The sequence below is a fragment of the Helianthus annuus genome, chromosome 8, assembly GCF_002127325.2.
Source record: "Helianthus annuus cultivar XRQ/B chromosome 8, HanXRQr2.0-SUNRISE, whole genome shotgun sequence".
Classification (NCBI taxonomy): Eukaryota; Viridiplantae; Streptophyta; class Magnoliopsida; order Asterales; family Asteraceae; genus Helianthus; species Helianthus annuus.
This window is the reverse complement of record NC_035440.2, coordinates 122,012,747-122,084,835: the sequence shown is the minus strand read 5'-3', so window position 1 is coordinate 122,084,835 and position 72,089 is coordinate 122,012,747. Positions and strand designations below refer to the sequence as shown.

The 72,089-nt window shown below is 39.6% G+C and overlaps 2 long non-coding RNA genes across 4 annotated transcripts; both read left to right on the top strand.

The window, feature by feature from the left end:
- Positions 1–43,632: 43,632 nt before the first annotated feature.
- LOC118480862 lies at positions 43,633–46,753 on the top strand. Of its 2 annotated transcripts, XR_004863911.1 has the most exons (4): positions 43,633–44,397; positions 44,471–44,713; positions 45,624–45,711; positions 46,707–46,753. It is a non-coding gene; the product is annotated as an uncharacterized LOC118480862 (long non-coding RNA). The 2 variants fall into 2 exon arrangements; XR_004863910.1 differs by having other exon boundaries at positions 43,633–44,713.
- A 3,337-nt stretch (positions 46,754–50,090) lies between these two features.
- On the top strand, positions 50,091–53,481 carry LOC118480861. Of its 2 annotated transcripts, XR_004863909.1 has the most exons (4): positions 50,101–51,115; positions 51,189–51,431; positions 52,342–52,429; positions 53,425–53,481. It is a non-coding gene; the product is annotated as an uncharacterized LOC118480861 (long non-coding RNA). The 2 variants fall into 2 exon arrangements; XR_004863908.1 differs by having other exon boundaries at positions 50,091–51,431.
- The last annotated feature ends 18,608 nt before the right edge of the window (positions 53,482–72,089 follow it).

Genomic DNA, 72,089 nt, shown 5'->3' with positions numbered 1-72,089 from the left:
TCCACGGTCTATATGGAGATATGTTGGCTACCTGGTCGGGGGTTAAGGGAACGGTTTGGTAAGAGTCTTGCCTTGTTCAGTGTATAGATCCTGCAAGAACCTAGGTCAAATTTAGTAGGACCTCCTTCAATACCCACCGGTCTTGGATGGCGGGGGTCCAAACTCTTTGATCCCCTCATATGTAAGCTACTATTAAAACTTTAACCCGACTACTTAGGACTGTATCCCTGCTGACTCAGATTACTTAGCCGAGGGTAACGTCACCTTCAAAAGAGGGGCCTAGCACATTATGCATTAATAACTTAATTAATTATCTTTCAATAATCCGACCCTGTAGGATTGTATCCTTGCTGACTCAAATTACTGGGTTGAGGGTAACGTCACCTTCAAAAGAGGGGCCTACTACAATAACTAAGATAATCTCTTAAAAAGTGCAAAAGTGCGGAAATAATCAAAGATTACACTACACATGAGTCGGATCCAAGTGATTCATCTTGTCTATCTGTTTTTGTTTTTATTTTATTTTTCAGCATTTTAGTTAGTTTTTTTTTTTTTCTAGTTTAAAAACCTTTTTCTAACTTTTGATTTGATTAGACGTTGAGGATAAACTGGTACTAAAAGCTCTTGTGTCCTTGGACGACCTTGGTATCTTACCAACCCTATACTACGCTCACGATGGGTGCACTTGCCCATATGTGTGTTTAGTGTTAGCAAATATCGTGTTTTATAAATTTAAAACTTGGTTAAAAGTGTAAAAGGGCTTAAAATATATATCAAAAATATATAACACCACACACATATCAAGTTTTTGGCGCCGTTGCCGGGGACACAAGGATTTTAAGAAAGCTTAAAATCGACGGCCTAATCAGTTTTTCAAAACCTTTTTAAAAACGCGCTCACATTTTTCTGCATTTTAGATAGTTTTGCATTTACAGTAGGTTGAACACGGGGCCGTGCTCACTGAACACGGTGTCGTGCTGCATACTTTTCATAAAAACACCCAGATACAGTGTCTAAACACGGGGTCGTCCTCACTGAACACGCCCCCGTGCTGCACAAAACCAGTAACCTTTAATTAAAACGCCCAGATACAGAACCTGAACACGGGGCCGTGTCCAGCCTCTGTTTCCGTTGTTATTTTTGTTTTCTGGTCTCAAGACTCTGTTGTGGTCTGTTGAGTGATTCTTATGGATCAATACTCAGGAGGCTACAACTACACCTATGGAGAGGATGATTATAGGGAAGACTATTGCACTAATTGTGGTAACCCGCACTCGGTTCAATATTGTAACTTATTTCAACCATCCACTTCATACACCTACTATGAGGAGCCCAGGTACGAGCCATCGACTTCATACACATCCTATGAAGACCAAAGGTATGAACCTTCTCCCTCATACTCATATTTTGATGAATCAAGATATGAGCCTTCATACTCACACTTTGAGGAACCAAGATATGAGCCACCACCTTCATATGCTTATTATGAGGAACCATGGCGTGAACAACCCACCTCATATGGGTATTATGAAGAACAAAATTACGACCCTTATCCATCATATACTTACAATGATGAACAATGGTATGAACCATCAACTTCATATGAATGCTATGAGGAACCAAGGATCGAACATCCGGATTCAAGCTTTGAAAATCCCGATCCTTACTCTATTGCCGATGTGACCGACAGGATATTAGAACACTTTAAAACTATCGAGCGATACATAAAAGAATCTCACGCAAGGGAAGAGGAGTCCCGCGTAAGAGAAGAATTAACTTGTAATAAAGAATAGATAGTTGAAGAGGTAAAAATGGAAGAACAAATAAGTGAAAAACTGACACATGAGTTAAACAATGAAAAAGGTGAGTCCGTCAATGTTAAAATTAAAGAAGAGTCTAATTTTGAAGAAATTAATCTCTTGTCACCTTCTTTTGAAAATCATTGTTTAGTACCCACTCATGCTAAGTTTTTAAAAGAGTTAAACACTAACACTAAAATTGACGAAACGGTAAGTATTAAGTTAACTAACGATCAAACTTTGCTAATAAAAGAAGATCCATTTGAAATCAACATTACACCGGTTCCATGTTTTTTTCAAGATTCCTTTATTAGTAATGTCACGATTCATAAAGATCTTTGTGTTAACATAATGCCTAATTACATTTTCGAAAAATTAAGTATTAGTGATTTTTCTCCACTTCAAATACCCATTTTTCTATCCAATCGGAAAGTAATAAAATCAATCGGTGTAGTTGAGGATGTTTTGGTTCAAACAAATCAAATGGTAATCCCAACTGACTTTGTCATCCTCGATGACGCTCCTTTAGTGTTGGGACGACCTTTTGTAAAAACCCACGAAGCTTTGAAAAACCGGAAGTACAACAATCTATCTCTTCAATTGGGGGCATTCAAAAGGAGCATCGATCTTGAGCGTTCAATGAAATATCCTTTTGGCAATAATGACCCCCTAATTGAAGATGAAGATGAACCACCCGATACAAGTGAAAAGATTGACCACTTTGTTGAAGAAGAGGTCGCCATAGAACAAACTTTTAAAGTTCTTGATCAAAATGAGCAACCAAATAAGGAGTCTCCTAAAGACCCACATCTTGAGCTCAAAGAACTTCCGAAAGGTTTGGAATATGCTTTTCTAGACAAAGATGGTAAATCACATGTAATTATTTCGTCTAAATTAAGTAGTGTAGAAAAAGAAAAATTAATTAAACTTTTGAAAAAACACAAAAATGCGATCGCTTGGAAGCTTGTAGATATTAAAGGAATAAGTCCTTCCATGTGCACACACAAAATTTTAATGAATGATGACTACAAATCGGTAATACAACCACAACGTAGAGTAAATCCAAATGTCCAAGAAGTGGTTAAAAATGAAGTCATCAAATTACTTGACGCCGGACTTATCTACCCTATCTCTGATAGTCCTTGGGTAAGTCCCGTCCAAGTAGGTCCAAAGAAAGGAGGTATGATGGTAGTAACTAACGAAAAGAATGAATTAATACCAACGAGAACCGTCACAGGATGGAGGGTATATATAGATTATAGAAGGTTAAATGAAGCAACAAGGAAAGTGTTGGTGCACTGAATGTCAGTTTACTGCATCTTTATCGAGTCTTAGGTCTAGATAGGTTAGATTGGAGCTTGGAAATGGAAAAGTGGATCTTAGAGTGTAATTTCGCTCGAAATGACATAAAGTCATTTCAAGCGAAATCAGGTTACATTGTAATTCCGCTCCAGATGTAAAGTGTTGATTCCGCTCCAAATAAACATGGTGATTCCGCTCGAAACATCATCATGGTGATTCCGCTCGAAACATCATCATGGGGTTCCGCTTGAACCATTTCAAGCGGAATCAGGTCAACTACAAATAGGTCAGTGATGATTTCAGTTGTAACGGTTGGAGCGAAATCAGGTCATGTGCTAGGTGTCGAATTGCTGTCAAAATTCACTCAGAAAGCATTAATAGAAAAGGAATTAAAAGGATATAGCTGTTGTGACTTTGATTCCGCCTCTGTATTCAAAGATGAACTGCCTTTACTGACTATTTAGGGTCACAACACGGTCCAACAAGTGGTATCAGAGCTCAGGACGAGGAGTTCATATCATAGCAGCTTGATTCTACCGGATTTTCTCATTTCTACTCACTTCTTCTCATACTTTTCTAATTTGAACAAGTTCTAGCGGTTGAAATGGACTGAATTTCGAGTATATTGTGTAAAACATAGTATTAACAAAACCTAGAAAGAATCAGGTTAAAATTCGAAGTAAAACTGGTAAAAATGGACTAAAAACTTGATTCCGCTCAAAAAAAAAATCGGTGATTTCGCTTGTAATAGCATAAAATTCTAATTCCGCTTGAAGTTTTGTTTGTGATTTCGCTCGAAATCAGATAAATTCTGATTCTGCTCGAAATTTATCTTCTGATTCCGCTCGAAATCAGATAAATTCTGATTCTGATTCCGCTCGAAATCAGATAAATTCTGATTCCGCTCGAAATCAGATAAATTCTGATTTCGCTCGAAATTTATCTTCTGATTCCGCTCGAAATCAGATAAATTCTGATTCCGCTTGAAAGTTATCTTCTGATTCTGCTCGAAATCAGACTATTTCTGATTTCGCTCGAATAGTGTCTGTTGATTTCGCTCTAAAGCTGATTCCGCTCGAATCAGCTGTTTTTCAAAAATTCGAAAATTTTCTAAGTGTTTGCTGATTTTCCAGGTACATACAAGATGGATGATATATTCATGAACCCGTTTAGCGACATGTATGCTTTTGCTGGAAATTCTGGAGATGATACTTCTTCTAGCAACACCAATGAGAACACGCCAAATACAAAGAAAAAGTTATCGGATGCCTTGGAGGTTGAAAGTGCATTTGGAACATATAACAAACCCCCGAAGTTGATGGCTATCGAAGAGTACAGTCGGTGGGCCAAGAAGTTTGAAGATTGGTTGAGGGCTTTTCCTTATCTTAGCTGGAAGAGTCTAAAGAACGGATACAATGATGGGGGCAAAGATGGTGAAAGCTTAACATCACCTGATGAGATAGAGTTGTTTGTTGCTGAGCAAAAATGTGGTGCGTTGCTGTTTCAATCTGTTCGAGAAGATATAATATCTTTGATCGAATACACCAGTGCTAAAGATCTCTGGGATAAGTTGAAAAACAAATGTTTAGGAAGTGCAGAAATAGTGAAAAACAAAAAGAAACTACTTAGAAAAGAGTTTGATTTGTTTGGGTGTTTAAAGAATGAATCAGTTTGTAAAATGATTGAAAGGTTTGGGCACCTGAAGCTGGAACTGGCAAGACATGAAATTTTCTATTCTCGAGAAGAGCTAGTCGACAAATTGTTTGATTCATTGCCAGATGAGATAGATTGGCAATATTATGCGTTGATGCTGAAAAATACGATCAAGCCTGCAGAGCTTACAGTGGATCTGTTGATTGAAAGACTAGAGAGTCACGAGTTAGAGTTAAGGAAGACACACAAAGTAAATCATTCGTCTTACCAGCAGAACTTGGATTTGTATTATCCAAAGAGCATGATGCCAAAGAACATATCTCCCAAGACTGCGTTTTCTGCTGAAAATGTTAACAATTCAAACAAAGAAAGTCAAAGCAGTGGATTTCACAATGGATCTTCGTCATCTGCAAATCATTCTGATGCAAAGAATCTATTTCAATGCAACATTGCTGTAGACTTAAAGAACGCTCAAAATTTCAGCGAGGAGTCTGCTAAACAACAGATGGTTTTCCTAGCGTCTGTGTTAGAATCTTATGAAAGTCTTGTAGCAGGGAAGATAGGCAACACCAACCTAACGAAGGAAGATTATGATCAGATTGATCCTGAGGAGATGGAACTGATCGACATAAGGTGGTGTATGGCCAGTGCAGTTCGTCGAGCACAGCGTTTAATGGAGATAACCGGGAGAAAGTCAATTGGTGGACCTTCTACCAAGTTAGGCTTTGACAAGTCTAAAGTGACATGCTTTAAGTGCAAACAGAAAGGTCACTTTAAGCGTGAATGCCGAAATGCGTATGCTGATGAATCTGAGAACCCGTTCAGAGAAGATTACTACAAGAAAGCGATTTATCATCAGAATAAATCAGAGCCTCCAAGAATGAAGCAGCTTGAGGAAAACAAAGAGAAATCTAGAGCTCTTGCTGTAATTCACGACGATGAAGGTTACGACTGGAGTGAGTTATTACCCGAGGAGGATGCGGTTAGATATGCATTCATGGCAAAATCTGAACCTGTTCCTTGGAAAGATAACAGAACTGAAGAACAGAAGTATTGTCACAGAAAGCTGATAGCTACGAACAAAATAATCAGAATAGCTGGTATCTTTTCTGAGGCAAAAAGAGCAAGGAGATGGGATCCAGACAGGGAATGTTATCTTGACCCCCAGGGAAACATTGCTATTGACCATAACACTCTTGATTTGGAAACCATAATCAAAGAGATGAAAGAAGAAAATGATTATTGGCAAAGAAAATGGTGGGGAAGCGGAGAAGAAAAAGAGAAAAAGAAAGAGAAGTCAAAGAAGATTGACACTGGAATCATTGACACGACACAGGAGTTGAATGCTGAAAACATGGGAACGATGGCTGACAAGGTGCTGGCTGCTAAGGCGCTTGAGGTAGATTCTAAATCCGTTTCTGAGTCTGTTAGGGCAGGAATTTAATGACCTGTGATCCTTACATGATATCCTAACGAGTGATCCTTGTTTCTTTGGCAGATAGTGATCCTCAGAAGAGCTTCAGGATCAGGATCATGGATCATCCTAAGGATCCTCATACTAACGATTGTTCTCTTTGAATTTAATGTTGTTTTGCAGGGATTACGAGTTGGACCTGGTCTTGGCAACGCTATTAAGGAATCTTTCAAGTAAATCTCGCACATACATCTCCGGAAATAGACGTTGTGGAGAATATGGAAACTTAGCACAAATTACGGGCAATTAGTTAGGCTAAATTTACTTCTATTTCTAAAGGGGTAACGAGCTAGTAGTTAGGTGACTTGCCTAAAATTCAACCACACACGCTTATATAAATGGCACTCTACAGCATTCGGAAGACACAACACATTTCTCACACGCTCTAGCATACGATACTATAGTGATCCTTGTACCTAGCTCGTTACCATCCAAAGTTGTAAACATTGTTTGTTATATTGAAGTCTGGTGATCGGTAGTTTCCATCACCCGAGGTTTTTTATGCCGGAGATCATTCATTGATCAAGGGCTTTTTCCTCGTATAAATCTTTGTGTCACTTGTGCAATTTTCATTTAAGTGATCCTTGTTGGTGCAGTCATCTGTCGTCTTCGTCTAATGTCGAGTCCGGATTGCGATGCGGATCTGGTCAAGCATGATGTCATCATGTTTAATGATGACATCATGTGACATCATCAAAATGTTATAATCATCAATATCAGTAAACGACAAAGGCTAAAATGTGACTTGTATTCATTGGTTTTGATAGGACCAAATGAGGGTCCAATAATATGTCACCTCTCAAAGGTGCAATGCCGGAGATCCCAAGTTGGTAATCGTGGATCAGGAATCGGCATCTTTCATGTTTAATTACGATGATTTGAAAATGTTTAAAATTGTCAAAATTTTACAGGTTAAAGGACTATGCCGGAGCTTCCAGGTTGGTAAGCGAGGAGCAGGTATCGGCATTTTTCTTGAGGAATTTACTACGGTAATGTCAATCATGCAAACGGTAAAAAAGGTTTGTTTATGTTTGTTTATAAGTGGTTAGAGGATTTGTTTGTGCATAACTTGTGCATATGGTAAATCAAGGACATTAATTTGTACTTGCATTTTCCTACAAGCAATTGAGAGACAAGATGATGAACCACATCCCCGAATTTAGTATTGATATACCTACAAGTGGTAAAATCAACCAAACTTATTTTCCGGAAAAATCATTTTGATTAAAACAAACTTAAGTGTTTTGAAATCTAAATGAGAAAATAGTTTGTTGATAGGGGGAGTTCTGATTGTTTATGCCAAAGTGAGTGGCGAATTGATGTGATTTGATATCAGTTGTCATGTTTCTGTACAGTTTATTTTCAATTTTCGTTAATGTGTTTGCATTTTAGGGGGAGTAGAAAATTTCAGAAAATCCAAAAACATTAGAAAATTTGAAAAAGACAAAAACATGATAAAATCCAAAAATGAGTTTGTTGTGAAAAAGAGGAAATGATAGTACATCAGCGGACTATCACAACATGCTAAAGATTTGGAAAGTTTAAAAGTGTTAAACAATTTTACTGTGGATGTGTCAGTAGATTTTTGCACATTTAATAAACTGTGACGAGATATAAACCTAAATTTCAAACTTGCTTGTTCTGTGGGTTAACACAAACTTGGATATATAGGTAACCCCTGAAATCTTGTTTGAAAGGTCCCTTATTCTGAGATACTAGGTCTTTATGCTCAGTGATATCTGGGGTATTATCCCGGGACTTCTGCTGTATGGAAGTACTGACCTAGTCCCCGGATAATACTTTCTGCAAATGCTTGAAAAAGCGCCGCCCTCAGCAAATCGATGAAACAATAAAATTGATATTCATTGCTGTTGTAAAAAAGATCCTCTAAAGGGGACCCACCAAAAGTCGAGCCGTCATCTCTCTGCTGAACGGAAGTTCTGACCTGAGCTCTCACGGTTTCGCACCTAACCCCTTACAGATATCATCTGTGGTATACTCACCTGTAAGACTGAATATTGGGATCTGGATACAGGAGTATATTCAAGTAGTGGGACACGCGGATAAGTTTAAGTGTTTAAAACATTAATATCGTATCTCGGATCAGTTGAACTTTGTGTGGAAATTTAAGTGGATCAGTATACTGACAATCTAGGTAAATTGTTTAGAACTTAAAATGAAAGGAAGCTTAACGGTGTTGGTGATTTGTCTCATAAGCTATTATGATCCTCTTACACAAACTCACAAAAATAATGTTTGTAAATATTTCTGTACTGCATTTTTATTTCTCTTATGTCAAAAATCCAAAAAGATTTTCAGTGTGTTTTAGCATAAAGTTTTGAAAAAGTCAAAAATATTTTCGACAACTGATATTGAAAAGTTGATATTCAAAATTTCGAGTGCTAAACATGATGAACAGATGGTTTGGGAGAGTGTGTTGGTTTTTGAAAACAAAAATGATATATATTTCCAAGTGGTTCTTCAAATTGTAAAATCATTCTGTGATTGTATAATTTCTGCGAATTATTCATTAGATATTTTCATATTATCATCGGGAGATTTATTTTTGGGTAGAGGATGTGCAGGTTTCAAAGAGATAGAGATCCAGGTTCCGATACATGAAGAATTTGAGAGTTCAACAAGCGAGACTGCGATCCCAGCTTATCGAAAGGGGGAGTCTGAAGACATCCAAGTAAAGATTGTGCGAGAAGAGTCATCTGTTGATGCTGATGAAAAGAGAAGAGAAAGATTTGAGGATGCTTTCACTGTTAAAGACTGAAGTCGTTGAAGACTCGACACTTTAGACTCGTCAACATCTGAGGGGGAGTCTGTTGGTGCAGTCATCTGTCGTCTTCGTCTAATGTCGAGTCCGGATTGCGATGCGGATCTGGTCAAGCATGATGTCATCATGTTTAATGATGACATCATGTGACATCATCAAAATGTTATAATCATCAATATCAGTAAACGACAAAGGCTAAAATGTGAATTGTATTCATTGGTTTTGATAGGACCAAATGAGGGTCCAATAATATGTCACCTCTCAAAGGTGCAATGGCAAGACATCACAAGAGACAAAATATGAAAGGTCCTATATGAAGGTTCATTTAAGGTCAAAGTATGATGGATCGCTTATACGGCATACATGTCAGATCGCTTATATGAACATCTGGGGATCGCTTATTTGACAACATGATGGATCGCTCATTCGGTTTTTGCATGGATCGCTTTTATGGTAGATGTCATTATGAGCGGTCCTAGACTAGTATATATAGGCTTCATTGTCATTTCATTTGTAACATAGTTCAGATCTGATACCGAGGTATTGCCGGTTTTCCTTGTAAACGAAAACGTTGTAAAATCAGTATACAAGAGGATTAAAGTGTGATACAAGCTGTGTACACGTCCGTTTCCTTGTTTCCACCTCTGAAACGGATTTGAGCTCTTCCGAACGACTCGTTTAGGTCGAAATTCGATCCTACAATCCTTATCTTTGTTAATCATACCAAGCATCATTCCCCGTTTACAAAGAGTTTGGTTGCATTATCCTTGTGTGATTTTTGACCAAAACAGTTTGGCGCCCACCGTGGGGCAATTGGTGCTTCATTCATAAGAAAGTTTTTCTGTTAGTAATCATTCCGGAGCGTTGCATGGCTTCATCGTTGAAGAATACCTCCACAGCGATGTCTGCAGTCAACTCATCTCAGGGCACTCCACCTTTGCCGCCACCACCAGCTGGATCTCAGAAAAATGCTGAGAAGAGACCAACTCATATTTTCTCTAAACCTTCATCTTCTTCTGCTCTAACTTCTTCTGCTCCCAGTACTAGTGATATATTTACTTTGATTTTGCAGATGAGGGATCGTATGCAGCAGCAGGATGAAACTAATGACAGGATCCTCAAGGAAATCCGAGATCTCAAAAGACAAAAGAAAACGGCAGAGGATCATTCCCCACTGATGCCCAAATCTTTGAATTTTGATACCCTGATGATTACTTCTCAGCCATCAGAGATCCCAGACATTCAACATGTGGGTGGATCAAGAGGAGTACATTTCGGCTCATCAACAGTGACTCAGGCATCAGGATCATATTTCCAGCCGGCAGGACCTATACTCAGCATATGGGATCCTTCATGAATTCAGGAGCTTACTCAGGAGCGCAGCAATTTCAAGGATCCTCCTTTATTCCAGGATCATCCCAGGTTCAAGGATCCTCCTTTGTTCTAGGATTATCCCAGGGTCAAGGATCCTTTCTCATCCCAGGATCATCCCAGTTTCAAGGATCCCTCCAGATACCAGGATCCTCGAAGAGTTTGCAGACAGGAAGTTCAGATGTCCATCAAGGAGATTTTATTCCGATGCAGACCATTGCTTCCACTGGTCCCTCCATTATGCCAGAATCTCAGCAATACGGATTCACATCCAATGTTCCTAGCTTGAACCCGATGGGAGGTAACACTTTTAATAATTCTCTTACCACTAACCATGGATTCATGCAGGATACAGGTATCAACCATGCTGTGGCCAGAGAACTGCAGAAACTGAAGGATATGATTTCAAGTGTTCCAGGGGTAGTCAAACCTATTCCGAAGATTGCAGATGGAAGCCATAAGGTATCTCGTTTTGCACCACCAATTTGTGATGCTGATATACCCAAAAGATTCCATATCCCTACTATGAAGCTGTATGATGGTACAACGGATCCTGAGGAACACATAGCACAATACAGGGAGAGGATGGAGATCAATCCAATTCCGGAAAGGTTAAAGGAAGCATGCCTATGCAAGGGATTTGGATCCACTCTTACTGGATCAGCTCTTAAATGGCTGCTAAGTCTTCCCCCTTACTCTATTACTTCGTTCGCTAATTTAGTTAACTTATTCAATAATCAATTTTCTTGTAGCAGAAAATTTGAACGATTGACTAGTGATTTATATAGGATAACTCAGGGTCATAATGAATCATTAAGAGATTATATAACCAAATTTAGTAAAGAATCCTTAGACATTCCCAACTTGGATGTGGCCACAGCTATTGAGGCTTTCAAAATGGGATTGCTTAGGGATTCATTATTCTATGATGATCTTGTTATAACACCATGCAGGAACCTAGACGAAGTAGGGACTCGGGCACTCAGATTCATCCGGCTAGAGGATGACAAGAGGATCCAGGAGAGACAAGTAGGATCCTCAAAACAAGAAAAGCAAGGATCCTCTTTCAAAAGCAACAAATTCAAATCCTACAATAGAACCGACAACCAGAACGTGCATGCTATTGACCAAGAAGAGGATGATGAGGATTATCCTCCGATTTCTGAATACTGTTTTTCCGTTGATAACCATGAACTAATCCTTGCAATGCAGAATCTAGGAGAAAAAGCCAGATGGCCCAGAAAGAATACCAGCCGCAGCTAAAGACAAATCAAAGTGGTGTGCATACCACGAAGATTTTGGGCATTTAACAGAAGAATGTATCGCATTAAGAAAGGAAATTGGATACCTGCTGAGCAAGGGGCATTTGAAAGAATTGTTGGGAAGAAAAAAGCAAAGGACTCAGGATCCTGAAAGGATCCCCGAAAAAGCTCCAGCCCCTCCGACAGATGCACAAGTGATAAACTTTATTTCTGGAGGATCAGACATCTGTGGTACATCCTTTTCAGCGGCTAAAAGGCATGCAAAGGAAGTTAAAATGGATAATGGAGAAAGGCCTACTCGAACATCAAGTGTCTCGGAAGGAAAGATCATAACCTTTGATGAGGATGATAGAATTAACATCCAGGATCCTCATCATGATAGTTTAGTTATTACTCTTTATATTTCTAACCATTTTGTCCGCAGGAACCTTATTGACGGAGGAAGTTCGGTAAACATTATCCAGCTTGATGTTCTGAAGAAAATGGGTATTCCTGAATCAGACATCACACCAAGATCCTCCGTGCTCGTGGGGTTTAGTGGCGAAACTAAGAAAACCCTGGGGGACATCAAACTCCCAATTTACGTGGAAGGATTACATAATTATCAGAAATTTTGTGTTATTGACTGTTTGTCTTGTTGTAATGTTATCCTTGGCAGGCCCTGGATACACGATATGAAGGCAGTCCCATCCACCTACCATCAATGTGTGAAGCTCCCTAGCCCTTGGCGAATAATCAAGATCGATAGTGATCAGCAGGAGGCTAAGGATTGTTACACCTCATCAATGAAACCAGCCTCGAAATCAAGGGAGCAATAGCAATTAAAGTATCCTCCAAGGGATGTCTTGGAGGCAAGAGAGCAGGATGTGGACGAGATACTCTTGGATCCTGATGATCCTGAATCGAAAATCTATATCGGATCAGGGATCCTTGGACAAATGAAAGAAGACACCGTATCCTTCCTCAAAAGAAGAAAATCTACCTTTGCATGGAAACATGAGGATATGACAGGTATATCTAAAGATATTATCACTCATAAACTTGGCATTGACAGGTCAGTTAAACCAATCCATCAAAAAAGGAGGAAGTTTGCACCAGAAAGAAATGCCATTATCCAGGAAGAGGTAGAAAGATTACTACGAGCAGGTATGATTAGAGAAGCGAAGTATCCAAAATGGCTGGCCAATGTGGTTGTTGTTCAAAAGAAAAATGGAAAGTGGAGGGTATGTGTCGATTTCACTGATTTGAATAAGGCATGTCCCAAGGATCCTTTCCCATTACCCCACATTGACTCCATGGTGGATGCAACGGCGGGTCATGAACTGTTAACCTTTATGGATGCATCATCTAGATTCCAACAAATTCAGATGGAACCATCTGACCAAGAGGATACGGCTTTTATGACCCCAACCGGTTTATATTGTTATATTGCTATGCCGTTTGGATTAAGGAATGCAGGTGCAACATATCAAAGGCTGGTGAACATGATGTTCAAAGATCAGATTGGACAAACTATGGAAGTATACATAGACGATATGGTGGTGAAATCCAAAAAAGCTGAGGATCACCTAAGGGACTTGGAGGAAGCATTTGATATCCTTGATAATTATAACATGAAGCTTAATCCTTCAAAATGTCACTTTGGCGTTAAAGCAGGCAAATTCTTAGGATATATGGTAACCCAGAGGGGCATCGAAGCAAGCCCGGAACAAATCAAAGCATTGGTGAATATCAAATCCCCTGCCAACGCTAAGGATGTGCAAAGGCTAACAGGCAGGATAGCAGCCTTAAACAGATTTATATCCAAATCCTCAGAAAAATGTAAAGAATTCTATGATATCCTAAGAAAGAACAAGAAATTCGAATGGACTGAAAAGAATGAGAATGCTTTAAAAGCCCTCAAAGAATACATGTCCTCAGCTCCAGCATTGATGAAACCAGAAAAAGGAGATGTGTTATCCTTATATCTTGCGGTATCCTCAAAAGCAGTAAGTGCAGTCCTTGTTAAGGATCATGAAGGTACACAATATCCTGTCTGTTATGTAAGTAAGAGTTTACTTGATGCTGAATCCAGGTATTCACACCTTGAAAAACTTATTCTTGCACTAATTATGGCATCTACTAAACTAAGACATTATTTTGAAACCCATGTTATTGTTGTTAGAACTAATTTTCCAATTAAGAATGTCCTCAGGAAACCAGAGATGTCCGGAAGGATGGCTAAATGGGCGGTAAAGCTTAGCGCCCATGATATAAGATATGAGCCTAGAACAGCCATCAAATCTCAAGCATTAGCAGACTTTGTGGCTGATTTCAGTAGTGATTTACAAAAGGAAGCCGAATTGGAAGTCCAGCAGCTGGATGAAACCAAGGATCCTCGGATACTACACACTGATGGATCCTCAAATGTTAAAGGCACAGGGCTTGGTATACTACTAAAATCGCCACAGGGGGACATAATACCCCACTCCATAGCTTGTGAGTTCCAAGCCACTAATAATGAGGCTGAATATGAAGCCTTAATTGCTGGTTTGCAAATTGCTAAGCATATGGGGATCAGGTATCTTGAGGTATACGTGGATTCATTGTTAATCACTAATCACTTTAATGGATCCTATGCTGTTAAAGGTGAAAAACTAACCAAATATTTAGAGATAGTCAAAGAATTGGCACTCTCCTTTGCTTTCTTCAGTTTGACACAGGTACCAAGGGAAGAAAATACAGAAGCTGATGCACTGGCCAATCTAGGATCATCTTTGAAGATCCCATAGGATATAAGTATCCCCATCATCCATATCCTGGCTCCTGCTATTGAAAATCAGGTGGCCATGGAAATAGAAGAGGATTCTACAATGATCCCTAGTGAGGATACTCAATCTTGTTCAGGATCATGGATCTCACCAATCATGAGATACTTACAACACGAAGAGATTCCTATGGGAGAAAACCCTAGGGCTTTCAGAATTAAGGTATCTCAATTCACAATCTTAAATAATATGTTGTATAAGCGATCTCTTGCAGGACCATATTTAAGATGTATCGAGGATCCTGAAGTTCAAGAAGTTTTAAAAGATTTTCATGAAGGAGATTGTGGAAACCACACTGGGGGCAGGGCATTGTTCTCAAGGATCTTAAGGACAGGATACTACCGGCCAACTATGAAAAGGGATGTTGTGGAGTATGCTAAGAAGTGTGATCCTTGTCAAAGACACAGCAATATCCTTCATCAGTCGGCTGAATTTCTACATCCTATACCATCCTCTTGGCCATTTATGAGATGGGGGATGGATATAGTCGGCAAGCTCCCTAAGGCACCTGGTGGAAAAGTGTTCATGCTTGCTATGACTGACTACTTCTCAAAGTGGATAGAGGCTGAAGCCTTTGCCCAAGTCAGAGAAAAGGAAGTTATATCCTTTATTAAGAGAAATATTATAACTAGATTTGGCATTCCTTCTGAAATTGTATGTGATAATGGTTCCCAATTTATTGGGAGCAGAACTACTAACTTTTGTGACAGCTGGGGGATTAAGATGATAACATCAACACCAGTCCACCCACAAGCTAGTGGTCAAGCAGAATCATCCAACAAGATCATCATCAACAATCTGAAGAAGAAACTTGGATCCAAGAAGGGAAAATGGGCAGAGGAATTGCCTTATGTGCTTTGGGCTGATAGGACAACTCCCAAGAATGCTACTGGTCAAACACCCTTCTCTTTGGTGTTTGGGGCAGAATCAGTGATCCCAACAGAAATGGTGGTTCCAACTGCTAGAACAAGTACCCGTGATCCTGAGGAAAATGATCAGAACTTGGTTCAAGACTTGGATACTATTGAGGAAATCAGAGACTTGGCTAGGATAAGGATGGCTGGCTACCAACAAAGAATGGCTGGTGCTTATAACAAAAATGTCAGGATAAGGAAATTCCAAGTTGGGGATATGGTATTGAGAAAAGCATTCCAGAATACCACCAATCCTGTTGATGGGAAATTGGCACCAAAATGGGAAGGCCCTTATTTGATCGAAGCCGAAGCAGGAAAGGGGGCATATAGACTGCTGACCATGGAGGGTAATTTGTTACCAAGAGCCTGGAATGCTGTCCACTTGAAGAAATATTTCATGTGAGCAGGATCCTTCTGGCACATATGATCCTTACATTAGAAGTATCCTTCAAGGATCCCTGAAGTATCGACGATCCTTACTCTGGTAATGTCCTAAGCTTGAACTCTTATTTACATATTTTCTTATTTAAGGATAAGGATCATGTATCCTTCATCCTTCTCTCACGAGGTTTTGAGTTCTGATAGTCCAGGTATCCTTAGCATATTGTCGACAATCTTCAGAAGCAACTCAGATCCTTGGGTTCAACCCCAGTTTATACACGATCCTTGGGCTTGTCCCCAGTTTTCGCCTGTAGCGCACGATGATCCTGATATAGTTCATGTCTTTGGGACCAGTACTCGCTTTAGGGGCTGATAATTCCATCGTACTGGCTATACCTAGGATCCTACGTATAATGTTAGACGTACCATACATCCGTTCCTAAGGTTTCTAACGTTTTCATGTTAGCTAAGGTTTTGGCATTTTCATGTCACTAAGTTTGGATAGTCGCCAGTGAGGGCCATACTCCAGTTTACATACGATCCTTGGGCTTGTCCCCAGTTATCCTTCGGGCTTGTCCCCAGTTATCCTTCGGGCTTGTTCCCAGTTATCCTTCGGGCTTGTCCCCAGTGATCCTTTGGGATTGTCCCCAGTTACTAACTTATCTATGATATTGACTTAGTCCCAAGTTATATTCTATTTTCAGGTTTTCAAAGATAAACAATTAAGGATCCTCAATCCTTATTACCCATTAAAGTTCTTCCTATGGTTATCCTGGTTAAAGGTTAGGATCCTAACTTGGATTCTCAGGTATGATCCTTAACTGTTTTGAATACATTCATTATTTTGACTAACCCTTACACTTTGACAACTGAACCTATGACCCTTAAAATTAACTACTTTTTGGAAGTTCTCGACTATAGGATATTTGATCCTGGATCATATCCTAAATTTCTTAAACATAATTTGCTTAACCTTTCTTACTTAGACAAGTATAAATCAAAACGATTGAAAGTTCAAAAGATATACAAGGATAACATCACAGGATAAGTCAAAAGTTAAAAGTTTTATTCATTAAATATTAACCCCTTTTTAAAGTTGTCAAAATTGCCAACCCACGTTTCTACCAGCAAAACGTGGCCCGTCCACATGGGTTGGCAAAGGGTGTCCATTGTTTATGCGGTTATAGCAAGTGCGGGAAATTAAAGGCGGCAGGATCACAATGGCTTCATCCCCCAAACAGAGGATCCCTCCACCATTTGTAATCCTACCTATTGTTCACAGTGTTTTGGTCAAAAATCACACAAGGATAATGCAACCAAACTTTAAGTAAACGGGGAATGATGCTTGGTTTGTAGAAAAAGTAAAGGATCACTTCAATGTGAAATATGCAAAGACACAATGATTTATACGAGGAAAAAGCCCTTGATCAATGAATGATCTCCGGCATAAAAAACCTCGGGTGATGGCAACTACCGATCACCAACTTCAATATAACAAAAATATGACTACAACTTTGGATGGTAATGAGCTGAGTACAAGGATCACTGAGTGTCTGAGTGTTTGAGAGTTGTGTCGTATTTCGTGTGTGTTCTTCCGAATGAAGAAGAGTGGTACTTATACATGTGTGGGTGACCTATTTTAGGTAAAATGACTAGATATCAGCTCATTACCCCTTTAGAAATAAAGATAATCTAGCCTAAATCGCTGCCCATGAATTAAGCCATGTTTCCATATCCTGTGCAACGTCTATCTCTGATTTAGCTCTTGCCATATTTGTGAAGACGTGTCCCTGGATCATGATCTTTAGAGCATATCCTGCTAGATGTTCCTGCAAAACAATATTGTAGTAAGCAAAGGTGACCGTTAGTATAAGGATCACCATAACGTCCCATGATCCTGATGTTGAAGTCCGGTTGAGGATCACTGCCTGCCAAAGAAACAAGGATCACTAGTTAGGATCACGTATAAGGATCACTTATAGTAAAAATCCAGCCCTAACAATTGCCCCCAAAATATAAGGAGTTAATTGTAAATAGACGAGTTATATTTTGTTATGATCTTATCTCTAACGGGCGACTCCAAGAAACTAGCCGTTATGCTCGGACTAGCCGTATGATCATTACGTCACAGATGTGACAATCCCTGCAAATCATCATTATAAATAGGAGATAGGGTCAGGATCAGTTTGTGTTTAAATTCAAGATACACTCTCCTTATATTCTGCACCGAAGGTTGTCCAGGTATCCTCTTCTTCTCTCTTTCCCTTCTTTCTTTTCTTTACTCTGTTTTTTCTACTCCGTCTCTGTTTCTATTCCGTCACGAAACATGTTGCTCCGGAATTCTCCACACAATGATTCCAAGAAGGATAGTCCCTTAAAAAGCCAGGGGATTATCAAGGATTCTCCTACGGAGAGGTGCTGCTTTACTGATGTCCACATAGACAAGATTCGCCATTGCTTTCCGGCGAATGTTGTTTTTAAATCCTTTGATCCTACTGCTTTGAGCGACTTTGTCTCAGATGTCTGGGTGGCTTTTCCTGCTACTCCGTTTGCTATAGGTTACTCATATCCTTTTCCAGACTTTACCCAGTCTTTCTTTTCTTTAACCGGCATCTTTTACATCCAAGCTATGCCGATGATCTGGAGGGTTCTTTATACCTTCGAGAGGATCATTGAGCAGGAAGGAATTGATCTGGGGATGGCGGAGCTAGCTGAGCTCTATGATCTTACTACGTTTGGATCACATCGGTATCTGCTGAAACGGAAAGCTGGGGAGGATCACCCTATCTTCAAAGTTACCAAGAATGATACAAACTGGAAACGTCGGTTTTTCTTTGTTAAGAGGGATTCCATCCCGGATGGGAAGGATCTGCCCAAGGAATGGGCCACTCATGGTAGGGTAGAGGATCCTCGAAGGATCACTATCAGTCCTGTTCTCATATGATGAGGATCACTGATGTCTTTATTCTTTTGTCTTTTTTATGCAGCTATCTCCGTTGCTCACTTAAAGTTGACCCCTGCTGCCAGAGAAAGAGTGTTAGCTTTTAAAAAGCTTGATCCTGAAGTCAGAAGCTTCCAAGTCACCATCCAAGATTCTCAAGAAGTATCCTCTGCATCTGCCACTATGTCAAGTAAGTATCCTTACAGAAAATAAATTATATGTAGGATTGTTTGATTAATAAAGCAACTTATCTTGTTTTTTTGATTGTGTAGGTGCTGGAAAATCTGCCAGGTCCGTTAAATCAGCCTCCAAATTTGGGATCAGTGATCTTGCCAATGTCACGTCTTCAAAGAAGAAGGCTCCTGCTGCCAGTCCTTCAGTCTCAGCTCCCAAGGCGTCTATCCGGGGCAAGGGGAAGAAGAGGAGGACTACTGAAGATCTACAAGGATTTCCCCTCCTCCGTCAGCAATTCCTTGACTATGTGAATGAGGTAAGGATCACTGCCCCTGTAGGTTATCCGCCTATCATATCCTGTTTGTGTATCCTGCTTTTCTTGAGGATCACCTGAGTCTGAGCTTGTCCTTATTCTCTTGTTTGCAGAAACTTGCTGAGATTGAAACTTATCTTGGCAATGTTGAGGACCAGGAGAGCCAGATTGCTGACCTTCAACAAATGGGCGTGCTTAAGGATCTCAAGATAGGAGATCTTGAGAAGGAACTCCGGGTCATGAAGGCTGAGGCTGCTCAGAGGTTGATTGATATGGATAACGAGAAGCAGGAGATCACCCAAGATGCTAAGGTTTCCGCGGCAATTGCTATGTACAAGATTCAACTTCAGATGGCCGAGGAGGCTCAGGATCCTTCCTTTGACAAAGGCTCGTGGGATGTTGAAGGTTGGAAGGCAAGGCTGGCAGACCTGGAGGACGAGGATGAGGCTGAGGAGATCCCCATGCTGGAAGGTGGTGATGCTGAGAAGGATCAAGGTGGTGATGAAGCAGCGAAGGTGTAGGCTGCATGATTGGGCGATGATGGATATTTCGAGACTAGGCCGGAGCCCAATTTTTTAGGATTGGTAGTGGTTTTTTTGTGGTAGTGGTGTTTGTGAACAATTATGGTTTGTAATTTCTGAGCCATAGTTTCTTAGGGTTAAGGATCCTGGATCCTCTGAACAATGGGTAGGATTGCTAAAGGTGGAGGGATCCTCTGTTTGGGGGATGAAGCCTTTGTGATCCTGCCGCTTTTACTTTCCTGCAAAAATGCTAAGACCGCATAGACAATGGACACCCTTTGCCAACCCATGTGGACGGGCCATGTTTTGCTGGTAGAAATGTGGGTTGGCAATTTTGACAATCTTTTGAAAGGGTTAATGATCCTTTTGTTTAATAATATAACTTAACTTTTTGGCTTATCTTGTGTTGTCATCCTTCAATGATCCTCTTATTTCTCAATTGATATGTTTGTTAAAATCACAAGAGTTGACAAAGTGTTTAATGAACTTAGGATATGATCCTGGATCAAATATCCTCATATTGAAAATTCTCAAAGCGTTTTAGTTCAAGGATCATAGGTCCGGTTGTCAAAGTATAAGGGTTGGTTAGGATAAAGAGTATAATCAAAAATAGTCAAGGATCATACCTGAGGATCCACGTTAGGATCCTATCCTTTAATCGGAACAACCATAGGTAAGACTTTAATGGATAATAAGGATTAAGGATCCTTAATTGTTTAACTTCGAAAACCTGAGAAAATGGAACATAACCTGGGACTAAGCCAATATAAAAGATAAGTTAGTAACTGGGGACAAGCCCAAAGGATAACTGAGAATGATCCCAGAGGATCACTGGGGACAAGCCCAAAGGATAACTGGGGACGATCCCGGAGGATCACTGGGGACAAGCCCATAGGATAACTGGGGACAAGCCCAAAGGATCGTATGTAAACTGGAGTATGGCCCTTTCTGGCAACTATCCAAACTTAGTGACATGAAAATGTCAAAACCTTAGCTAACGTGAAAACGTTAGAAACCTTAGGAACGGATGTATGGTGCGTCCACTATTATACGTAGGATCCCTAATATAGCCAGTACGATGAGGTTGTCAGCCCCGAAAGTGGGTACTGGTCCCAAAGACGTGAACTATACCAGGATCATCGTGCGCTGCTGGCGGAAACTGGGGATAATCCCAAGGATAACTGGGGTTGTACCCAAGGATCTTTGGTGCTTTTGGAGATCTTTGATGATTTGCTGAAGATACCTGAACTATCATAACTCAAATGGTTTGTGAGTAGAGGATGAAGGATACGTGATCCTTATCCTTAGGCAAAAAGTAAGAAAATGCAATAGTTTTAGGATAAGCATATTACCAGAGTAAGGATCACCGATATCTCCAGGATCCTTCAAGGATACTTCAATGTAAGGATCACATGCAGGAAGGATCATGTTCACATGAAATATTTCTTTAAGTGAACAGCATTCCAGGCTCTTGGTAACAAGTTCCCTTCCATGGTTAGCAACCTGTATGCCCCCTTTCCTGCTTCAGCTTCAATCAAGTAGGGACCTTCCCATTTTGGTGCTAGCTTCCCGTCAGCAGGATTGATAGTATTTTGAAATGCTTTTCTCAACACCATATCTCCGACTTGGAACTTCCTTATCCTGACATTCTTGTTGTAGGCACCAGCCGTCTTTTGTTGGTAGCTTGCCATCCTTATCCTGGCTAGATCCCTGTTTTCCTCAATAGTATCTAAATCCTGAGCCAGGATTGTAGCATTTTCTTCAGGATCACGAGCACTTGTTCTAGCAGTTGGGATCACCATCTCTGTTGGGATCACTGCTTCTGCCCCAAATACTAAAGAGAAGGGTGTCTGACCGGTGGCATTCTTGGGAGTTGTCCTATCAGCCCATAGCACATAAGGTAACTCTTCTGCCCATTTCCCTTTCTTGGATCCTAGCTTCTTCTTCAGATTGTTGATGATGATCTTGTTGGATGATTCTGCTTGACCATTGGCTTGTGGGTGAACTGGTGTTGATGTGATCATCTTGATTCCCCAACTGTCACAAAAGTTAGTGGTTCTGCTTCCAATGAATTGGGAGCCATTATCACATACAATTTCAGAGGGAATGCCAAATCTAGTTATAATGTTTCTTTTAATGAAGGATATGACTTCCTTTTCTCTGACTTGAGCGAAGGCTTCAGCTTCTATCCACTTGGAAAAATAGTCAGTCATGGCAAGCATAAATACTTTTCCACCAGGTGCTTTAGGGAGCTTGCCAACTATATCCATTCCCCATCTCATGAATGGCCAAGAGGATGGTATGGGGTGTAGTAATTCAGCTGGTTGGTGAAGGATATTGCTATGTCTTTGGCAAGGATCACATCTCTTAGCATACTCTATGGCATCCCTTTTCATGGTTGGCCAGTAGTATCCTGTTCTAAGGATCCTTGAGAATAATGCCCTGCCCCCAGTGTGGTTTCCACAATCTCCTTCATGGAAGTCTCTCAACACTTCTTCAATTTCAGGATCCTCAATACATCTTAAATATGGTCCTGCAAGGGATCGTTTATATAGCATATTATTTAAGATTGTAAATTGAGATACCTTGATCCTGAAAGTTCTAGGATTTTCTCCCATTGGGATCTCTCCGTTTTGCAAGTATTTCATGATTGGTGGGATCCATGATCCTGAATAAGATTGGGCTTCTTCACTAGGGATCATTGCAGTATCCTCTTCTATTTCCATGGCCACCTGATTTTCAATAGCAGGAGCCAGGATATGGATGATAGGGATACTTATATCTTCTGGAATCTTCAAGGATGATCCTAGGTTGGCCAATGCATCAGCTTCCGTGTTATCCTCCCTTGGTACCTGTGTTAAGCTAAAAGAAACAAAAGAGAGTGCCAATTCTTTGACTATCTCTAAATATTTGGTTAGTTTTTCACCTTTAACAGCATAGGATCCATTAAAGTGATTGGTGATCAATAATGAATCTACATATACTTCGAGATATCTTACCCCCATATCCTTAGCAATCTGTAAGCCAGCAATTAAGGCTTCATATTCAGCCTCATTGTTAGTTGCTTGGAATTCACAGGCTATGGAGTGGGGTATTATGTCCCCCTGTGGCGATTTTAGTAGGATCCCTAGCCCTGTGCCTTTGATATTTGAGGATCCGTCAGTGTGCAGGATCCAAGGATCCTTGGTCTCATCCAACTGCTGAACCTCCAATTCTGCTTCTTTTTGTAGATCACTACTGAAATCAGCCACAAAGTCAGCTAGTGCTTGAGATTTAATGGCTGTTCTTGGTTCGTATCTTATATCATGGGCACTAAGCTTCACTGCCCACTTAGCCATTCTCCCTGACATATCCGGTTTCCTGAGGACATTCTGGATTCGGCATCAAGTAGACTTTTACTTACATAGTAGATAGGATATTGTGTACCTTCGTGATCCTTAACAAGGACAGCACTTACAGCGGTTGAGGATACCGCCAGATATAAGGATAACACATCTCCTTTTTCCGGTTTTGCTAATGCTGGTGCTGAGGACATATACTCTTTTAGGGCTTGTAAAGCATTCTCATGCTTCTCAGTCCATTCGAACTTCTTATTCTTCCTTAGGATATCGTAGAATTCTTTGCATTTTTCTGAGGATTTCGATATGAACCTGTTCAAAGCTGCTATCCTGCCTGTTAGTCTTTGAACATCCTTGGCATTGGCAGGAGATTTGATATTTATTAATGCTTTGATTTGTTCCGGGCTTGCTTCAATGCCCCTCTGGGTTACCATGTATCCTAAGAACTTTCCTGCCTTAACACCAAAATGGCATTTTGAAGGATTAAGTTTCATGTTATAATTATCAAGGATATCGAATGCTTCTTCCAAGTCCCTTAGGTGATCCTCAGCTTTCTTTGACTTGACCACCATATCATCTATGTATACCTCCATAGTTTTTCCAATTTGATCTTTGAACATCATATTTACCAGCCTTTGATATGTTGCACCTGCATTTCTTAGTCCAAAAGGCATGGCAATATAACAATATAAACCGGTCGGGGTCATAAAGGCTGTATCCTCTTGGTCAGATGGTTCCATCTGGATTTGTTGGAATCCAGATGATGCATCCATAAAAGTTAACAGTTCATGCCCCGCTGTTGCATCCACCATGGAGTCAATGTGGGGTAATGGGAAAGGATCCTTGGGACATGCCTTATTCAAATCAGTGAAATCGACACATACCCTCCACTTTCCGTTTTTCTTTTGGACAACAACCACATTGGCTAACCATTTTGGATACTTTACCTCTCTGATCATACCTGCTCGAAGTAGTCTCTCTACTTCTTCTTGGATAATGGCATTCCTTTCTGGTGCAAACTTCCTCCTTTTTTGATGGATTGGCTTGATAGACCTGTCAATGCCAAGTTTGTGAGTAATAATATCCTTAGATATACCTGTCATATCTTCATGTTTCCAAGCAAAGGTAGATTTTCTTCTCTTGAGGAAGGATATCATGTCTTCTTTCATCTTGCCAAGGATCCCTGATCCGATATAGATTTTTGATTCAGGATCACTAGGATCCAAGAGGATTTCATCTACATCTTGTTCCCTTGCCTCCAAGACATTTCTCGGAGGATACTGTAATTGCTATTGCTCCCTTGGCTTCGAGGTTGGCTTCATGGATGAGGTATAGCAATCCTTAGCCTCTTGCTGATCACTGTCGATCTTGATTATCCCCCATGGGCTAGGGAGCTTCACACATTGATGGTAGGTAGATGGAACTGCTTTCATGTCATGTATCCAAGGCCTGCCAAGGATAACGTTGCAACAAGATAAACAGTCAATAACACAAAATTTTTGGTAATTATGTAATCCTTCCACGTAGATTGGGAGTTTGATGTCCCCCAGAGTTTTCTTCGTTTCCCCACTGAATCCTACAAGCACGGAGGATCTGGGTGTGATGTCTGATTCTGGGATTCCCATCTTTTTCAAGACATCAAGCTGGATAATGTTCACTGAGCTCCCTCCGTCAATAAGGATCCTGCGGACAAAATGGTTAGAGATAAAGAGAGTGATCACTAAACTATCATGGTGAGGATCCTGAATGTTAATGCGATCATTCTCATCAAATGTTATCATCTTCCCTTCTGAGACACTTGAGGTTCTAATAGGCCTTTCTCCATTATCCATTTTTGATTCTTTTGCATGTCTTTTGGCCGCTGAAAAGGATGTACCACAAATGTCCGATCCTCCTGATATAAAGTTAATCACTTGTGCATCTGCCGGAGGTGCTGGAGCTTTTTCAGGGATCCTTTCAGGATCCTGGGTCCTTTGCTTTTTTCTCCCCAACAATTCTTTTAGATGCCCCTTGCTTAGCAGGTATCCAATTTCTTTTCTTAAGGCTATGCAATCTTCAGTTAGATGCCCGAAATCCTCGTGGTATGCACACCATTTGGACTTGTCTTTAGTCCCGGATGGTTTATCATTCTTCCTGGGCCATCTGGCTTTTTCACCTAGATTCTGCATTGCAAGGATCAGTTCATGATTATCAACGGAAAAACAATATTCTGAGATTGGAGGATATTCTTCATCGTCCTCTTCTTGGTCAACAGCATGCACATTTTTGTTCTCGTTTCTATGGTAGGATTTGAACTTGTTGCTTTTGAAGGAGGATCCTTGCTTATCTTGTTTTGAGGATCCTACTTGTCTTTCCTGGATCCTCTTGTCATCCTCTAGCCGGATAAACCTGAGTGCTCGAGTTCTTACTTCATCTAAATTCCTGCATGGTGTCATAACAAGATCATCATAGAATAATGAATCCTTAAGCAGTCCCATTTTGAAGGCCTCAACAGCCGTAGCCATATCCAAGTTGGGAATGTCCAAGGATTCTTTACTGAATTTAGTTATATAATCCCTTAATGATTCGTTATGATTTTGAGTTATCCTGTATAAATCGCTAGTTAATTTTTCAAATTTTCTACTACAAGAGAATTGGTTATTGAATAAATTAACTAAATTAGCAAATGAAGTAATAGAGTAGGGGGGAAGACTTAGCAGCCACTTAAGAGCTGATCCAGTTAGAGTGGATCCAAATCCTTTACATAAGCATGCTTCCTTCAACTTTTCTGGGATAGGATTGATTTCCATCCTTTCCCTGTATTGTGCTATATGCTCCTCTGGATCCGTTGTGCCATCATACAGCTTCATGGTAGGGATATGGAACCTTTTGGGTACCTCTGCATCACAGATTGGTGGTGCAAAGCGGGATACCTTGTGGCTTCCATCTGCAATCTCTGGGATAGGCTTGACTACCCCTGGAACACTTGAGATCATGTCCTTTAGTTTCTGTAATTCCCTGGCCATAGCATGATTGGTACCTGTATCCTGCATGAATCCAAGGTTAGTGGTAGGATAATTATTTAAAGTGTTACCTCCCATTGGGTTCAAGTTAGGGAATCCATATTGCTGGGATTCTGGAACAACGGAGGGACCAGTGGAAGCAATGGTCTGCATTGGGATGAAGTCCCCTTGATGGACATCTAGACTTCCTGTTTGCAAACTTTTTAGGGATCCTGGCATCTGTAAGGATCCTGGTATCTGGGATGATCCTGGAACGAAGGAGGATCCTTGAACCTGGGATGATCCTGGAACAAAGGAGGATCCTTGAACCTGGGATGATCCTGGAACAAAGGAGGATCCTTGGCCCTGGAATGATCCTGGAATAAAGTAGGATCCTTGAAACTGCTGTGCCCCCGGATAGGCTCCCGGATTCATGAAGGATCCCATGTACTGAGGATAGGATCCTATTGGCTGAAAATGTGAATCTGATGTCTGAGTCATTGCTGCCGAGTTGAGACGTGATCCTCTTGACTCCCCTGTGATTTGCACGTCCGGGATCCCTGATGGCTGGGAAGTGATCATTGGAGTATCAAAGCTCAAGGATTTGGGCATTAGTGGAGAATGATCCTCTGCCGCTTTCTTTTGTCTTTTGAGATCTCCAATTTCCCTGAGGATCCTTTCGTTAGTTTCATCTTGCCGCTGCATACGATCCTTCATGAGGAAAATCAAAGCAAATACATCACTAGTACTGGGAATAGAAGAATTCATAGCAGAAGAAGATAGAGGTTTAGAGAAAGTGGGAGTTGATCTCTTCTCAGTATTTTTCTGAGATCCTGCCGGTGGAGGAGGCAAGGTGATCTGTGATGAAGTGACCGCAGACATCGCCGTGGACGTGTTCTTCAATGATGAAGCCATGTAACTCTTTGAAATGATTTCGAACAAAAGATTTTCTTTATGAATGAAGCACCAATTGCCCCACGGTGGGCGCCAAACTGTTTTGGTCAAAAATCACACAAGGATAATGCAACCAAACTTTAAGTAAACGGGGAATGATGCTTGGTTTGTAGAAAAAGTAAAGGATCACTTCAATGTGAAATATGCAAAGACACAATGATTTATACGAGGAAAAAGCCCTTGATCAATGAATGATCTCCGGCATAAAAAACCTCGGGTGATGGCAACTACCGATCACCAACTTCAATATAACAAAAATATGACTACAACTTTGGATGGTAATGAGCTGAGTACAAGGATCACTGAGTGTCTGAGTGTTTGAGAGTTGTGTCGTATTTCGTGTGTGTTCTTCCGAATGAAGAAGAGTGGTACTTATACATGTGTGGGTGACCTATTTTAGGTAAAATGACTAGATATCAGCTCATTACCCCTTTAGAAATAAAGATAATCTAGCCTAAATCGCTGCCCATGAATTAAGCCATGTTTCCATATCCTGTGCAACGTCTATCTCTGATTTAGCTCTTGCCATATTTGTGAAGACGCGTCCCTGGATCATGATCTTTAGAGCATATCCTGCTAGATGTTCCTGCAAAACAATATTGTAGTAAGCAAAGGTGACCGTTAGTATAAGGATCACCATAACGTCCCATGATCCTGATGTTGAAGTCCGGTTGAGGATCACTGCCTGCCAAAAGAAACAAGGATCACTGGTTAGGATCACGTATAAGGATCACTTATAGTAAAAATCCAGCCCTAACACACAGGATCCTAGATCCTCAACCCTAAACCTATTGTTCAGATACAGACCATAATTGTTTTAAGATATCACAACCACCAAACAAAAAAAAATGGGCTCCGGCTAAGTCTCGAAATTTCCATCATTACCCAATCTTGCAGCTCAATCCTTCGCTGCACCATCACCACCGGCTCCACTTGCCTCTCCACCCTGATCCTTGCCAATGTTTCCACCCTCAAGCATCGGGATCTCCTCAGCCTCCTCCTCATCATCCTCCAGTTCAGCCAGCCTAGCCTTCCAGCCTTCAACATCCCAGGTGCTCTTGTCAAAAGCAGGATCTTGAGCCTCGGTAGCCATTTGCAGTTGGATCTTGTACATAGCTATTGCAGCAGAGACCTTGGCATCCTGGGTGATCTCGTGCTTCTCATAGTCGAAGTTGATCAGCATCTTGGCGGCTTCCCCCTTGGTGGCCTGGAGCTCCTTCTGAAGATCGGCTATCTTGAGATCCTTCAACACCCCGACCTGTTGAAGATCAGCAATCTGGCGATCCTGATCCTCAACATGGCCAACATATGTCTCCACCCCAGCAAATTTCTTCAAGGAAGACAAGGAATGACATCAAAAATCAAGTGATCCTTAGACTAACAGGATGCACAAGCAGGACAGTGATCCTTACCTCGTTGATGTAATCCAGACACTGTTGGCGGAGCAGGGGCAGACCTTGCAAATCCTCAGAGGCCTTCCTCTTCTTGCTTCCTTTTCCCCTGATAGGTGCTTTAGGGGCAGAAGCAGTTGGGCTAGCAGCAGGAGTCTTCTTCCTTGAGGATTTAACATTAGTAAGATCATCGATGCCGAACTTCGAAGCAGACTTAGAGGATTTTCCAGCACCTACACAACCAAAATAAGATAAGTATTTTAACTAATTCGAATTCCCACATAGAATTACTTCTTAATAAGGATACTTACTTGACATTGTGACAGAGGCAGAGGATACTTCCTGAGAATCCTGGGTGGTAACCTGGAAAAGTTCTTATTTTAGGATCAAGCTTCTTAAAGGCCAAGAGTCTCTCTTTTGCAGCAGGAGTCAACTTAAGATGAGAAACGGATATAGCTGCACAAAAAGGAAACAGAAAAATGTCAGTGATCCTTATACTAAGGAATAAGTTCTATGGTGATCCTTCCAGGATCCTCTATCCTACCATGGGTAACCCATTTCTTGGGCAAATCCTTCCCATCAGGGATAGTATCTCTCCTTACAAAAAAGAACTGCCGCTTCCAGTTCATGTCATTTTTGGTAACTTTGAGAACAGGGTGCTCTTCTCCAGCCTTTCGTTTGAACAAGTATCGGTGGGATCCAAAAGTTGTGAGATCATACATCTCAGCCAGCTCCGCCATACCCAGATCAATTCCTTCTTGTTCGATGATCCTTTCAAGGGTGTATAAAACCCTCCAAATCATCGGCATAGCCTGGATATAGCAGATGCCGGTAAGAGAGAAAAAGGACTCGGTGAACTGAGGGAAAGGATACGAGTATCCTATCATGAAAGGAGTGACCGGGAAAGCAACCCAAGTCTCAGAGATGTAATCGCTCAGAGCGGTAGGGCTAAAAGATTTAAAGAGGGTGTTCGCCGGGAAACAATGATGGATTTTGTCAATTTGAGAATCAGTAAAACAACACCTCTCGGTGGGGGAATCCGTGATGATCCCTTGACCCTTCAAGGGGCAGTTATTCTTAGGATCCTTGCTGGGAGAATTCCGGAGCAGCATTTTTTGACAAGAATGGTGGAAAGATAAAGAAAACAGAGCAAGAGAAGAGAGAAGATAAAGGGGAATACCTGTTCAATCCTCTGGTCGCGATTATAAAGGGAAGAGTTCTTGAATTTAAATGCAAACGATCCTATCCCTATTTCTATTTATAATGATGATTTGTGCAGGGCTGTCACCTCCATGACGTCAGATCACAACGGATAGTTCATTCTTAACGGCTATATATCCGTTGAGTTAGTTATAGATAAGATCCGGCAAAATATAACTTGTTAATATTATATAATTACTCCTTATATTTTGGGGGAAATTGTTAGGGCAGGATTTTAATGACCTGTGATCCTTACATGATATCCTAACGAGTGATCCTTGTTTCTTTGGCAGATAGTGATCCTCAGAAGAGCTTCAGGATCAGGATCATGGATCATCCTAAGGATCCTCATACTAACGATTGTTCTCTTTGAATTTAATGTTGTTTTGCAGGGATTACGAGTTGGACCTGGTCTTGGCAACGTTATTAAGGAATCTTTCACGTAAATCTCGCACATACATCTCCGGAAATAGACGTTGTGGAGAATACGGAAACCTAGCACAAATTACGAGCAATTAGTTAGGCTAAATTTACTTCTATTTCTAAAGGGGTAACGAGCTAGTAGTTAGGTGACTTGCCTAAAATTCAACCACACACGCTTATATAAGTGGCACTCTACAGCATTCGGAAGACACAACACATTTCTCACACGCTCTAGCATACGATACTATAGTGATCCTTGTACCTAGCTCGTTACCATCCAAAGTTGTAAACATTGTTTGTTATATTGAAGTCTGGTGATCGGTAGTTTCCATCACCCGAGGTTTTTTATGCCGGAGATCATTCATTGATCAAGGGCTTTTTCCTCGTATAAATCTTTGTGTCACTTGTGCAATTTTCATTTAAGTGATCCTTATCTTTGTTAATCATACCAAGCATCATTCCCCGTTTACAAAGAGTTTGGTTGCATTATCCTTGTGTGATTTTTGACCAAAACAGAGTCTAAAAGCCAGGTCATTTCAAATTCGTCAATGACTGAGTCAGGTAAGAAAGTAAATGGTGATGTTGACTACAAAAATTGCATCAAGGAATGCAAAGTTTGTAGCACAGTCACTTATCTCAACAGTAAGAAGGTTGAAGATCTGACTGCTAGAGTCAGAAGTGTTGAGGATCAAATTCTTGATCGTGATAAAATGGTGAAAGCTTCAACTGAACGGTTAAAAGAATTAACTAACAAAATTGAAAATGATAAAATTGACCATGAAAAGGTTAGGAAAGAAAATGAATGGTTAGTTCTTGAAAATCGTCAGATCACTAAAAAAGTTGAGAAGCTTAAAAGCACAATGAAAGATAATGATGATAGAAATGGTAAAACATATAAAGAAAATGTTCATCTGTCGACAGTGCTTCGGTTAAAAGAAGAATTAATCAACCAACAACTAGATGAAATTGCAAAATTGAAACTTAAAGTACAAGAAGCTGAAATTGAAAATGAGCGAATCGAGTTGAAGCTTAAGAGTTACAACTCCGCAAGCTTTGTTTTGCAACACATTGTTCCCAAACCCATCGGGAAAAACAAAGCAGGTGAAGATGTATACTCTGATGGAACCGGGGTGGGTTTTCATCAAGTTCCACCACCAGTTCTTGACAATTATTGGAAAAAGCAATCTGGGTTGGTTGAAATTGAAGAAGAGAATGAAGTTAAACTTCCTGATTCAATTGATGCTACATTTTCTTCTACATCATCTGATGATAGTGTTCAAACAAAGATTGTTAAAAGCACAACTGAAATTGTTTTGATGTCTGATTCAGCTGAAGATGATGAATGTTTCTTGGACACATACATTCCGAAACAAAAGTCCAAAGACAACTTAAATGATGAACCTACTCTTGTCATGTACAAGATGTCGGGATCTGATAAGTTGTTTTCGGATTCTGAGTTTCCCATTGAGAATGTTAATGTGAAAAAGCTAACAAATGTTTTCAAATTGGTTGAAGTTGAATTGTCAGAAGTGAATAGTTTGAGTCAAACAAAGAGACAAATGAATTTTGAAAAAGATAAAGCTTACTATAAGAAACCTGTTGTTCCACCACGTTTTAACAACAATAATCGAAACAGATGGTCGGGTGGGTATCAGGGTGGTAAGTCTTATCAGAAAAAGAATGTTCAAAATAAAAAGTTTGTTGAGAAGAAAGTGTTTGTGAACAGTTCAAGTTCATTGTCTGATGAAGAGTCAAAACTCTTTTCGAAATCAAATGAAGAATTCTTTGAGAAGAAAGCTTCACAGTCTCAGTCTGAAGGCACAAGTCGAGTAACTGACACTCGAACATGCTTTAGATGCAATCAAGTTGGACATATTGCACGAAAGTGTACCAACGTGAAACCTAAGACTGAAGCTGTGAAGATTCAGAAAAAGAAAGATGATGTGAAGGGAAAAGCTCCATTGGTTGTTGAGAAAAAGATTTTGAAAAATGAAAACAAAATCAAAATTGAACCTGTTAAGAAGATGGTAACTAAAAATGACAAATTTTACAAACGGGTTGCATCAGCTCAACAAACATGGAAGCCAAAAGTTGTTGAACAGAAGAAAGAAAGTGGTTCAAAACCAAAGGTTCCTGAGACTAAAAAACAATCATCTTCTACCACACCGGTGAAGATGGATGTACCTTTGGATTATTATGAAAAACTTGAAAAATCCATGGTTTCGGAAAAGAAAAATATTCAAAAGAAAGATCAACCATCTGGTCAACCTCAGAAAGATGAGTTTTTCTTATACAAAAAGGTTGAGGTTGGGTCTGAAGAAAATTTGAAAATGAATGACAAAAATTTTCTGCCACTTTACACTACAAAATCTCACATTAAAATTGAGTTGCCTAAGTCAAAAGAGGCTTAGGTAGTTTCAAAATCTAAATAGGTATTTGTGGTCATTGCCGGAGCTTCCTTGATCGCGAAGCATGAATCGGCATCTTCATTGAAATGTTTTTAAGTCAATTTGTGATATGTGCAGGATCTTCCGAGATTAGTTTCACGTTGGATTATGGACAGTGGAGCGTCTCGACATATGACAGGGAAGACTGCGTTGCTGTATGATGTGTGGAATTTCAATGGAGGATATGTTGGTTTCGCGGGTAATCAAGGTGGTAGGATTATTGGTGAGGGAACGTTATCCAATGGGATTGTGACGTTTGAAAGAGTTAACTACATTGCTGAGCTGGAGAATAATCTGCTGAGTATCTCGCAGATTTGTGACAGAATGTATACCACTCACTTCACTGACAAAGAATGTTTGATCTTGAAGCCAGGATTTGTTATCCCTGAGGAATGGATTATCATGAAGGCACCAAGAGTTAATGATCTGTACGTGTTGGATATGAGCGTAGCTACTACAACCACGGGTCAGGCTCATTCTTTTGTGTCTAGAGCAACGGAAAAAGAATCGAAATTGTGGCATAGGAAAATGGGTCACATTCACCTACGGAAGATGAATCACCTGGTGCATAACGATTTAGTGTTGGGTGTTCATGTGAAAGGTTTTCATCTGGAAGGGGAGTGCATTAGCTGTGTTAAAGGCAAGCAGAAGAAAAAGTCACACCCTACAAAGAAAGTCAATTCAGTTTCAAGACCTCTGGAAAGACTTCTCATGGATTTATTCGGTCCTGTGAATGTCAAAAGTATTACAGGAGATTACTACTGTTTGGTCGTTATTGATGATTATTCCAGATTTTTGTGGGTTTCTTTCTTGAAGTCGAAAGATGAAACGTTTGACATTTTGATGGCGTTGTTCAAGAAGATTGAGAATCTGTACCAAAGGCGTATCAAAAGAATTCGAAGTGATAATGGTACTGAATTCAAGAACAACAAGATGGAAAAATTTTGTGATGAAAGAGGTATATTGCATGAGTTTAGTGCTCCGTACACTCCGCAGCAGAATGGAGTTGCAGAACGCAAAAACCGGACACTAATCGAGACGGCTAGAACAATGCTCGTAGATTCAAAGTTACCGATAAATTTTTGGGCCAAAGCTGTTTCCGCCGCATGCTATACACTCAACAGAGTTCTCACTGTCAAAAAGTTTAACAAAACATTCTTTGAGTTGATCAATAACCGCAAACCTAATTTGAAGTTTCTTGAACCGTTCGGGTCACCCTGTACTGTTCTAGAGCCTTATGGAAAGTTTGGTCCGAAGTGCATTGAGGGAATATTTGTTGGTTATGCAAGTCCTATGCGATGTGTCTTCGTTCCAAGTGAGAAGCGGATTATTGAAGCTGCAAATGTTGAATGTCAAGGTCATACAATGCCGCCGCAGAATCTAGGAGATTCATGGCATTATCATTATGAAAAATTGTGGGATTCGTTTGACATGAAGGAATAATCAGAAGAAGAAGAAGATTTCTTTGATAAGTTGGATATTTTGCGAGAGTACGAGTCGCAGCAAAGGTTTCCAGCCGAGTATTCGAGGAGACCACAACAAACATCAAATGACAATGAAGCAGGTCCTAGCAATGCTGGTGAACATGATGATGTCCAACAGAATGAAGTTGCTCAAGATAATCAGACGGTTCAGAATGATAATCAAGAATCTGAGAACATGCCGATATTTGATCATGCTGATTCAGAGTCTGAGGGGGAGAAAATTCAGGATTCGAGTCAAACAAACCAAATTAGTGAACAAGGTGCAAATCAAAATGTTACTAATCTGGAAGGCGATGTAGATGTTCCAAGAGAAGTAATGCCACGAACTCTTTCATACCATCCAGAGGAGCTGATCATAGGAGAACTACAATCAGGCGTTCGCACGAGACGTCAAATTGACCAGGGCCTTACATGTTTTTATTCTACAGTAGCACCTTTACAAACTGAAATTTCATTGAGTTGTTTTATTTCGCAGATCGAACCATGAACTTACAAAGAGGCGCTTACTGAAGATTCTTGGGTCAATGCGATGCAAGAAGAGTTGAGTCAGTTTGAAAAGTTAGGAGTGTGGAAGCTAGTGGATTTGCCGGATGGTCACAGGAAAATCAATACAAAATGGGTATTTAAATGTAAGAGAGACGACAGAGGAGTTGTTGTACGGAACAAAGCTCGACTCATTATTCAGGGCTTTAGTCAACAGGAGGGGATTGATTTTACTGAAGTCTATGCTCCTGTGGCACGATTAGAAGCAATCAGAATTTTCCTGGTGTTTGCATCTTGGAAGAATTTCAAAGTATATCAGCTAGATGTAAAATCGGCGTTTCTTTATGGGAAGGTCAAAGAGGAGGTATATGTCGGACAGCAACCGGGCTTTACCGATCCGATTCACGAGAACAAGGTCTACTTGCTGGACAAAGCGCTGTATGGTTTACACCAGGCCCCAAGAGCTTGGTACGAGACTTTGTCTCAACACCTACTAGCCAACAACTTTATTCGAGGGAAAGTAGATGCCACTCTCTTCACTAAAGAGGTCGACGGACATCTTCTGATAGTTCAAATTTATGTAGACGACATAATTTTTGGGTCAACGAATGAGAATCTGTGCAAAGATTTTGAATCAGAGATGAAGCAAAAATTCGAAATGTGATCAATGGAGGAGATGAAATTCTTTTTAGGACTACAAGTTGAACAACTACCCGAGGGAATTTTCATTCACCAGACGAAGTACGTGCATGATATTTTAGAGAAATTTGGAATGTCAAGTTCTACTCCAGCTGCGACCCCTTTAGCAACAAATCATGGGATTCACCCAGATCTCATTGGAGACAGGGCTGATGAGACGTTCTATCGTTCCATGATCGGTTCATTGATGTACTTAACTGCTTCGAGACCTGATATAATGTACCCAACGTGCCTCGCAGCAAGATATCAATCTAACCCGAGAGCTTCGCACATGATTATTGTGAAGAGGATATTACGCTACTTGAAAGGAACTCCAACATTGGGGTTGTGGTATCTTAGAAAAAGGCGACTTTACGCTCGAAGGGTATTCCAACTCGGATTTCGGATGCTGCAAAGTCCATGCAAAATCAACAACTGTAGCATGCCATTTCTTTGGACCTCGCTTGGTTACCTGGCAGTGTAAGAAACAAACGTCTGTGGCGCTATCCATATGTGAAGCGGAGTACTTGTCTGCTAGCAGTTGCTGCTCTCAGATCCTGTGGATACAGCAACAGATGTGCGACTACGGTTTGCAGTTTCTTAACACACCTCTTTTTGTTGATAATGAGGCCGCAATAAATATAACAAAGAATCCAGTACATCACGCTAAAACTAAGCATATAGAAATTCGACATCACTTCATTCGAGATTGCTTCGAAGTTGATTCGAATAGAGAAAATCCACACTGACGAACAGAAAGCTGATTACATACCAAAGCTTTTGACAAAACACGTTTTAAATATCTTTTAAAACTGAATGGTATGAACCTTCTTTCGGTGTCGGATGGAATTATTGGCGTTGATGAAGGTACTGTTGTCGATGAAGATGAGAAACAATCTTCAATGGTTTGTCGATTTTTTACTTGTTTTGGTATTTAGGGGGAGTAGATATATTTTCAGAAAATACAAATACAGTAAAAAAAATTCAAAAATACAAAAACAGTATAAAATGTCAAAATCCAAAAACAATAGAAAACTGAAAAAGAGTTTGTGTAAAAAGGGAAAATGATAGTACATCGGCTTGACAGTTACAGTACGCTAAAGATTTGTAAAGTTTAAAAGAGGTAAACAGTCTCGCTGGTGATATGTCGATAGGTTTTTACACATTTAGTAGATTTGTTCGGGATATAAACCTAAAATTTCAAACTTGCGTAATTCGTGGGGAACACTACTTGGATATATAGGTAACCCCTGAAATCTCGTTTGAATGGTCCCTCTTTCTGAAATATTAGGTCTTTATACACAATGATATCTGGGGTATTATTCCGGGACTTCTGCTGAATGGAAGTTCTGACCTAGTCCTCGAATAATACTTTCCGCATTGCTTGAAACATAGCATCACCCTCAGCAAATTGATTAAACAATAAAATTGATAATCATTGCTGGTGTAACAAAAGATCCTCTAAAGGGGACACACCGAAAAGACGAAACCGTCATCTCTCTGCGTATACGGAAGTATCGACCTGAGCTCTCATGGCCCTCGCATTTAACCCCTTACAGATATCATTTGTGGTATACTCACCTGTAAGACTGAATACTGGGATTCTGGATACGGGAGTATATTCAAGAGGTGGGACATATGAATGAGTTAAGTTCCTAAAACATCTAAATCGTATCCTGAGTAAATTGAAATTTGTGTGAAAATTTAAAATGGATCAGTATATTGACAATCTACGTGAATTGTTTAATTCTGAGTATGAAATTGAAGCTTAACGGTACTAGTAATTTGTCTGATAAGCTGATATGATTCCCTGACACGATCACCAAAAATATGTTTGTAAATAGTTTATTTTCTTTACATTCTACAATTTAAGTTTCTGTATTTCATTTCTAGTTTAGAGACTTTATTAAAATCCAAAAAGATTTTTTTCTTTTCTGCTTTATTTTCTGACAAACCAAAGTGGAGAGTTGATCGTTGGATTCTCGAAGATTGAAGCAGATGCAGGAAAGTTCTAGACTGGAGAATGAGGAAAGCTTATCTTGATAAAGATTTGATTAGTGAAAAGTCAAAAACAAGTTCATTAACTTGATGCTTGTTATTTTCTGAAAAAGATTGAAAATGTTTGAACAAAAATCAGTCTGTTTTGTCACAAGATCAACCAAGGTCATTAAGTGGGACTTGGTAGATTAATTGAGTAATCAGGGTCATTAATTTGGACCTGAATACTTGAGTGGATTTCTAGAACTGATAGATTATTGAGTTTTTTTTGTTATTGTGAAAAGATAGATTGTAATGTTATTGTTTGAGTAACAGGTTGTGGATTTTATTATCCCCATGGCTCAAAAAGTCAAAGTTTGAACCAGACCAAGACCTTAGATCCCAGGTTACCGAGAGGGGGAGTCTGTGAAAGAGGGAGTCTAGAGTTCTGGATCAACAGTCAAAGGGGAGATTGAAGATAGAGGCAGGAAGAGATCTTGAACCTGTGAAGAGAGAGCTTTTACAATGAGAAGACAGAGTTGGAGAAGAGACCAAGACTGAAGACTCGACGCCGAAGACTTCGTCAACATCCAAGGGGGAGTCTGTTGGTGCACTGAATGTCTGTTTACTGCGTCTTTATCGAGTCTTAGGTCAAGATAGGTTAGATTGGAGCTTGGAAATGGAAAAGTGGATCTTAGAGTGTAATTCCACTCGAAATGACATGAAGTCATTTCAAGCGAAATCAGGTTACATTGTAATTCCGCTCCAGATGTAAAGTGTTGATTCCGCTCCAAATAAACAAGGTGATTCCGCTCGAAACATGATCATGGTGATTCCGCTCAAAACATCATCATGGGGTTCCGCTTGAACCATTTCAAGCGGAATCAGGTCAACTATAAATAGGTCAGTGATGATTTCAGTTGTAACGGTTGGAGCGAAATCAGGTCATGTGCTAGGTGTCGAATTGCTGTCAAAATTCACTCAGAAAGCATTAATAGAAAAGGAATTAAAAGGATATAGCTGTTGTGACTTTGATTACTTTGATTCCGCCTCTGTATTCAAAGATGAACTGCCTTTACTGACTATTTAGGGTCACAACACGGTCCAACAGAAAGATCACTTTCCTTTGCCCTTTATTGACCAAATGTTAGAAAGATTATCCGGCCATAAATTTTATTGTTTCTTGGATGGTTTTTCAGGTTACTTTCATATCCCGATAGCACCCGAAGACCAAGAAAAAACAACATTCACATGTCCCTATGGAACTTCTGCTTATCGACGCATGCCATTTGGTCTATGTAATGCCCCCGCAACCTTCCAACGTTGCATGGTGGCCATCTTCAATGACATGATAGAAAAGACAATGGAAGTCTTCATGGATGACTTTTCTATCTTTGGAGATTCATATGACCAATGCCTCGATAATCTTGAACGAATGCTATCCCGATGTGAGGAAACTAACCTCGCCCTTAATTGGAAAAAATGCCATTTCATGGTAACGAAGGGAATAGTACTCAGTCACAAAATCTCAAGCGAAGGAATGGAGGTTTGTCAAGCAAAAATAGACACTATTTCTCGACTACCACCACCATCCTCCGTTAGAGCAATCAGAAATTTCTTAGGGCATGCCGGATTTTATAGGCGGTTTATCAAAGAATTTTCTAAAATTTCAAGGCCTCTAACAAAATTACTTGAAAAAGATGCCCCTTTCATCTTTGACAAGGATTGCAATCAAACATTTCTAACACTAAAAGAAATGCTAGTCAATGCACCTATCATGATAGCGCCTGATTAGAAATTACCTTCAAAATCATGTGTGATGCAAGTGACTTTGCAGTTGGAGCAGTCTTGGGACAAAGAAAAGAAAAGCATTTTCACCCAATTTATTATGCTAGTAAAACACTTAACGATGCACAAGAAAATTACACAACAACTGAAAAAGAATTACTAGATGTGGTACTTGCTTTTGGTAAATTTCGTTCTTATCTTGTTCTTTCTAAAACGATAGTCTATACAGATCATGCAACCATTTGATACCTTTACAAGAAACAGGATGCTAAACCCCGTTTGATTCGGTGGATTCTACTCCTCCAAGAATTTGATATTGAAATCAAAGACAAAAGAGGAGCAGAAAACATCGCAGCAGATCATCTTTCACGCTTAGAAGACCCAGCTTTGGAGACAACCAGGGACGAGCAAATCAACGAAAAATTTCCAATGGAGTCCATAGAAATGGTGGAATACAGAGAAGAACCATGGTATGCCGACTGTGCTAACTACCAAACTAGCGGTATAGTCGCCAAATGATGGCCACATCACCAAAGAAAGAAATTCTTTGCTGAGGTAAAGCATTACTCTTGGGAAGATCCTTATATTTTCAAAATGTGTGCCGACCAACTCATCCGACGGTGCATACATAGTAGCGAGGCAACAAGAATTCTCCGCCATTGTCATGAAGGTCCATACGGAGGACATCATGGTGCCGCTGGTACCGCACGGAAGGTATTTGATTCAGGATTTTATTTACCATTTACAAAGACGCCCAAAGTCTTGTCAAGACATGTGACGCCTGCCAAAGGTCAGGTAATATTTCTTCCAAAAACGAAATGCCAAAAAATGGCATTCTTGTTTGTGAAATCTTTGATGTGTGGGGACTCGACTTTATGGGACCTTTGCCACCGTCAAAAGGAAACAAATATATACTTGTGGCGGTAGATTACTTGTCTAAATGGGTCGAGGCCGAGGCACTTACAACAAACGATGGAAGAGTCATGGTAAGATTTCTGAAAAAAATATTCTCTCGTTTTGGCACACCTAAAGCATTACTAAGTGATAGAGGCACCCATTTTTGTAATCATCAACTTGAAAAATTTTAACAAGATATGGGGTCTATCAGCGGGTCTCAACAGCATATCACCCTCAAACAAACGGACAAGCCGAAGTGACTAATAAAGGTTTAAAACGAATACTTGAAAAGACCATAGAATTAAATAAAAAGGAATGGGCCGATAAATTATATGATGCTTTATGGGCTTTTCAAACTGCTTATGAAACAACAATAGGTACAACCCCATATGAGTTCGTCTATGGAAAAAGTTATCACTTACCAGTAGAAATAGCTCACAAGGCCTATTGGGCAATAAAAAATGTAAACTTAGATTTAGAATTTGCCGGTAAAAATCGATTTTGTCAATTAAATGAATTAGACGAATTAAGGAATTATGCATACTCCAACTTTGAAATTTATAAGGAAAGAATGAAAAACTTGCATGATAAACACATTAAACCTAATGAATTTCGAGTAGGAAATCAGGTTCTATTGTTTAATTCACGACTTCGATTGTTTCCGGGTAAACTAAAGTCTAGGTGGTCAGGACCTTTTTCCATCACCCATATTTTCCCACACGGTGTAGTAGAAATTAAATCTCGGAATGTAATTCCATTCAAAGTCAATGGCCAATGGCTGAAGCTCTATCAAGGATTCATTGAGGATGAAGAGGAAGAAATCTCGCTTCAAACGGTCAAAGAGTAAAAGCATCAACATCATACCTGATAACCTACGAACAAACGGGTTGACATCTGAATCGGTAAGTCTTCTAACCAAATTTTTGGGAAACAAGGGCACTCACACGAGCACTAAAAAAAATTATAAAATCGCTCGGCACGAGGCCGTGTCCGCTGGACATGGGGCCGTGTCCGCGCGACTGTCGGGATAAAACTCCTTTTTCAAAACAATTTCTTCATTCTACACGCCCCGTTTCCCCGAAAACTCTATGGTTCAGGCGATTTTTCTTGAAGATTTCGACGTCTCCTCTACTTCTAACAACATCAAGATGTCCAAAAAATTCACAATGTTCACTGCAAATGAGCTGGATGCTAAGGCAAGATACGATGTGCTTCGAACCAGACCGGAGGAATACCCAAGACAAGTGTGCATGGAACTTTTAAGAGCAGTGAACCAATGGGACCGTTTCAACAACCTAGTCACCGGGCCACTAAGAGTCGCCCTAACTACTCGCCTTCGCTCGGTCCACGAGTATAATCTGGAATTCTATAGCACATTCGTGTTCAATTCTAGGTACGACCCATTTGATAGTGATGGAGTAGAATTCCGATGTGGGGGGACCAAGTACTCGATTTTGATGGCACAGTTTGGGTCGATAGTGGGGTTGTATGTGGAGGAAGATGCGGGTAATGAAGAAAACACCGGAGGGCTACGTGAACTAGGAGAAAACGAACGCCAAGCCGCTTGGGCTCAAATAGGAAAAGGAATCTACAACCCAAGTAGCACTAAGAGCACTAAGTTGAGGGACCCTCTTTACCGATAAATCCATAGGGTCCTCACTTACTCTCTTAGTCAAAGGCATGATAGCAGTGGCTTCGTTGGGTTAAGAGATCTGGTGGTCCTTCATTGCATCCACAACCGCAGACACCTAGATGTTCCATACCTCCTGCTCCGAAACATGCATTGGAACCGGCTTGCTAATCCTCCAACCCCTATCTTCTTCGGGGGTGGATATACCGTCTCTTCAAGCACTTTGTGAACATGCCCAGATCTTTCCAAAAGAGCCCATGGTCGGGAAGAGTGGACACACACATCTGCCGCTCCATGAACTTGATTTATGAAGCCGAAGACGGTTCGATTAGCTTCCAAAGAGTCCAAGGGCATGCATGGAACCCGCAAGAGGCACTCGTCCTTCACGCTCCACAATTCCAACCACCTCCTCAATACCAATACCCGCCCCATGGTGATCCGGGCCAGTCCTCCTCACAAGGAGGCGGTTTTCCTAACTTCCAAAGTTTACATGATTTATTGCAGGAAAACCTCATGTGCACCAGGAACACCTATGACATGGCGAGTAACACGTACACCCGGGTCGGAGCAATTGAGAGTAACATCTTCGACATTCAGGATGACATCGGGAACATCCGGGAGTACATGGCGGGGCACGGAGGTGGAGGCGATGATGAAGACGAGGACATGGACTAGGCGGGAGGAGCAGCTGGTAGGAGGTCCCACAGGTTAACCCTCTTTTCTTTTGAACAATTTCCGGCCTGCGTGCCGTGTGTTGAACAATTTACTTTCTTTTAACTCTTTTTACTTTCCGCATTTGTTTTTCTTTTTAACTTGGTGATGTGGATGTTGAACTATGGTAAATTAGGATGTTTGCTATGGTTTGGTGTAGTGTTTATTGATAAAACAGGTACATACGAGGCTTAGAGTACTAAATATTAGTACCACTAAAGCCGGGACAGCAAAACTGAAACCGGTTTTTCACCTTTGCAGATTGTCTACACGGGGTCGTGTCCAGCCGACACGCCCCCGTGCCCACTTCTCCAGACCTGCTGTTTGTTTAAATCTGCAGATTTTTGCCAAAAACGGGGTCGTGCTCAGCCGACACACCCCCGTGTCCACCTTCTATAAGTTTTCGTTACTGGCACTCTGAACACGGGGTCGTGTTCATTCAACAGGGGGCCGTGTGTCCAGACACCCAGTAACATAAATTTTTGCTTTTTCACACCTTTTTACACATTCAATCAACCTAAAAACTTATTTTTGGGACACATTGAGGACAATATGTAATTTAAGTGTGGGGGGGGGGATGCTAAAACTTTGAATCTTGCAAGTCCTAATTACAAGCCTTACACAAAACTCTATTGGAACTGCTAATCATGTGACAACTGGTAATTAACGGCTTCTAATTACGCGTTTAACAAATGTTTAAGCGATAATAAGTAGTGTTTAAGACACGTAGATTAACTCATTTAGGCCCTTGGGGTTCCCAGGAACGTTTATTCGGCCCTACAGTGCGCGAATGGTGGTTTAGGGGAAAACCCCTTAAACGTTAAATGACAACGAATTGAAAGCATCGGACACGCGTATTAACTCAAAATTGAAAGATTTTGATATATTTAGCTTCGCTTTCGAATTCTAATGCTCATAGTTAAAACCAGATCGAAAAACGGTTTAAAGTGACGAATGACGCAATTTTTACGCGATTTTTACCGTAATCAGTGAACGAATGCGCAAACGACATCTACCAACACTATTTTACGCATTTTTAAATCAAAATTTTAGGTTGCGATGCTATGTGGTGTTCGGGATTCGTAAACGGGTCCGTAGGAGCTGACAGGCCACTTAAAAATACGAGATTGGGCTTGTGAGCTTTGAGCCCAAGCCCACCTAAAACCCCACATAAGCTAACCATATAAGACTAAGCAAACCACTCCATAGTAATATATGTGTGTAATGCTAAAAAAATATATATACATATATATTTAGATATCTATTTCTTATTATTATTATTATTATAAGTTTCGACAAGTTAATTGTAAATTATATTTGTGATACGCGTTAGCGCAACCCGAATACAAACGTATAAAAAAATATTTTTATACGGGCATTCATACTTTCTTTATTATTATTCTATTTGATATACTATTAAAAAAAAAGGAATCACTAGTGCGTATAATAAACGGGCATTCTATACACCAACCAAAACTTAAATCCACATTCAAAGTTAACCATATGTCCAAAATCCTCCATGATTTACTTTGTCCTTTTTTATGGATACACTTTGATCAACTTTCTGAATTTGACTTGACCACTCATACTAAACAAATGGAAAGAGTACAAGCAGCATGCTTTTACCCTATCAACCTACATATTATTTAACTTAACCAAAACTATCTCCTTCCCTTCCATTTCGTTAATTTTTATTTTCCACACCCTCCATCTGATTTTCTCTATCACCTTTTAGATGGTGATTTGATTGGTGAATGGAAATTATACAACACCATTATGATCCACACACACCCTAAGCCTGACCATCTCAAGATTGAAACCTCCTTACAATATATGAACAACTACCAATGACCATCCCTTTCATTTTCTCTGTAGACCATAAAAAAAAATATGGAATTCACGTTCTCAAAAACAAAACATAAACTCACAGACCTTTCATCTTCAACATCCACTTACCTCTCTCCTTTTCTCACGGATCCGGCCGCCGGAGACGAATAACCGGCCGACTGCCGGTGGTTCGGTGGCTTGGTTTTTCAGGCAAGACCCCCCCCCCCCCTTGATGAATTCTCGATGACGGGGCGAAGAACAGAAGAGAGAGAGAGAGGAAGATAGACGAAGCGGCGCCGCCGCTCACGGCGGCGACGGCGGTGGAAGCGATGATGGTGGTCGGTGGTGTCTCGCCGGCGACGTTAAGCTCCTGAGATGATGCAGATGTTTTCGACAATGAAGAGAGGATGTTGACAGTGGTGGTTCGAGTGGCGATAGCTGTGGTGGACGCCGGAGCTCCGGTCCGACCGTCGACGACAGTAAGCTCAGTTCAGGTTTGTATTCTGTTGGTTTCATGGAACAAGTCAACTTTTGGACTCGGGTTACTATAACATGAGTTTGGTTCAGCCTGTCGGTTCAACAAAGTGCAGCTTGGCTAAGGGTAGTTTCGGGTCAGATTATAGTTTCGGGTCAACACCGGGTCAAACCCGGTCAGAGCTGGTCAAAGACGGTAAACGGGTCAAGTCTCGAGCTTCGGGTCGGCAGTGGTCAAGTCAGTTTTGGTCAGCCGGTTCGGGTCAAGCGGCTTGGTCAGATGATTCGGTTCAGTTGACTCGGTCAACTCAGTGAGTGTTTCGACACGAAGATTTGGTAAAGATTAACGACGCGTTTAATATTTATGTTATATTTTTAGTTTTAATACTTACGTGGCAAACGAGCTCGAAACGATTTAACTATAGTTTGCGCTTCTTGAAATTTTTAGCAAATTGATATAGTGTTTGAATCTTGATTGAATTTTTATAAAATAACGACAACTTGTGTTGTCGGGTGTGTCCAAAAACAGAGGGAACTCTGCCCGTTTTTCGAGAAAATCCGTAAAAACAAAACCTGTTTTATTACAAAACGACCTTTATGATAATCAATATATATGTATATATTTCCTCGACGACACTTTATAACCTACAAGAAACAACGATAACACGGATTCTTTTTATAAAAATATATATGGTTTTTATATTTATTTCAAATATCTAACGACACGATTTTGTTTTATAAAATAAATATAGTTTATATATTTATTCCAATTATCGAGCAACACGAATTCATTTTATAATAATAAATATAGCTTATATATTTATTTCTAATATCGTACAACACGAATTGTGTTATAAAAATAATTATAGCTATATTTATTTTCAAACGTCAAAGGTTCGACGATTCTTTTATAAATAAATATAACTTTATATATTTCTTTTAAATGCCTAAACGGCGTACTATATATCAACGTACGACTTATCGGGACGACTAATGCGATTATACGGATATATTTATATGTTTTTATATAGATATTTATTTATTTTAAAATCTCTCAAGAACTAAGTATTTCCAAAACTTAGTAACTATTAACGACATTAAACGAGACTTAACGTGTATAACTTAATCGTTTCCATTAAGTTAACAACTAACCCTTGAATCGTTCAGTAAACGATTCGGTAGAGCTCGGTGGCACGTAGCTTACTTAACGTATTTATTTAGGAACTTATAAGATATTCCGTGATAGGAATATTGTAGAATGCACGCTAGCGAGTCACGTCTTGGAAACGGCATCACGGAGTCGTATTTAGCTAGCTTTGCACATGGAAATCCAGGTGAGTTCATAACCCCCACTTTTTACTGTTTTACATTTTTATAAATGTTTTCGGGGGTGGAAAGACATGCAAGTTTTTACAAAAGCAAACACTATTTTGATGAACGAAAACACATATATATAAACCATGTTGCAAATGAATTTCAACGAACTCGAAAGGTTTACAAAAGGTTTATACTAAACATACCGGTTTTACAAAACGTGCATGATTTTCATGACTAGTGACAGGAATGTCCTAGTTACTACAACGGAACTGGGTTGGCCAGCGTACGAAAAACGAGACAACTCAGGGAGATCATATCCCCCTTTTCTTTCAACGTTTCGGTTTACAACTTTAGGGGGGAAATACATGTCAAACTTAGGTATGATTAAGTTATGGAATGAACTCTTAGATCATGTGAGCATAGGCTGTAACTGAGGTGCCATTAATCCTTTTGAGGACCAAGGAACAAAGGTTAGATCTAATGGGTACGGGCGAGCCCCACTCACGGTCCATGGGTGACCACTTAGAGTGCTGTTGTGTCCAGCGTCGAGAGTTCGACACTTAAATTGCCTACGCGGGTTGAGTACCTCCTATGTCGTCGCATATATTAATGTCCTCGCGAAATATTAATGATCAACATGTTCATAGACGCTTTACATACCAACTTACAACGCTATAACTTTCAAATGTTTTTAATATCCATTTGATGCAAACTCATAATACATGTATTTACAAACTTTGATAATGTTTTCAACTTATGTACAAGTAAGAGGACGTGTTGGTCCTGCTTACAAAGACTTCTTTTGGGCTCGGCCCATTCTCTTTCGTGCAATGCACAAAGATTTTCGTGGGCTAGACTCACAGTTTTCATATATCATGCCAAGAAAATGATTTTACTATATTTTCTCAACAACTTTAAAACCGGTTATCAAAAAGATTTCTTTTAAATCTTTTCAAAACAAACTATGAACTCGCTCAACTTTATGTTGACTTTTTCGCATGTTCTTTCTCAGGTTTCATTTTCAAAAACTATGGAACGGTTGGAATAGGAGAACCCACGGGATTTCGAGTACTTAGCGGCGTTCCCATTCTAGAAGTCTTAGCTTATTTGCTTCCGCTGTGCAATGAAGATACCAGTCCAGTCACGCCAGCTCTGATTTTTTCGGGGTGTGACAGATTGGTATCAGAGCTATAGGTTTCAGCGAATTAGGTTTCTGTAGAGGTACCTAGGCTTTAACCTCATTTTCCTTCTGGGGACTTAGATTATTAAGACTTGAACGCATACAGAGCGCCTAAGACTTGAATATGGGTTCCAACCGTTGCCAAGAACAATGAGTCAACTGTTTTGATTTTAAACATATACAAATGTTGTGTCGATACACAGTACACAAAACAATTTCCCACATAAAGCAAGACTTTGAGAGTTGTGGTAACACACATTTAGGACCTCTGGAAAACTTATGTCGAAACTCATTAAAGGCCCTCACTTAGAAACTGTGACTAACAACTCGGGTAAGCGCCAATATATATTATGTCGTCTATGCTATCTTACTTACCCGAGCAGGTAACCTACGCGGAACGAAACGCTAGTGCGTGAGTATACATGAAACTTAAATTATACGTCAGCGGACGTCGAAGTACATCACAGACGACTTTCGAGGCAAGGCCTTTGGAAAGCATGATTGGGGACGACAATAAAGATGCCAATTCCGTCAGCGGGATAATTACGGATTAAAATGCGGCAAATTGCAACGTGATCCTGCAAGTGACACGATTCACGCTGAGGTATGTTAAAACAAGATTTCACAACAATCTATTCTTGGTCTGAAGAGACTCACAATGGTTGGCGCTGCAAAGGAAGTCACGTCTTCGCATTCCCCCTACTTTATTAATGGCGACTGCACTATGTTTGACATTCCATGGTAATGTCATCTAACAACCGGCCATTACATGAAATTCCAGGTAAAGTCCTTAAATCCCTTTTGTTGAAATTTTGACTTTTGCATATAATGAGTAGATTTTCGCATTTCTACTCCCCCTAACGGTCATTGCATCACGAAGATTTCATTTCTTGATAGCGAACACTCAATTGCTTCATTTCTTGACAAATTAATATGTTACGCATGTTTTGTTTGTTACACATGCGGTTAAATTGATTCATGAAGACCATCGGCGGCTTCACTCTAAATTGTTGCTTTACTAACATTCAATATTGTTTTGCGATGTTCGTGTTTTGCATTGTAATTTGGATCACTGCATTATTGCTAAGTGTTGACTCTTTGGCATCGAGTCAACGAACTCGTTGAAAACTCATTTTCTTTTCGAGTTACATACATGGTTTGTTTGTTGTAACCATGTCGAAGCTTTCTTATTGATACATGAATTTATTGTTGGATTATGTTTCAACCAAGTTCAATTGATTGGACTTGTTCGTAATATATATTCGATTCAAGATTCCATATGATGGATTGAGGCCATCATATTCGAAATAATCCTAACAAGCACTTCATTTACTTTGAACTATACCATGTTTGTTTGGTCTTTGACTTCATTGAATCGTTTCTTTGATCACGATCACCTTGTGGTGGCGTTTTTCACAAGTTTGAAGCTTGCACTAATCTCGTTGCTCACCTCATGTATGGATTTAATTATTTATTTGTTTATTTATATTAAATCCGCTTGTTCGATTTGTTGTATTAAATCAGTCTTATTGCAATTGTGTGTTAGGATAATGGTACACAAGTTCGTATTGAACATTCTGGTGTACCTCTTAGCAGTACTTTCACCATTGAGCGAACTTTTTGTGGTATTTATTGCTTTTCATCTTCGCTCGAAAACATTATTCATCTGTTTCATTTTCAATTGAAAATCCTATGAGATCTGTTTGAAACAAACATTCAGATTTACTTCATTGAACCTTTCATCTGATTTCAAACAAAGGTGATATTTGTTCGATCACCGCTATTATTGAATTGCTTCATTCACTACGACACCTTGTGATGTCGGTATAAACTTGTAGCTTGGGCTAATCGTGAACGAGTGTTTCATGCAAAACACAGGTGATACTTGTTCGATCACCGCTATTATTGAATTGTTTCATTCACTACGACACCTTGTGGCGTCGGTATAAACTTGTAGCTTGCGCTAATCATGATCGATCGTTTCATGCAAAACTACGTACGTACGTTCTTTGCTTGGCTAATCATTTAAATAGTCTTAATGCAACTATGTATTAAGACGATGATACACCAGGTTCGGTTGTATTTCATTTCGGTGTATCCTTGCAACACGTTGATTTTATTCATTTAATGGTTCAAGAGTTGATAAATCATTTTTATGATTCTACTTATTTGAGTTTGTTGAATTCGAGTTTAACTTATACAACAACCAACGCTAGATTCCGTTGGTAGTAAATTCTATTGTTTCAAAAATTGATTTACAGTTAGTGAACGTTCATTTGGAATTCCACTGGTTGAATTTCCTCTTTTGTTGAACCCAGTAAACCTAGTCACATTGGTGATAGTATCACAACATCTCGTTCGCTTGACATCGATTTCTGGAACAAACTCAGTTAAACTGTTGGGTTCCTATTGTTGCAAAATGTTCTTGCAATCACGTAATCTGAACAAGTTTTGGTTCGATTACACGGTCATTCACTTGGGTACTATTCGGACTTACCTAGGAACGTTATAACTCTAAGGAGATAACGTAGTACAAATTTCGAGGACGAAATTTTTGTAACAGGGGGAGAATGTGACAACTGGTAATTAACGGCTTCTAATTACGCGTTTAACAAATGTTTAAGCGATAATAAGTAGTGTTTAAGACACGTAGATTAACTCATTTAGGCCCTTGGGGTTCCCAGGAACGTTTATTCGGCCCTACAGTGCGCGAATGGTGGTTTAGGGGAAAACCCCTTAAACGTTAAACGACAACGAATTGAAAGCATCGGACACGCGTATTAACTCAAAATTGAAAGATTTTGATATATTTAGCTTCGCTTTCGAATTCTAATGCTCATAGTTAAAACCAGATCGAAAAACGGTTTAAAGTGACGAATGACGCAATTTTTACGCGATTTTTACCGTAATCAGTGAACGAATGCGCAAACGACATCTACCAACACTATTTTACGCATTTTTAAATCAAAATTTTAGGTTGCGATGCTATGTGGTGTTCGGGATTCGTAAACGGGTCCGTAGGAGCTGACAGGCCACTTAAAAATACGAGATTGGGCTTGTGAGCTTTGAGCCCAAGCCCACCTAAAACCCCACATAAGCTAACCATATAAGACTAAGCAAACCACTCCATAGTAATATATGTGTGTAATGCTAAAAAAATATATATACATATATATTTAGATATCTATTTCTTATTATTATTATTATAAGTTTCGACAAGTTAATTGTAAATTATATTTGTGATACGCGTTAGCGCAACCCGAATACAAACGTATAAAAAAAATATTTTTATACGGGCATTCATACTTTCTTTATTATTATTCTATTTGATATACTATTAAAAAAAAAGGAATCACTAGTGCGTATAATTAAACGGGCATTCTATACACCAACCAAAACTTAAATCCACATTCAAAGTTAACCATATGTCCAAAATCCTCCATGATTTACTTTGTCCTTTTTTTATGGATACACTTTGATCAACTTTCTGAATTTGACTTGACCACTCATACTAAACAAATGGAAAGAGTACAAGCAGCATGCTTTTACCCTATCAACCTACATATTATTTAACTTAACCAAAACTATCTCCTTCCCTTCCATTTCGTTAATTTTTATTTTCCACACCCTCCATCTGATTTTCTCTATCACCTTTTAGATGGTGATTTGATTGGTGAATGGAAATTATACAACACCATTATGATCCACACACACCCTAAGCCTGACCATCTCAAGATTGAAACCTCCTTACAATATATGAACAACTACCAATGACCATCCCTTTCATTTTCTCTGTAGACCATAAAAAAAAAATATGGAATTCACGTTCTCAAAAACAAAACATAAACTCACAGACCTTTCATCTTCAACATCCACTTACCTCTCTCCTTTTCTCACGGATCCGGCCGCCGGAGACGAATAACCGGCCGACTGCCGGTGGTTCGGTGGCTTGGTTTTTCAGGCAAGACCCCCCCCCTTGATGAATTCTCGATGACGGGGCGAAGAACAGAAGAGAGAGAGAGAGGAAGATAGACGAAGCGGCGCCGCCGCTCACGGCGGCGACGGCGGTGGAAGCGACGATGGTGGTCGGTGGTGTCTCGCCGGCGACGTTAAGCTCCTGAGATGATGCAGATGTTTTCGACAATGAAGAGAGGATGTTGACAGTGGTGGTTCGAGTGGCGATAGCTGTGGTGGACGCCGGAGCTCCGGTCCGACCGTCGACGACAGTAAGCTCAGTTCAGGTTTGTATTCTGTTGGTTTCATGGAACAAGTCAACTTTTGGACTCGAGTTACTATAACATGAGTTTGGTTCAGCCTGTCGGTTCAACAAAGTGCAGCTTGGCTAAGGGTAGTTTCGGGTCAGATTATAGTTTCGGGTCAACACCGGGTCAAACCCGGTCAGAGCTGGTCAAAGACGGTAAACGGGTCAAGTCCCGAGCTTCGGGTCGGCAGTGGTCAAGTCAGTTTTGGTCAGCCGGTTCGGGTCAAGCGGCTTGGTCAGATGATTCGGTTCAGTTGACTCGGTCAACTCAGTGAGTGTTTCGACACGAAGATTTGGTAAAGATTAACGACGCGTTTAATATTTATGTTATATTTTTAGTTTTAATACTTACGTGGCAAACGAGCTCGAAACGATTTAACTATAGTTTGCGCTTCTTGAAATTTTTAGCAAATTGATATAGTGTTTGAATCTTGATTGAATTTTTATAAAATAACGACAACTTGTGTTGTCGGGTGTGTCCAAAAACAGAGGGAACTCTGCCCGTTTTTCGAGAAAATCCGTAAAAACAAAACCTGTTTTATTACAAAACGACCTTTATGACAATCAATATATATGTATATATTTCCTCGACGACACTTTATAACCTACAAGAAACAACGATAACACGGATTCTTTTTATAAAAATATATATGGTTTTTATATTTATTTCAAATATCTAACGACACGATTTTGTTTTATAAAATAAATATAGTTTATATATTTATTCCAATTATCGAGCAACACGAATTCATTTTATAATAATAAATATAGCTTATATATTTATTTCTAATATCGTACAACACGAATTGTGTTATAAAAATAATTATAGCTATATTTATTTTCAAACGTCAAAGGTTCGACGATTCTTTTATAAATAAATATAACTTTATATATTTCTTTTAAATGCCTAAACGGCGTACTATATATCAACGTACGACTTATCGGGACGACTAATGCGATTATACGGATATATTTATATGTTTTTATATAGATATTTATTTATTTTAAAATCTCTCAAGAACTAAGTATTTCCAAAACTTAGTAACTATTAACGACATTAAACGAGACTTAACGTGTATAACTTAATCGTTTCCATTAAGTTAACAACTAACCCTTGAATCGTTCAGTAAACGATTCGGTAGAGCTCGGTGGCATGTAGCTTACTTAACGTATTTATTTAGGAACTTATAAGATATTCCGTGATAGGAATATTGTAGAATGCACGCTAGCGAGTCACGTCTTGGAAACGGCATCACGGAGTCGTATTTAGCTAGCTTTGCACATGGAAATCCAGGTGAGTTCATAACCACCACTTTTTACTGTTTTACATTTTTATAAATGTTTTCGGGGGTGGAAAGACATGCAAGTTTTTACAAAAGCAAACACTATTTTGATGAACGAAAACACATATTTATAAACCATGTTGCAAATGAATTTCAACGAACTCGAAAGGTTTACGAAAGGTTTATACTAAACATACCGGTTTTACAAAACGTGCATGATTTTCATGACTAGTGACAGGAATGTCCTAGTTACTACAACGGAACTGGGTTGGCCAGCGTACGAAAAACGAGACAACTCAGGGAGATCATATCCCCCTTTTCTTTCAACGTTTCGGTTTACAACTTTAGGGGGGAAATACATGTCAAACTTAGGTATGATTAAGTTATGGAATGAACTCTTAGATCATGTGAGCATAGGCTGTAACTGAGGTGCCATTAATCCTTTTGAGGACCAAGGAACAAAGGTTAGATCTAATGGGTACGGGCGAGCCCCACTCACGGTCCATGGGTGACCACTTAGAGTGCTGTTGTGTCCAGCGTCGAGAGTTCGACACTTAAATTGCCTACGCGGGTTGAGTACCTCCTATGTCGTCGCATATATTAATGTCCTCGCGAAATATTAATGATCAACATGTTCATAGACGCTTTACATACCAACTTACAACGCTATAACTTTCAAATGTTTTTAATATCCATTTGATGCAAACTCATAATACATGTATTTACAAACTTTGATAATGTTTTCAACTTATGTACAAGTAAGAGGACGTGTTGGTCCTGCTTACAAAGACTTCTTTTGGGCTCGGCCCATTCTCTTTCGTGCAATGCACAAAGATTTTCGTGGGCTAGACTCACAGTTTTCATATATCATGCCAAGAAAATGATTTTACTATATTTTCTCAACAACTTTAAAACCGGTTATCAAAAAGATTTCTTTTAAATCTTTTCAAAACAAACTATGAACTCGCTCAACTTTATGTTGACTTTTTCGCATGTTCTTTCTCAGGTTTCATTTTCAAAAACTATGGAACGGTTGGAATAGGAGAACCCACGAGATTTCGAGTACTTAGCGGCGTTCCCATTCTAGAAGTCTTAGCTTATTTGCTTCCGCTGTGCAATGAAGATACCAGTCCAGTCACGCCAGCTCTGACTTTTTCGGGGTGTGACAAATCACCCCAAAATTTTTTTCAAAAATTTTCATTTTTTTTACTTGTCTAGGTTTAATTTGGGAATTTCAAGTTCTAAAAAGGTTATATTTTTACAAATTTACAACCGATAGCGTCGTGATAAAAAGAACCAACATAAGAAAATTATGAAACGACATGACAAGTTTAGTAAAATTTGATTATATATACTTGATCACATAAAAACTCATTCCCACAAAAAGTGAGTTTTGAGCCTTTATTGAGCATACAAATATATATCTTTAAACTGAATGCTCGTTTTTCATTTCTTGTGTGAATAGCCGCTTGGTTCTTACGACTTTAGAACTTGCCACAACGATACATTCCCGATCCTTACCAATTTAAACCCGAGTAAGTAAATGACGGAGGCATTAGGACTAACCTTTTTATTTCTACACCATTATTTTTCTTTTTTTTTTACCACCTACCCAAAATCCCCCTAGTTAACCCCTTTGAGTCTAAACCTTTTCATTTCTTAACCCAAAACAAACACCCTTTTACCCACCAAAACCCTTTATCATTTTAAACCCTTTATTTTAGTAACAAAGCTCGGTTTTTCTTATGACTTGCTTATGAAAAAAAATGATGATGATGAGTCCAAAAGAAATAAGCAAACAAGTCTATCAAAAAGAAATTTGTTTGAATAATGGCTTCATCAAAATAAAAAGTTACAAAATAATTACAAGTCTTAACGAAAACCGACGCTTTTTACGCCTTTCGCCCTTTTACTAACTACTAACCCAACCACCCACCTTTAGCCCAAGCCTAACCCTTCACCCAAAAAGTCCTCTTGATATTTACAAAGGTATATAGTTAAAAAGGAGGTGGATTGATTGCTTGGCAAGCTTATGGTAGGAGTAAGTTCCATGCCGGTCTCGAGTGATTCACTAAAATACATCTTCAGCCGAGTGTTGAGTGATCCCTCGTGAGGTATGTGAACTTGTATATAAATGGAATTTTAAAAAGGCATGTTATGCCCTAATAAGTAATTTATCTTATGAAATGTTTTAAATAAATCATGACGAATATGATTGTAAATAAATAAAAATAAAACTTAATAAAGAATCTTGGAAATCCCGACACTCTATGACAAGCCCAAAAACCTTCTCTTCTACCCATTCCATTTGGGAGTGTAAAGCCACATTATAAGGAGTTTTGCTTGAGGACAAGCAAAGATTCAAGTGTGGGGGTATTTGATGTGCACAAAATGCAACATATAAATTACATCAATTGTGGCATAAAACTAACCCTTTTTTAGTACTAATGTTGGAAAAAGTGTGTTTTTGTCTTCCTTTTTGTATTTTCAGGATAAAATGAGTTCAAATGAACAAAAGAAGCAAAAAGACAGCCAAATCTAACATAAAAACAAGAAAAGGAACAAACGTGGCATGCCCGACCCCCCGACAGCATCTTCCCAAGCAAAACAAGAGAACAGAAGGCTTAACACGCCCCGTGCTCAGTGAGCACGAGGGCGTGCCCAAGTGTCTGCAGAAAATACAAAGTTGTACAAGCTTCTATCACCCACCATGGGGGCGTGCCCAGCGGACACGGGGCCATGGTCAACTCTAAGAGTCTCAGAATCTAGGGAAATCTTAATAGTACAGATACGCTTCTGCACACGGGGTCGTGCCCAGCGGACACGGGGGCGTGGTCAACTAATGCAGATAAACTGCAATTAATGAAGAAAGAGAAGGGGATGGACACGGGGCCATGCCCAATGGACACGGGGCCATGCCCGAGCTGCTGTTCAGGCTATAAATAGGGGTGCTTGGCTCATTTGCAAACCTTCCCTTAGCACACCACCTCTATCACACTCCACCCACCCACCACCACCATCACACCACCATCATCCATCATCCATCATAGAGTGTGTGAGTCGTCTCGGGATCCAAGATTGATCGTAAGAGTTCTTGACAATTAAAGGCCATGTTTGCCTAAGTCTCTTACATCACTTGGTGAAGACAAGTGTTTAGTGTAATACTTTTTATTTTTAATCTTTTCGCACTTTTTATTTGGTTATGTATTAATGACTTTAATAACTAGTTTCTTATGTTGAAGGTGATTCTTCCTTATCGTTTGTCTGTGGTGTCTTGGCATTATTTTACTGTCTATATAAAATAAAAGATTATCACCATTCATATCTCCACGGTCTATATGGAGATATGTTGGCTACCTGGTCGGGGGTTAAGGGAACAGTTTAGTAAGAGTCTTGCCTTGTTCAGTGTATAGATCCTGCAAGGATCTGGGTCCAATTTAGTAGGACCTCCTTCAATACCCACCGGTATTGGATGGCGGGGGTCCAAACTCTTTGATCCCCTCATATGTAAGCTACTATTAAAACTTTAACCCGGCTACTTAGGGCTGTATCCCTGCTGACTCGGACTACTTAGCCGAGGGTAGTGTCACCTTCAAAAGAGGGGCCTACCACATTATGCATTAATAACTTAATTAATTATCTTTCAATAATCCAACCCTTTAGGATTGTATCCTTGCTGACTCAAACTACTGGGTTGAGGGTAACATCACCTTCAAAAGAGGGGCCTACTACAATAACTAAGATAATCTCTTAAAAAGTGCAAAAGTGCGGAAATAATAAAAAGTTACACTATACACGAGTCGGATCCAAGTGATTCATCTTGTCTATCTGTTTTTATTTTTATTTTATTTTTTAGCATTTTAGTTAGTTTTATTTTTCTAGATTAAAAACCTTTTTCTAACTTTTGATTTGATTAGACATTGAAGATAAACTGGTACTAAAAGCTCTTGTGTCCTTGGACGACCTCGGTATCTTACCAACACTATACTACGCTCACGATGGGTGCACTTGCCCATATGTGTGTTTAGTGTTAGAAAATATCGTGTTTTATAAATTTAAAACTTGGCTAAAAAGTGTAAAAGGGCTTAAAATATATATCAAAAATATATAACACCACACACACATCAGCTGCAATGCTTCATTTATCACTCTCATCCCTAAGAAGAATGACTCGCAGACAGTTACAGATTTCCGGCCAATCTCGTTGGTTAGTTTCCTGTATAAAATTCTTTCAAAGACACTTATGAACTATCTTAAAAAATTTATGGATCCCCTCATATCAGCAAACCAATCAGCCTTTGTTAGCGGGAGGTACATTCTTGACATCCCTTTAATTATTAGCGAAACGGTCTCCTGGGTAAAAAGAAATAAACGCAAACTTCTGATTTTTAAAGTCGATTTTCAGAGAGCGTGTGACTCTCTCAACTGGAAATTCTTGTTTAAAGTCATGGAGAATATGGGTTTCCCGGAAAAATGGGTTTCTTGGATTCAAGGGTGTTTAAAATCAGGAAGGGGCTCGGTTTTGGTAAACGGCTCTCCCACGGGGGAATTCCCATTTAAAAGAGGGCTCCGTCAAGGAGACCCCCTTTCACCGTTTCTGTTTATTATAGCGTTGGAAGTTATAAATATGTTTATGAAAAGGGCCATGGAATTGGGAATGTTTCATGGGGTCAAATTTCCGAACAGAGGACCGGTTCTATCGCATCTTTGCTATGCGGATGATGTCCTTTTTATAGGCGAATGGTCGGAACACAATGTGGTCAGCTTATGCCGATTTTTAAGGTGTCTCAGTTTAGTCTCCGGGTTACAAGTGAACCATAAGAAATGCCAATTGTTCGGAGTAGGAGTGGAGGAGGCGGAAGTAAATCAGATGGCGAGAACTCTAGGGTGCAAGGCGAGTGAGTTCCCATTCCTATATCTCGGTATCCCGATTGGGGAGAATATGAAAAAGGGCGAAACATTGGCAGCCAGTAATCGATAAGTTTCATAAAAAGTTATCCTCATGGAAGGCTAGATAACTTTCCCTTGCGGGTAGAGTGACGCTTGCAAAAGCGGTCCTCAAAAGCTTGCCTTCTTATTATTTATCTCTTTTTTCAGCTCCGAAAGTTATAATTAAAAAACTGGAAGGTTTGAGAAGGGATTTTGTGTGGGGAAAATTGGGAACGAGAAACAAAATGAGGTGGATTCGGTGAGAAAAGATGATAAAACCAAAGACTCACGGGGGGATTGTGATCGGTGGAATCGAAGACTTCAATATTGCCATGCTCTCCAAATGGTGGTGGCAGTTCAAGAATGAACTGACCCAACTTTGGGCAAAGGTTATGGTGGCCATCCACAAAACGACAAAGAATTGCAAGTTAATTCTGGTTAAGAAGACAGTCCCGGGGGTGTGGAAGAACATATGTGCGGTCGGGGGAACCTTATTTAAACTTGGTATTTGCATACAAGATAAACTTAAGGTTGAAGTTGGGGAGGGGGCGAACACGCGGTTCTGGCTGGACCGCTGGGTCATAGGGGAACCTCTCAAAGACCTTTTTCTAGATCTTTTCTGTATGGCAGCTGATAAATTTGCGAGTGTAAAGGCGTGTATGAAGATTATAGGTGCAACTACAAAATGGGCCTGGGACTGGGCTGAAAGCCCAGCCGCAATTAGCGAATGGCTGCAGCTGGGGACGTTGATGCGGTTGCTACACCAGTTTAAGGCGGGTAGCGGTAGAGATAAATGGAAATGGGATAATAACTTTGGTTACGATTTCTCAGTAAAAGTAACAGGCTGGATATTATCACTAAGAATGTTACCGATGAGAAAGTGCATTGGAACCCGTGGGCTCCTCCTAAATGCAACTTGCTTCAATGGCGAGCCATGTTGGGTAAGGTTGCAGCCAAAGACGAACTTTTTGCTCGTGGAATCAGCATGTTAAGTGGCACTTGTGACAGATGCGGGTTTGGCTGGGAAGACGCAAACCGTATTTTCGTGAATTGTATGCTTGCAAGAAGTATATGGTGGGAGATGTTTGTATGGGTTCGCATCCCTTTTCTTGTAGATGTGAACAACCTCAAGGATCTTCTGAAAGTGGTACATAAGAGTCACGGGTCTGGTTTATGGAAGCGGCTCGTGACCACGGTGGCATGTGCCACCGTTTGGAGAATATGGGAGGCTAGAAATAAAAAGCTTTTTGAAGGGAAGTTCATCCAACCTCGGAAGATGGTCAATTTTATAAAAGAAGACGCGTATGTTTGGGTGAGCCAAAGATCAAAAGTCACAAACCTAACCTGGGAAAAATGGAATGCCTTTGATGTAGTAGATTGTATTTAAGTGTTGTTCTTTGTTTTGGGGTTTCCGTTTTGTATTTTCAGCCCATTGCTGGCTCTTTATATTTATATATAAAGCAATTTGTCGTTAAAAAAATAAAGTCTATATATTAAATCTGCTATAAAAAATAGAAAAAACAATTCACTAGCTGCAACCGCCAGTTTTCTCCAATGATTGTTTATTCCCTCTCATGCGAGATGGAAATGTTTAATTAATTGGAGATCATAGTTGCCCATGGCATTATAGCCTAGTGACATTTTGGTGGTGGGATAAGACTTATGACCATTATGTCATGGGTTCGATTCCAACAAGTGGGGTTTTTCCCATATTTATTGGGTTTCCTCCTGAATTGGTGTATTGGCATTATTGTCTAGTGGAAATGGATATGATCGGGGGATTCCGCTAGTGGCACGATTATATTCTAGTGGTCCGTCAGTGATCCAAATTTGCCGTTAAAAAAATTAGTGATCATAGTTATATATGTCGTTGACATCGAACTGTGAATAATTGAGTATCCATCTATTTTTTTTATGTTGTTTGGGTTTGTGCTAACCTTAAGACGAATTATGTCGAATTTACGTATTATATATTCTTATGTTCCCACTAAAGTCAATGGGAACAACATGAAATCTCAACCGTTAGATGAAACTGAAATTAAATCCTAAGGGGCTGTTTGTTTAGGTCTGAATGGCCACATTAAGAGGCAAGCCTCTGAATCGGACAGAGGCAAGGTGCTTGGTTCACCAAATAAGCATCTCTTAAAGAAACCATTCAGAGCAGAATGGTTCAGATAATTTTGAGATCTGGATAGAAATTATTACATGTATACCCTTATACCCTAGACCCATCTCTTCTTCCACACACAGCCGCACTTCCCCTCATTTTCTTCCACCATCGAGCTCCTCCACTCTGCAGCGCCCTCCCCATTAATCGGAGGTCCACTCTGCAGCGGCGACCTTCTTCACCATCGACCTCCTCCACTCGCACCGCCATCTCCACAGCCGAACTTCTTCACCGTCGATCTCCTCCACTCTACTCTGTCAACCTTCTTCCGCAGTCGACTAAGGTACAAACAAATACCTATATCTCTGTTGTTTAATATATATCTGTTTCGATTGCTTTTTTTATTTGTTGTTTGATTTATCTCTAGGATTCAAAAAAAGGAACTTTTTGTTGAATGTCTTCGATGAATAAAAAATGATTCATTTTGTCATCATCTTAATTTGTTTTATCTGAACTCACAAGATTAATAAATAAAAAAATTAAATTGTTGCACCTTGGAGTTTAGGATTCAACAAAGGAACTTTTTCTTGAATGTCTTCTAGACAAGCTTAAAAGATGATTCATTGGGCTACTGTCCATATATTGTACTAAATCCTGTTGTTGAAAATTTTGCACATTAGTGATTTTTATTGTAGCCTAAAGTTCATGTTATCATTAACAACTGAATAATAATATGTTCTGTTTGAGTTTGAATATGATTTTGAATTTGATTTTGGTGCTATCGATTAAGGTACTGTTTCTCTGTTTGGTGCTATATCTTTGTGATGTATAGTTTGAATATGATTTTGAAGCATGTATTGTGTTTTGAATTGTTCAAAGAAATGGCACAAAAAAGGGTAGGACTAATTGAAACCTAGAGGGTGTTGAGAAAACATTTCTTGAAACATGTCTTCAAGAAATCACACTTTGTGGACGTGAAGGGAGCAGTCTTAAACCACACTCATGGAAGAATGTAGGTGAAAAGTTGAAAATAGAACACAATTTCGTAGTGGATCAAAAGCAAATGAAGAATCGTTATGATTATACAAAATCAAAATTTGCGGCATGGTTAAAGCTTAAAAACAAAACCGGTAATGTTTATGATCAAATGGTTCAAATTAAAATTGTACGAATAGTATGAATTTCTATTTGGATTATAGTATGTTTCCATGAACTTTGAAGAATTTATGTGTAAGTTGGATTTTCTATTATGTTTTGTATTTTTTTAAGTTATTCATCATTCAGTACAAAGCACTAAAGAAACAACAATATTTCATTCAACACAAAGTAGTTCAGATGGGTAAAAATGTCATTTTACACAGTCATTCAGAGGTGCAACCAAACATCACTTTACTTGTCGCAACCCCCGATCCCTAATCCCCGGGAGCGGGTGGCCGTGAGCCAGTTTCGGTGGTATCACATGATTGTCCAATTTGGCAGCGGAATTTTTCATCAGGACCGTAGTTAGGAAATATTTTATCATAGTAAATCACCACATTTTATAACATTAAACACATGGGTAAAACCCAAGTTTTCAGTATACACACTTTTATAGGAATAAATCCTATTTTATTTAACAAAAACATCTATTTTATTCTTAGGTAACTTTATTGCCACTTTTCCAAGCCTTCAGTGTTGTCCAGCTGGCTTCTATTTGGCTCTCACATTTTGTTACCTGAAACGCATTTTAAAAGCATTTTGTCAGTGGAAATACTGGTGAGTAAATCCCAGTTTAAGTAAAACCATTTCACAGTGTACAGTATTGAGGGCGCATCCGCAATTACATTTGTTTCCAAGATATAACAATTAACATCAGTGGTACTGTCGTACTCAACTTGTGGAAATGTTACTCCTTGACCAGGTGGTAACAAATTTTGTATACAAAACCCCAACATACCCACTATAATTGTATTCTTACAAATACTCAATAACTGTTATTTGCATGGAAAGGTATTCAAGGTTTTGTAAAAACAATAAATAAAAAGGTTTTCAAAAAGTGGATCAACTCACATTGCTGTCTTAGGGTTTTTAGTAAGGATTTCCTGGGATTAATCTATAAATTACACAAATGCACGTGTGTTAGTATAATAACCCATTTTAACATTAGTAATACCCTCCCCGAGACGGCATTCCAACGACTACGTCGGGCAGAACCACGACAGCCGTTACAGAACCCTAGATCAATCGGCAGAGTATCTAATACGTCTCCAGGGGTTATGATACTTACATCGTAGCAGAACCTCGCTATTTAGGGGGTATAATACCCGCGTATAATAAGCCTACTATCAGAAATTGAGATTGAGAATTGAATTTTGAACGAGCAGACTGAAGATCCGAGGCCATCTATTTATAGTTGCTGAATTCGACTTTCACGCGGCCCGCGTAAAGGTAAGCTTAGGCTTACGCGGCCCGCGTCAAACTCGGGTCAACGTATAGCTTGGCTGGGTCAACACATAGGTCTGCCGGGTGTTGGGCCACGTGGCCTCACTGGGCTTTGCCACATTCTGGGCTTCTCGCGGCCCGCGTGAAGGTTGGGGTGGGGTTACACGGCCCGCCTCAACTTAAAATTTCAGATTTTTAATTTATTTTTTAATGCTATATTGTATTTTGGGCTCGGTTTTCACATACAGGGTGTATTTAAAGACATATTGGGACATTTTAAATATTTTTTGGGTATCGGAAAAATTACGAGGGTGTCTGTTTTCTTGAGGATTGTTACATCCTCCCCACCTTGTTTTAGAGCTCGTCCTCGAGATCTACAGGAATAGGTGTGGATATTTCTTTTGCATTTCTGATTCAAGCTCCCATGTGTACTCAGGTCCTCTTTTGGAGTCCCACTTCACTTTGACCAGAATTAATCTCTTATGCTTGAGATTCTTAACTTTCCTGTCTTCGATCTGTAGAGGCCTCTCAACAAACTTGAGTTGTTCATTTACCTTTATATCTTTAAGAGGCACTATAAGTGATTCATCAGCTAGGCATTTCTTGAGATTGGATATATGAAATACATCAGCTATTCTTCTAATAATCTCAAAAGGTCCAACATACCTGGGACTTAGCTTTCCTCGTTTGATGAATCTTACCACTCCTTTCCAAGGAGAGACTTTTAACAATACCTTGTCACCTACTTGAAATTCCAATGGCTTACGTCTGTTATCAGCGTAGCTCTTCTGTCGATCACGTGCTGCTTTCAGTCGTTCCTTGACTTGAATGATCTTATCGGTTGTTACCTGAACTATCTCAGGTCTAGATAGTTGTTTTTCCCCAATTTCTGCCCAACAGACTGGCGTTCTGCACTTTCATCCATAAAGTGCTTCGAATGGTGCAGCATTGATACTTGTGTGCTAACTATTATTATAAGAAAATTCTATTAAAGGTAAGTGATCGTCCCATTTACTTCCGAAATCAATTACACAAGCTCTAAGCATGTCCTCCATTGTCTGAATTGTCCTTTCGCTTTATCCGTCCGTTTGAGGATGGTAAGTTGTGCTTAGATTCAACATGGTTCCCATTGCTTTTTGGAAACTTGCCCAAAAATGAGAGGTAAAACGGCTATCCCTATCAGAAACAATTGATAAAGGTGTAACACCCTGTGTTACCGAATGTCAAAGTCAAAGTCAAAGTCAGGATTGACTTCTTTAACTATAGTTAGTCTATTCTATGTTGGTGTTTCTGTTAGTTGTATTATGTGAAGTACGTGTTATTAATCAAAGTAATCGAATGTTTATCGACGCGAAACGATTTGCGACTGTGAATAATAGGAAGTAACAATGCGATAAAGTCAATCAATCGACAATCAAGCTAATCGAATCATCTTCGAACTCGAAACTCGAATTACGCGAATTCTGGTGTTAGTATACGTGTGTGTGTGCCTTATGTGTTACTTGTGCATGTTTACTTTATGTGATGTGTGATCAATCAAATCGAAACTCGAAACTCAATCGAACTCAATCGAAATCGAATCATGATAAATGGTGGCGGAAAGATAGTGCGAAATATAGATGCTTGTATGTAGATATAGTAGTTGGGATTAAAAGTAATTTGAATAGGAAACTCTATCGTATTCGTATCGTCTTCAATCGAAATCGAAATATCAGAAATCGTTGCACCGAACGCTCAAAACAGGCTGTTGATCGATCAGGCTCCTAGCCGATCGAACAGCCCAGCCGATCGGATGGACTGTCCGATCAAAGCAGGCTGTCCGATCGGGATACCTGGCCGATCGACCAGCCCTTTCCTCTTTGGGAAGCCTATAAATAGCCCTGTCATTATCATTCTTTCCACTTTTGGAAACTCTCTGACCGACCAGCTCGTGCTCTTCACTATTTCTCAGATTTCTCAATCCCGGTAAGATTTCATCCTAAATCTTGTACTTTCTTGATCAATGCACGCTCCTACACCTTTCTATCTTTCAAATCTTGATTTCTAACCATGAAATCATCAAGATCTAAGTGTTCTAGGATGATGTCATCATGGTGTTCTTGAAGAACTTCATGTTTTGGCCTCAATCCACCAAGAATCACTTGGATCTAGCCACTTTCCACATAAACAAACAAAGATCTACCACAGATCTAAACATATTCACGGTGGAAAAGATTGAAACGGAGCTTGAACCCACTCACTAATCATTCTAATAGTTGTATGGTTCAAGATTCGGATTCTATCTACGAGATTCACCGATTTCGGGTTAAACTATAAACTCCGTTTCGAACCGTTCACCGGCCGGACTTGGGTGATTCCTGTCCAAGCAGGGGAAACAAGTAAGAACGAAGGTTCCATGGTTCAGCTCGTTGTCAAAATACCTCGATATAACGTCAAGCAATCAGAACAGCCAAGTGTTAGACGAACAGGCCGACCAGGTCAGGATGCTGACCGATCGGACAGGCTGTTTGAACGAACAGCCCAACCGATCGGACATGTCAGCCGATCGACCAGGCCAGCCGATCGGCTAGCACTGGCCCCACACTTTAACAATTTCATGAAGTCTAGTATTGAACGAAGTGCTGTTCGATTGAACTACGGTTTGATTTGAATTACTCTTCGGATCATGAGATACTATGCTTCAACACTTAATCGATTTTTAACTCGTTCGACGTATTGGAGTGCCACCCGATCGAACATGTCGTCCGATCAGGTGACATCCTGCTGAGGACTTACTACTGAAGTACCTAACCGATCGGTTAAGCCGGCCAATCGAACGACCCGTTTGATCGATCCACCTGAAAGGTAAGGACACTTCAATGTTCTCAAATACTACAACGAAAACTTCAAAAGGTCAAGCCATCATACACAAACACATCCTACTCAAAGGAAGAAACAATCTACTCGAACAGCCCAACCGATCGAGCCTACCGGCCGACCGAACAGGCTGTCCGAACGGACTATCAAACCGAACGAACAACCCATCCGATCGAACCTACCGTTCGATCGACCAGGCTGTTCGACCCATCGACATTTGTATTCGTTTTACGTGTTACTCATCGTTATGATATCGAACTATTCAGGCTAACCCTACTCTCAAGCGCTCCCTTCAATCCATCAACCGCTGTGAGTATACTCGATCCCTTTTTGCTTTTAGCACTTTTGGGTGTTACATACGTTACTTATACGAAATCACATCAAACACACTACTCAATCATTTCAAACGCTAACCGTTACCGAATGTATTACGTGACTAAATGAATGCTTGTTGTTATGTTTACACGTGGAATGTTGTCTACCTGCCTTAACGACGATAGTACTATAGTTTGGACTCAGCACCCATTCACACGGGGGTTGTTAAGGACCATTACTTGCATGGATTACGGTGGTAATAATGTATTGCGAACTGCCTCGGGCAGTCAACCCGCAGTCATTGGTATCGATAGTTCCATGTCGATAATTAACATGCTTCGTTTTCCTCTGTGTACGTGCTGGTTATGCGTAAACTATTTCGAACTCTATTATGCTATTATCAAACTTGTATGCTCACCTTTACATTTTATGTATTGACTTTATTTAACGTATGTGGCAGGCAATTAGGATGCTTATCTGCTAGGAAGGCGAGCTTAGAATAAGCGTCTAGAGCATAGTTGTCTGTAGATCTTGCAGATCGAGTCTCTAGAAGCATTTGAACAATTTTTATATTCAAAATCTGAGTTGTCAGAACGGAATATTTGACTTGATGTTATCTGTAATAATTTGTTTGCTATTTGAGGTACGGTATGGGAAGTATTATATAAATTGAATAGTGATAATAATTGTTATGGAAACTTCTGGACAATCTGTTTCGCTCAGTGCCATGCCCCGATGATTCCGCCATCGGTTGGGGTGTGACAAAAGGTATTCCATGTAATGAAATAGTTTCATTTACATACAATTTGGCTAATTGTTCCATACCAAAAGTTTCCTTCATTGGTAAGAAATGAGCTGACTTAGTTAGCCTACCTACAATCACACAGATTGTATCATTACCTTCTCTTGTTTTGGGTAATTTGTTAACAAAATCCATTGTTATCAATTCCCATTTCCAAACTGGCATCTCCAATTGTTGCAACAAACCTGAGGGTTTCTGGTGTTCAGCTTTGACTTGAGAACAAGTTAAACATTTAGAAACATAAGCTGTTATATCCTTTTTCATTCCTATCCACCAGAAATTTTTCCTTAAATCCTGGTACATTTTATCACTTCCTGGATGCATCGTATATTTAGACTTATGGGCTTCTTCTAATATACGGTGACGTAGGTTCCCTAATTTAGGTATCCACATTCTATCTTTATGGAATCTCCAAATTCCATCTGTACCTTGTTTTAATTTTTCAGTATCGTCCTTGATTACTGATTCTTGTACTTCCCTTATTTGATCATTTAAATCTACTTGTAGATTTAATTTAAGAGAACGTACCCTTTTTGGCTTTTCATGATATTTTCGACTTAAAGCATCAGCCACTACATTGGCTTTTCCTTCATGATACTGGATATCACAATCGTAATCACTAAGCAATTCCATCCAACGTCTTTGTCTCATATTCAACTCTTTTTGCCCAAAAACATACCTTAAACTTTTATGATCTATGAATATGGTAAACTTACTACCATAAAGATAATGTCTCCAAATTTTAAGGGCAAAAATTATAGCTCCTAGTTCTAAATCATGGGTTGAATAATTCTCTTCATGATTCTTAAGCTGTCTAGAGGCGTAAGCTATAACCTTTTGATGTTGCATCAACACACATCCATAACCTAACTTAGAAGCGTCACAATAGACTACAAAGTCTTCAGTTCCTTCTGGTAACGCTAGTATGGGTGCATGGGTTAATCTTTGCTTAAGGATTCTAAAGGCTTCTTCCTGTTTTGGTCCCCATTCAAACTTAATGGATTTACAGTTAACTTGGTTAAAGGAATAGCTATTCTAGAAAAATCTCGAATAAATCGTCTATAATAACCGGCTAATCCTAAGAAACTTCTTACTTCGGTTGGCGACTCAGGGGTTTTCCATTTGGTAATTGCTTCGATCTTTGCTGGATCCACATGAATTCCTTCATGATCGACTAAGTGTCCAAGAAATTGTCCCTGTTCTAACCAAAACTCGCACTTGGAAAACTTAGCGTAAAGCTCTTCCTTTCTTAATAGACTTAAAAGTAAGTGCAAATGTTTTGCATGCTCTTCTTTACTCTTAGAGTAAATTAGAATATCATCTATGAAGACAATTATGAATTTATCCAAATATGGCTTACATATTCGGTTCATCATGTCCATAAATGCGGCTGGGGCATTGGTTAAACCAAATGGCATGACAGTAAATTCATAATGACCATACCTTGTTCTGAATGCAGTTTTAGGAATGTCCTCTTCCTATACCTTTAATTGATGATATCCTCATCTTAAATCGATTTTACAGAAAAATCGAGCTCCTTGCAGTTGATCGAACAGATCATCGATTCTTGATAATGGATACCGATTCTTAATCGTGACCTTGTTCAATTCACGGTAGTCAATGCACATACGCATTAATCTGTCTTTCTTTTTGACAAACAAAATCGGCGCTCCCCATGGTGATGAGCTTGGTTGTATAAATCCTTTCTCCAACAATTCGTCTAATTGTTTCTTTAGCTCCTGCATTTCGGCGGGTGCCAAACAGTAAGGTGCTTTGGCAATCGGTGCTGTCCCTTTTAGTAAATGGATTCTGAATTCAACTTCCCTGTCTGGAGGTAATCCTGACAATTCTTCTGGAAATACATCTGAAAACTGGGATACTACTGGAATGTCTTTTAGTTCTTTTCCTTTAGTGTTAGTGATTATAGAAATCAAATACACTATCGATCCTTTTCTTATATAACCTGCAGTTTTTATCACAGAAATGAATTTAGTGGATCTAGATGTTTTATCTCCTTTAATTGTGATATTTTCACCCCTTGGTGAATTTACTTGAATTGACTTTTGATCACATAAAATACTGGCTTCATTGGCTATTAACCAATCCATTCCTAACACGACATCAAATCCTGCCAGATTCATTGGGTAAAGGTTTGCAATAAACTTTTGATTAAAAAATTCTATTCTTGCTCCCTGCAAGATTTCAGAAATCCTAACGGTTTCTCCATTTGCTGTCTCTACTAGACATTCTTGTGGTAGTTTAGTTAATGATTGATTTAGAAGTTTGCAAAACGAGGTATTGATAAAACTTTGGTTTGCACCAGAGTCAAATAATACTTTAGCAAAAATATCATTAACTAAAAACGTATCAGCTATGACGTCTAGGATCATCTTGGCTTCATCTGCAGTTAGAACAAATGCTCTAGCATTTTTAGTGTTCTTGTTGTTTGCAGGTGGAGCTAACTTCGGACAATTTGGCTTGATATGACCTTTTTCTCCACAATTGAAGCACAATCCATTACTGGAGTTCCTCCTGCAATCTTCTTCCTTGTGTCATGGTGCCTTGCAGTAATTGCAATGAGTGGAGCATCTTCCAGAATGCTTCTTCTTGCAGATCCTGCAGTATGGTGCAGAGGTAGAACCTACATTCCTACGGTTAGAATTCCCAGAACAGAATTCTTGAGTAAGCCTTTGGGTTAGGTTTCTCCTCTGATCTTCTTCTCTAGTACGCACCATTTTATCAGTCAAGGTATTGGCTAGTTCTACAGCTTCTTCTATGGTTTGGGATCTAGCTGCCTTGACTACATGCCTAATTTCTCCAATTAATCCCCAGATGTAACGAGAGATTAATACCGGTTCAGGTGATACAAGGGTTGGTACTATTCTAGCGTATTCAAAGATTGTAGTAGTATATCCCTTACTATCTACCCCGGTCATTCTAAGGTTCAGAAACTTATTGGCTATCTGCTCCTTTTCATTGGGAGGACAGAACTTCCTTTCTACCATATTTTTAAATTCCTCCCATTCCATGTTATAAACCTTATCACTTCCCCTTGATTGGAGGATACTGTTCCACCATTCCAGGGCTGAGTTCTTAAACAGATTAGAAGCAAACATTATCTTATCTTCTTCAGCACACTTGCTTATTTTCAAAACAGCCTTAGTCTTCTCTATCCAGCGTAGAGCTGCAATGGGTCCTTCATTGCCCGAGAATTCTATTGGTTTGCAGGACCATAATTCTTTGTAAGAACAACCATATGGCATGGTTCTTCTTCTTTTGGGAATGGGCACTTGAAGTACGGGTCCATTTTTTATGCTGTGTTCTGGTTCAATTGGTCGCTTACTGCTATGCTTACTTTTATTATTCGCTTCTTGAACCGTTTGAATAATAAATGGCATTGCATCTATGATTCCTTGTGCCACTATGTGTTGAACGGCATTATTATCAATTTGGTTTCCATTGTTATTGTTGTTCGGATTCTCGTTATTCAGATTATCATTATTCGAGTGGTTGTTGTTCTGGATATTATCATTCTGGTTTTCCTGATTCACTTCGTTGTCCATCTGAATTTTAAACATTTACCAAATATTAATATTACCAATAATATTTGAATATAGCTAATCACATGTCACACACTTTTGGTCAAAAGCGTCGATCATTGCGACTTACTCTATTCATATAGTATGCATCTATTACACACCAGTACTGAAATAAAAATTACAATATCGACTGAAATTTAAAACTACACTACTAGTAGTAGGCATCCGTAGGTTTTTTTAACACATACACACATATATTATTATATTATATTATTATTTCTACCGTTCCCACCATCTATTCAGGGATATGGATTCATCCAAAAATCCATATCGCGTTCATCGTATTTCCATACGAGACGCTCTCCCACCTGTCGCATTCTCTCACTACTTTCTAAAATTTCCTCACCGAAAGTCCTAAGTTCTTGTACGTTTTCTGCACTCATTGGGGGTGCAGGTTCTAGGACTGGGTTTGGAATCTGGGGTGCGGGTTCCTGATATGGAGGTATAGGGGCCTGGTATGGGTAAGGATTTTCTAAAAGCTCCCTAATGTATGCATCGTTATTAAAATAGGGATCTAGAGTATCTAACCCTAGATTGGCTCCTAGGTTGGGCATTGGCACATCTTCGTGAATCGGGTAGCGTTGCACATAGTCCCTAACATCATCCCACCAGGTGTCGTAATTTGTGTCTAGTGGATTTGGTGCAGGTACCCTAGGTATCTCCTCCGGGTTGAAATCATGCATTTCTACTTGATTTCCAGGGTTTTCTATTTCCATGGGTTGATCAGGAATTTATGGTTGTGGTTGGGGTGCTAACATTTGCTCCAGGTTTGGGTCAGCTGCAGTGGTTGCTAAGATATGGATATTAGCTATACCCCTATTAAGCATATCCTGGGCATATGCATCGGTTTCTCTCTTTGCTGCGGCTAGTGCTCTCTGGTCTTGTAACTTTTTCATACGCTTCCTACGCTCGTGTGCTCCCCTACTGAACCATCCACTATTTTTCTAAGGAAATGGCTCTTCAGATTGAGCCTTAAATACGAATATTCCTTCTTCTGTATCAGCAGAGTACCCCGAGAGGGCAGGCTGAGAAGAGGCACCTTCGCTGCTAGGCGAACTAGACAATTGACGATACGCGTCAGATGGTCCTTGGTCGCTCATACTGTAAACTAACAAATAGTCAGATAACACATAACAAGAAAATACAATTATACACGTATTTCTGTTATTTATTTCCTAACACTTTGAATATTGATGTCAGCAGAACACTTCTGTGGCTGAATCAGTCGCATAGCTCAGATACCACCTTCTGTCGCAACCCCCGATCCCTAATCCCCGGGAGCGGGCGGCTGCGAGCCAGTTTTGGTGGTATCACATTATTGTCTAATTTGGCAGCGGAATTTTTCATCAGGACCGTAGTTAGGAAATATTTTATCAGAGTAAACCACCACATTTTATAACATTAAACACATGGGTAAAACCCAAGTTTTCAGTATACACACTTTTATAGGAATAAATCCTATTTTATTTAACAAAAACATCTATTTTATTCTTAGGTAACTTTATTGCCACTTTTCCAAGCCTTCAGTGCTGTCCAGCTGGCTTCTATTTGGCTCTCACATTTTGTTACCTGAAACACGTTTTAAAAGCATTTTGTCTGTGGAAATACTGGTGAGTAAATCCCAGTTTAATTAAGTTTAAGTAAAACCATTTCACAGTGTACAGTATTGAGGGCGCATCCGCAATTACATTTGTTTCCAAGATATAACAATTAACATTAGTGGTACTGTCGTACTCAACTTATGGAAATGTTACTCCTTGACCAGCTGGTAACAAATTTTGTATACAAAACCCCAATATACCCACTATAATTGTATTCTTACAAATACTCAATAACTGGTATTCGCATGGAAAGGTATTCAAGGTTTTGTAAAAACAATAAATAAAAAGGTTTTCAAAAAGTGGATCAACTCACATTGTTGTCTTAGGGTTTTCAGTAAGGATTTTGTTGGACCCAGTTTGGCCTTAACAACTTCTTTTTACGTAATATGGCAAGTGATTTCAGTATATGTGAAAAAGATGTGCGGAAATGGAAATCAGACTTTCAAGAAACAAGACCTACAGAATTATCAAGTTTATATCACTTTGAAACAAAATAGTTTAACAAGGTGATTGTAAGATTATTATCTAATACAAATGAATCTTGAATTCTATGGGTGAGAAGAGCAGTGGAGTTAGAGTGTTTGTATGTGAATGCTAAGCTTCAAACTCAATTATCTTCTGCCTCTCGAGCCTTCTATTTATAGACGGCTGTGTACATGAATAAACAATTTGTTTATTCATGCAATAAGTCCTGCATAAAGTAGCAATTTGACATATTCATTGAATCCATCATTCAAGTTGCATTTGTAATCATGATAACCAATAATGTCATGCTTCGGTCATTGGTGGCAGGATAGAGTTGTGATTTTAGACAAGTGGGGTTTTCATCAGAATTTCTGATAAACCACTTCATCAGAAATTCTGGTGAACATATCATCAGAAAGTCTGATGATCAGATCGTCAGAAACTGATGATATTTCATTAGAAATATCATCAGATCCATCAGAAATGACCTTCTCTGATAATCCAAATTAACTCTTGATCAACTTGTGATTCTTTGAAGTAGATGCTTTGCATTTCGGTTGTCCCATCTGATCTTCT